Source organism: Adiantum capillus-veneris, chromosome 3 (genome assembly GCF_014529385.1).
Source record: "Adiantum capillus-veneris isolate H3 chromosome 3, ASM1452938v2, whole genome shotgun sequence".
NCBI lineage: Eukaryota > Viridiplantae > Streptophyta > Polypodiopsida > Polypodiales > Pteridaceae > Adiantum > Adiantum capillus-veneris.
The window spans coordinates 35,114,844-35,183,106 of record NC_140933.1 but is presented as its reverse complement, the minus strand read 5'-3'; the positions used below and the strand labels follow the sequence as shown (position 1 = coordinate 35,183,106).

The window sequence follows — 68,263 nt, the reverse complement described above, 5'->3', positions numbered from 1 at the left end:
TTGGATTGAACTTTTCAAATTGCTTCAACTCTCAATTTTGTCTATTCTCAATTTCGTAGACGTCGATATCGATTTCTTTCTTTTGATTCTCGAGTGTGGATTTCATCAATTGTAGCTTTGTCTATTGCTGATTGTAAAACCAATGCTTATTCTCCCTCCCTCCTTCTCTAGTTCCGGTGTGAGAGCCCTCTCAGCCTCTCTCTCTCTAGCCAAGGAGAGATTATTGTTTTCTCTCTCCCTCCCCTCTCTCTCTCTAGTGCCGGTGTGAGAGTCCTCTCACCCTCTCTCTCTAGCCAAGGAGATCTTAGTGTTCTCTCTCTCTCTCTCTCTCTCTCTCTCTCTCTCTCTCTCTCTCTCTCATAGACACACACACACTCACTCACTCACACAGGCTGTAGTGAATGTTCTCTCTCTCTCTCTCTCTCTCTCTCTCTCTCTCTCTCTCTCTCTCTCATAGACACACACACACTCACTCACTCACACAGGCTGTAGTGAATGTTCTCTCTCTCTCTCTCTCTCTCTCTCTCTCTCTCTCTCTCTCCCCGTCCCCCTCCCCCACCACACACACACAACGCATGCTTACACGGTTTTGTTCTATGGATACATCACACACACACACACACACACACACACACACACACACACACACACACACACACACACACACATATGAGGATCTACCAGGCGTAGAATAATAATTTCTAACTAAGAAGTTACCATAATATTCTCCAGTAAGATGTCTCCTAGATTAACCTATGCTCAATAGTCCATTAAACTTTTCTTAGCTCACATGGGATCATCCATTTGATTCGGAGTACATTGGATTAAAACATCCTATTGTAGAATACTTAATAATCTTGCATATTGATCGGTTGGGTCTAGGTCATACAAGCCTATTCTCAATGCTCACATGCTGTATAATTAGGGACTGGATCAATTAATACACTACATGTGTCTCCCATTGAATAAAACACAAGGTATTACATAACCTCTTTTTTTCCAGACCTTTTGATACTCTTCTCTTCTCATTCTCCCGTGAATCGTTATTCGTAGCACTCCCCTTGGGACTCCTCCCTACTCGGGCAATACATGAAAGGTATTTAAAGCCTCTTTACTAAAGTTAAGTCTTACCTATCCTGAAAATGTAAACAATCGTGCTAGCATGTGACACCTACCAAACCTTTGGCTCATTCTCTTTATCTCACTCTTTCTCTCCCTCATCTTCCACACATATATATGCCTATCATTGCCGACTTGCCAGGGTGGTTCCTCGCCCATAACCTTCGACCATCCTTCTTCGTACTGCAACTTCTCATATCCAACACACCCCTTGCTCACACGCTAAGGAGATCTTCTTGGTGTCCATACTCTCTCTCTTGCAAGCTGCATACATGCAGGCATGTTCAATCTCTGCAAACACCTTCGTATCGTGCTACTCACATTACCTGGGAATCTCTATAGCTGCGTGCAGATGTAGGTACCATACTCAACACACACACACACACACACACACATGCATCGTTGTCGTAACTTTATAGGATGTCACAAAAGAATGTTTGGATACTTTTGTTGATGAATGTTAACCATGATGGCTCGCATCTCGAGTCCGTGCCCTTGAGGTTCTATATTTGGTCTTGCATGATAATGCTCTCATTCACGAGAACGTGCTCTCGAACGAACACACACACACACACACACACACACAGAGATTATCATTTGGAATATATTATATTAATTAGTACGTGGCTCCACCTGATCTGATTTATACGGGAGAGTTCTTGCTCATTGTATGTCTCAAAAGACTTTTAAAATAGTGTATAGTTAATATGTGAGGCAACCTAAGTTTATAAACGTTGTCTCCTACTTTCTTTCTTGATATTGGATCACATCCACTACCAAGGTACACAACCCAAGTTTTGACAATAATCCCCCCCCCCCCCCCCCCCCCCCCCCACCAACACACACACACAAATATAATGACAATTAACTCATTCAGGCTCACTCTTCGTAATAGGGCTTGCATACATCCGCATATACTTTCACACAGCTCGATAGGGGAGACATGCTTCAGCCTATGATCTTCTCTTGCATACTCACTTTCCTGGAATTTCTCTTGCCACAAGTCATCTTCCTTGCTTGATAAACCCTAGAACCCCAAGGGAACACAATTTACTGCTGGGTCTCTTTTGGTTTAGCTGGAGCTTTGAACTGGGTGCATGGGTGCTTAAAAACGGCCCCTCTATTTTTGGAATCGAGATTTTCTTATTATACGGGTGGTCCTTCTCTGCATTCCCACATGCCCTTTCTTGCTCGGTTCTTTCCCGCAAGCAAACACAGGCAAGCGCACACACACACACCCCAGAGGAGATCTTCCCACATAAGATCTCTGTCGTTCTCTCTCTATCTCTCTCTCTCTCTCACACACACACACACACACACACACACTATGGTACTTAAGGTATAGGTTTTGAAGGTTTTTTTCACCGCCTCACCAAGGGACTAAGCCCACATATATTATCTACACATAGGGTTTTCACCTAAAAGGTTTTTACTATCCTATTACCATCTACTTGCTGTGTTGGCGCAATGGCTCTCTCTGCAAAATGTAGGCGGCCTCACCATTGTGTAATGCTTTCTGTTCACTCATGGCGATTGTACTCATAAACCAGTATCTGGCGGCCAGTATCTGGCGGGCTGACTCCATCCTTCGTCTATATAAAGAGGTGAGGGCACTTCTCAGGTCCTTACTTAGCTTTGCTTGGTTTTTACTGTGCCTAGTGTAAACTCTGTTGTGTCTTGACATTGAAGCATGGAACTCATCGCTACTAATACACAAGTCTGCTCTCTTGGCCTCTTTATTTTTCATTGCAGTTAAAAAAAAAAAAGAGGGGTTGGCTACTCCGCTTGACCATCATAACTCTTTCGTTGCAAACTGATTGTTTTACTGTAAGAATAGTATGGCATCATCTACCTTATGCATTGGCTCACTGTGAGTTGTTGTTTTTTACTCAGCATGGTAAATGTTGTTAGAAATTGGATAGTCGGTAAATATTGTCACCTTACATCCATTGGTAGTGGAAAATGAAACTTGGGGTCGTTGCCGCTTGGCTGGCTTGGCCTAGGTTACACTTGCTTTAACCTACTGTGCACGAATATTAATAGTTTCTTCAAATAGGATTAAAAGGGTGTTTTCCTCGTGTGCTGACCAATGCTGTACTGGTTCATTACTTGACTGGCTTAAAATGAGGTAATACAATAATTGCATGGGCAGGTTTAGTTTAGGAGTGGCTTGATATTGTCACTTAATGGATCATTGTCAATTTAAAAGCCTGGTAAGACCCATTGGGTGGGCTAAGTGAATATGAGGAGTACGGTTCCGACTTACTGCGCACTTTTTATTATGGTTTGTGGGGATGGTTGGCCTGGCTGCATACGATCGCTGTACCAAATCCCTAACTAGGTAGTTTTGATGAGATAGAGCAGTACTTCGGTTGCATTCACTTGGCGGGTGTAAATTCTTAAACAATAATCAAGTTTTGTTGCACCTGCTGCTTAATAACACCTTTTCATACTAAGGAACCTCTACCAATTGAGGTAAGTATACATTGGGGGACCTTTTTACTAGCTACAACGCGGTCATAAACAAGGAGGACTGCATTATTTTCTGCACTATAATATGTGGGTATATGGTATGTGGCCCTTGGCTTGGCATATGAATAATATGGTGCCGAGTATATTCTTATTTTAGAATCAGTTTTGGTTACAATGAACGCTCAGTTCTAGCTTATGGTAAAATTTGGGAGGCTTGGCCTGCCGGATGTATATGGATTTTGGACTTTTTTAAGTTATTTGTTTTTGGATTTTGGCCCGAATGCTTACGGATACTGGGCCTATTTCATTACACACACACACACACACACACACACACACACACACACACACACACACACACACACACATTTTGCATGGACCAATTATACGAAGTTACTCGCGCGCACACCATTTGCCGATACCTTGGTGAATGTCCCTCTTCTCCTATAGTTCTGCTGCGATTTGCTGCTTGTGATAAACATGCTATGGCTCTCTGGTTGTGAAGCCTTGGACCTTATGCAATTTACCTCACATACCCATGATGGTTTTGGCAATTTGTCACATAGCATGTGTCCGTAGCATGGCATCGTGTCTCTCGTCAGTTGATTCCTTCTCCATTTTGGCCTTCATTGCCACTTAAACACACAACAAGATTGACAGAATGTATTGTTCGAGCGGAGGCGGAGAGTGCAAGAGAGGGTAGGAGAAGGGGGAGGGGATGAAGCACAATATCCAGCAGGGAGTTTAGGTTAGTGGAGAGGAAAGTGAGAGAGTGGTCAACTCTCTCACTTTCTCTCCCTATATTCATTAGGTAAAGAAAGTAAACATGGGCGGTTTCCCTCGGCCACCTGGCCTACACCGCAACAACCTCCCACTTGATGTCATGGTGGCCAATGGTGGCATTAATATAGTTAGTCTATACAAAGTTGATGAAGCATCAGGTAGGCTTCATCCTACACCCATAAGTTCTATACAATGTGTAAATCGCTCCGATGTTAGGCTCTTCGTGAGAGAATCTACGGGGTTGTTGTCAGTGTGAACTTTGACAAGCTCAATGCGCTTGCGAGCCAATGCATCTCATATGACATGGTAACTGACCTCTATGTGTTTCGACTTTGAGTGAAACACCGGATTCTTTGCCAAAGCAATGGCACTCTGACTGTCACAATGCAGTACTGTAACCTTGTGAATGCCCAAATCTCCCACTAGCGAGCCAACCATATGGCTTCCTTGCTGGCGTTGTCGGGCGTTTTTTTGGCAGGCAATCCTTTGGTCTAGAATGCATCAATGCACAACAATGGGCATCTTCCCATTTTTGGGAGTCCTGTGAATATACTAGGTGAAAAAGTATTTTTCCTTGGATTGAGGTGCATGGAGATTGGGACAAGGTTCTGGCATATGCGATGTTGCTATTGAAGGGAACTGAAAGCCTTAGTGAAGATGTTTGCAAATGTGCTCATGCCAGGGAGTGTGCAGCTTCTCAGCCTAAAGCCAGAATTTGCATGGTGTAAATAATGCATTCAATGGATTGCATATAATCTTTTGAGTCAAAAGTAGAGCTCTGAGAGCTAGTTTTTTTTAGAAAGTGTAGGACTAGATGCTGCGTAGAGAGGGGCCGAGAGGGCCCTGGAAGCGACTCAAGTAGGGTAAAGGGGCCAATAAAAAACCGGTCCCCTTTAATGGGACTCGTGGACTGCTTAAAATAAAGCCGTTTTGCTCCAAGTTTGAGACACAATCAAGCGGGTGTTGGGTTGGTTAGGGCAAGCGACGATTGAATGCATGCTATTGGATATCGGGTTCAAGCCTTGGTGGCTTATTGGCTCAACTTACGCCCCATGGCGTCTCCCTATTCAAGTCGTTTTTTGTTACACATGAAATTTTGTTCCATCTCGTGCGTCCTGCAGCCTTCAGAGTTCGCAACATCGCAACATCGCTTCTACAGCTAATAGCCCTTGCGCTCAGCTTTTGATTGCACCCTCCCAATCTGAAAACAGTGCATCAGACTGGTGGCAATTCATCGCCTTTCTTAGGTGGCCTTAAGTGGGGTGTTTTACCCTAGGGGAAGCTCTCGAAAACGGACAAACTGGTGCAGTGGGGGGAGCCATGAGGGGGGTTGCCGACCATGCAAGATCACGAAGGGGGGATGATCATGGCTCAAGGGATGAGAGGCTGCCAGAGGTTGAGGAGGATGCCATTCAAAGGCGCCGAGAGCAGGAGGTGTGGTGCTTCATAGGGCGACTCCAAGAGAAAGTTTTGAGGGTTTCACGGGGATGCTAAGGGATCTGGCCAATTGCAAGGGCAACCCCTGCAGGAGCTTGAAGGGCTAAAAACGAGCTGCAGAGCTGGTGAAGAAGGAGAGGGTCACACAGTTCAAAGATATAGAGAAATAAATGGTAGAGGGAGCCAGCTCGTTGCAAAGGGGGGGAAGATCAAAGATAACGTGCAGAGAAGGTGGAATCTTATAGGTGACCTAGCCCTTCAACGCAAGCGAGAGGCAAAAGGAAGCTCAGGCTTGGTAGGTGAGGGCTTATCAAGGGGCATCAAATCACAATCGGAAGCCGAACAATTCACGAGGTAGCATTTTGAGAGGCCAAGGAAGCTCGTGTGAGCTGGAGGAGGAGGAAAAGTCAAGGGGATTGTGACAAAACATGCAAGGGGGAGCCATGAGGGGGGTTGCCGAGCAGGCAAGGATAATCTCATAGGGCATGCGACAAGAGGGAGTCTCCAAGCAAGAGAGGTTGCCAAGCTCAACCGGGCCATCATCTAAAGGGAAGAGAAATTTGTGAGAGCAGCCAAGTAGAGGGGGTGTGCTGTGTTGACGGGAGAAAAGGGGAGTTTCAATGGAAGAAATCCCTCTCTGTATGTGGGAGAGAGGAAGCACGGTGCTGCTCTCTATCTTGAAAATATGATGCAGTCAAATGTTTTCTTGCTATTTACTTGACGTTTTTGTGACTTTGAGAAGGTTTTACTAGCCAGGAGTGGTGGGCGTGTGCTGTAATACCACCCTGCATTTATCTTCTCGCCCTTGAGGTTGGCGTTTGCTGTAATTCCCTCATGGCCAAGGGTTTGAGTTGATGCTACTACAGATCTCTTCAATTTTGTTTGGCTGGTCATGTGAACTTGGGATTTCTGCTTCTGCACAGAGGAGCTAGCTATAGAGGTGTCCCACTAAAGTTTCTCTCTGTCAGTGTTTGGTGCCCCCACTCTGAGGAAGATTCGACTACCTCCAGTTTGGTGTCTTAGCGTGGAAGAACTATGGCACAAAGATAATTCCGTCGTGCAAAAGAGCAGGAAGTATGGACATGGATTCGGAGTGTCGAGGCTGAGGTGCAATACTTAGGGATTGAGGATCATACACAAGTTGGCTATGCACACCAGGGTTTAGAAGGTGTAGCTTATCAAATGTATCACATACTTTCAGATGAGGCACAACAAAGTTGGACTTTACTAACAGTCATGTTACTCCTTAGGTATTGGAAGCTGCAGAATATGCAAAGAATGCTCAGTTTGCATCAGCATTTGCTGTGATGTTTAAGAGAAATCAGCAGGATCTAATGGGATGGATGGAAGAATTCGTGATCAAGGATGGGATTTTGACATTTGATATACAAAGGGAAAATGGCATCCAAGATGTGGAGGCAATATAGCCTGTGCAAACTCTTGGGTGTGAGAATGAGGATGACCACTACCTTGGTGAGTCTTTCAATGGTCAGGTTTCTCTTTCTGATGAAAAGCTAGAGCTTCATTCAAATAATCATGACAAAAAATGGATGATGTTTTGAGCGTATCTGATGACGATGATGCATCCTATGAGGCTGATGGTAGCTCTTTATCTGAGAATGATGCCCAAAGTATGGATGCAGGCTCTTGTAGAAGCTTGGATTTGAAAGCTATGTCTTTATGTAGAAATGTTTTCATGTCTGCTATGGTTCGTGAACAGGAGACTATTGGTTGTGATAGACTGGATTCAGATCATGATGCTGAACATGTGTCCATGAACCAGCCCTCGCAAAATTGAAATGTGGAGGATATCTGTGCATGCTGTGATCTCTGTATGGATGAAGAGACAGTTGTGCAAGAGTTCCTTGCTCACGTTTTATGGCAAGTGTGGCTCTATTTGTAATGCAGAGACAGTTTTAGTCAAATACTAGTGCCAAACGTTGTTGCATGGACTATCCTTATTACTGGCTATGTTGAGCATGGTCATAGCAAGGAAGCATTCAGTTGTATAGATACCATGCAAGAAAAGGGCCTGCCTTACAAGGGTCTCACGTTTTATCTTGTTTGAATGCTAAGCATCATTGGAGCTCTGGGCAGAGGACAAGAGATACATGCTGCAATAGCCAGAGAGGGTTATGAATGTTGTTTTAGTCTTGGGAGTACTTTGGTAGATGTGTATGCCAAATGTGGTTAGCATATGGAGGCTAGGGAGGTGTTTGATAATATAACAGACGAGATGCTATTTCCTGGAACCCTCTCATTACTGCATATGCGGAACACGGGCTTGCAGTGGAAGCTCTTGAGTGCTTGAAGGATATGAAATTGGAAGGATATGCTCCTCAGACTCCTTCGATTTTATATGGAACAGTTCGGGAAAATATTCTGTTTGGAAAGCCATTCTTCCAAGATCCTTATGAGAGTGTTCTCTCAGCCCGCGCTCTTAATAATGACGTGGAAAGGATGTCTGGCAAGGCCCTGTGCATGTTAGGAGAACAGGGTTTCAATCTTTCTAGTGGCCAGAGAAGTTGCATTGCTCTTGCCAGAGCTATCTATCAAAATTGTGATATTATTTATTTTATTTTCTGGCTACGAACTAAGTGCTGCACAGTATTCACACGCCTTTCTCTTTTCAACATGCTCATCTCTCCAATGAATTCTTTTCCATGGGTTATCAATGGACTTATAGAGGCAGTTGTCTCACTGAAAAGGTTGACAAGATTTTTGTTGACTTATGAGACAAATTATGAAGGGACACAAAAGTTGGGATCAATAAATGATATGGAGAGTACTCAGGTACCAAAAAACCAGGAGCATTTAGAAGAAAATGCTATAAGCATACAAAATGCAAGTTTTTCATGTAGCAATGGCCTTCAAGATGTTCAACCTGAGCATCTGAAATGCATCGATATCAGAGTCTCGAAAAGAAGCATAGTGCTGGTTCTTGGTAAGGTTGGGTTTGGCAAGTCCTCACGTCTTCAAGCCATGCTTGGGGAGATGAGGCAGCTGAAGGGACACCGAGTTTCAAAAGGGAAATACGGATATGCTCCAGATGTTCTAGCATTGGTTGGTTGCATGAAATCTTGGGGTAGTGTGAAAACTATAAGGGAGGGTCATGAGATACATACTGACTACATTACATAGGGACTGAAAAGGGACGTTATTATTGTCAATGTTGTGTATGCCAAGTGTGGCATGCTTGAAAAAGCAAAGGAGGCATTTGATGAGATTCCAACAAGAGATACTTCCTCATGGAATGCACTAATTAGTGGTTATGTAGATCATGGACTCGGTTATCAAGTAGTTCACTGTTTTGGACAGATGCAAGATGAGGACATTGCACCTGATGTTGTCATCTTTGTATGTATCTTAAAAGCTTACGGCAGGATATAGGCAATTGAAACAAGTGAAGGGATACACATGGAGGTTTAGAGGCAGGGATTATTGGACAAGCATATGGTGCTCGCAACTGCATTGGTCGACATGTATGCAAAGTGTGGTATGCTAGCAAATGCCCCAAGAAGTTTTTGATGCGCTTCCAACACGGATGTGAGCAATGATAGCAGGCTCCTTCCAAGGTGAATGTTTCAAGGATATATGTCATATCTCCATGGCATGCTATTGGACAGTGTCGCACCTGATAGTACTATATATGCCAACATGCTCAAGCTTGTCCTGATAGCGGTCAGGTAGTTGAAGGAGAACAAAGTGATTGGAAATGCTCTAGTTTCCATAACCTGTTGCTAAGCATGAATGCTCTAGTAGGCTAGGGGGGTTGGCAAGCTATGTCAGGCGTTTGTCTGGCAGGCAATCCTTTGGTCTAGATTGCATCAATGCACAACAATGGGCATCTTCCCATTTTTGCGAGTCGTGTAAATATACTAGCTGAACAAGTATTTTTCCTTGGATTGAGGTGCATGGAGATTGGGACAAGGTCCGGCATATGCGATGTTGCTATTGAAGGGAACTGAAAGTCTTAGTGAAGATGTTTGTAAATGTGCTCATGCCAGGGAGTGTGCAGCTTCTCAGCCTAAAGCCAGAATTTACATGGTGTAAATAATGCATTCAATGGATTGCATATAATCTTTTGAGTCAAAAGTAGAGCTATGGGAGCTAGTGTTTTTTAGAAAGTGTAGGAGTAGATGCCGCGTAGAGAGGGGCCGAGAGGGCCTAGGAAGCGACTCAAGGAGGGTGGAAACGGACAAACTGGTGCAGCAGAGGGAGCCATGAGGGGGGTTGCCGACCATGCAAGATCAGGAAGGGGGGACAATCATGGCTCAAGAGAGGAGAGGCTGCCAGAGGTTGAGGAGGATGCCATTCAAAGGTGCGGAGTTGCAGGAGGTGTGGTGCTTCATAGGGAGACTCCAAGAGAAAGTTTGTAGGGTTGCACGGGGATTCTAAGGGATTTGGCCAATTGCAAGGGCAACCCCTGCAGGAGCTTGAAGGGCTAAAAACGAGCTGCAGAGCTGGTGAAGAAGGAGAGGGTCACACAGTTCAAAGATACAGAGAAATAGGTGGTAGAGGGAGCCAGCTCGTTGCAAAGGGGGGGAAGATCAAAGACAACGTGCAGAGAAGGTGGAATCTTATAGGTGACTTAGCCCTTCAACGCAAGCGAGAGGCAAAAGGATGCTCAGGCTTGGCAGGTGAGGGCTTATCAAGGGGCATCAAATCACAATCGAAAGCCGAACAATTCACAAGGTAGCATTTTGAGAGGGCAAGGAAGCTCGTGTGAGTTGGACGAGGAGGAAAAGCCAAGGGGATTGTGACAGGACATGCAAGGGGGAGCCATGAGGGGGGTTGCCGAGCAGGCAAGGATAATCTCATAGGGCATGCGGCAAGAGGGAGTCTCCAAGCAAGAGAGGTTGCCAAGCTCAACCGGGCCATCATCTAAAGGGAAGAGAAATTTGTGAGAGCAGCCAAGTAGAGGGGGTGTGCTGTGTTGACGGGAGAAAAGGGGAGTTTCAATGGAAGAAATCCCTCTCTGTATGTGGGAGAGAGGAAGCACGGTGCTGCTCTCTATCTTGAAAATATGATGCAGTCGAATGTTTTCTTGCTAATTACTCAATGTTTTTGTGACTTTGTACACTGAGAAGGTTTTACTAGCCAGGAGTGGTGGGCGTGTGCTGCAATACCACCCTGCGTTTATCTTCTCGCCCTTGTTGAGCTTGTGGTTGGCATTTGCTGTAATTCCCTCATGGCCAAGGGTTTGAGTTGATGCTACTAGAGATCTCTTCAATTTTGTTTGGCTAGTGATGTGAACTTGGGATTTCTGCTTCTGCACTGCAAGAGGAGCTAGCTATAGAGGTGTCCCACTAAAGTTTCTGTCTGTCAGCGTCAGCAACATATTTTGCCTTAGTGGTAGATAAAGACATGCAATCTTAGAGACACGATCTCCAAGAGATAGCTGCTCCAGCAAACATGAACACATAGCCAGATGTGGATCTTCTATGATCCATGCAACCCGCATAATCGGCAACCGTGTAACCTACAATAGATACATCACTATTTCTGAAGCGTAAACACTTGCTAACTGTACCTTTCAAATATTTGAGGATTTTCTTCACTACTTCCCAATGCTTCTTGTTAGGGTTTGTCATGTACCTACTAACCACTCCCACTGTATGTGCAATGTCTGGTCTTGTGGCTACCATAGCGGACATTAACTGCCAACTGTTGAAGAATATGATACTTTTACCATTTCCTCTTTCTCAGCCACCACTGTCCTAGGAGAATCTTCCTTGCTAATTTTGGAGTATGCTTGCATTGGGGTACTCAATGACTTCCCCCTTGCATACTAAAACATTGCAGTACTTTGTGGATGTACTTTTCTTGAGATAATTCAAGAATTCCATGTTGCTTGCCTCTCTTGATGTGCATACCAAGAAAGTGATTGGCATCTCCCAAATCCTTCATGGAAAAGCATTTAGGCTCAAGATCTTCTGTTGTATACTTCTTCTTGTATACCCACTTGCAAGGTAAAGCATTTTTGCCTTTTGGTAATTCAACCAAAACCAATGTCTCATTATCCACAATCAAATTGTATTCTGATTGCATAGCTTGCTCCCACTTAACGCTATCATTCATTTGTATAGCTTCTTTGTAGCAGGTTGGCTCTCCACTGTCAGTGACCAAAATGTGGTATACACTTGACTTTTACCGCTTGGACGCATGTGATACTCTCTCAGAGCATCTCAGTGCCTGACTGCTGGATTCTGCTCTCTCCGGAGCAATAGTAGTATCTTGCACTTGTTGAGGATTATGTGAAACACTACTGAACTGAGTTGGTTCGAGGCCACATCCTCAAAACAAATGTGTCTGTACTCAACTTGTTTGATGGGCTTCTTGTGCATTTTTGATTCATTGAAAATCACATGTGAGCTACAAATGACTCTGTTTGACTCTGGGTGCCAGAGACGATATCCCATCTCTCCATTTGCGCATTTGTGTGACCTGGGATCTAACTTATGACAAAGTTCTTTGGGCACATGTGCATATGCTGCACATACAAATACACGTAAATGCTCATAGCTTGGCCTTTTGCCAGTCCATAATTCCTCTGGAATTTTGAAATTCAAAGGAGAACTAGGTGACCTGTTGATGATGTGCACTGCTGTTAGAATAGCTTCCCCCCAAAACTCTGGAGTAAGTTTTGCCATAGACATCATAGAGATAACTCGCTCTTGAATGGTGTGATTCATTATTTCAGCTATCCCATTTTGTGCACGTGTGTATGGAGCAGTAAAATGCCACCGAATGCCTCTTCTATTGCAAAAATCCTTGAGCTCCGTGGAGACGTATTCTCCACCATTGTCCGTGCGAAAAGCTTTGAGCTTTTTTCCTGATTGGTTCCCAACCATGACGAGGAAGTTTTGGTATGTCAAAAAGACCTCTTCCTTACGCTTACGGAGATACACCCACACCTTTCTGGTAGAATCATCTATGAACGTGAGAAAGTAGTTTTGCTCCCCCCTAGAGTTTCATGTGGCATTGGACCACACAAATCACTGTGCACAAAGTCTAGGGGTTTGCCTAATTTCTTGTTCAATGGTGAAGATGCCAACCTATTCTATTTGCCGTATATACAATGCTCACACAATGGAAAGTCCTTGTAATCTAACACAGGTAAGTAGCCAAAACGCTGAAGTGTTTTCATTCCCTTTTGGCTAATATGCCCTAGCGGGCTATGCCACAACTCAGTAGATGGTAGCTCGACAACATAGATAGAGTGTTCGTCAACACTCAAAACCAACAAAGAGTACAGGGATCCATTTTTACTAACTTTAATCATGATAAGGTTGTTTTTGCGGACATCCAAGAACGATTACCAAAAACTGTAGTGTAGCCAAGATCATCCAGTTGCCCTATAGAAAGCAAGCTCTTTGTAAGCTTGGGTACATGTTTTACATTGTGCAACACAAAAGTAGTGCCATTATGAATCTGAAGTTTCACATCACCAATGCCAATAATGTCAAGCTCATAGAAATCACCAAGCTTGAGTATGCCATGCATGGATGCATAAGAGGAAAACCACTCTCTATGCGGCATGACATGAAAACTTGCACCAGAATCAAGAATCCAATTCTGTGCATAACCCTTGTCCTGTGCAACTAAAGCATCTGGAGTGAGATCATCTGAAGTGAAAATGAGAACATTTGAGGATCTTCTGTCACCTCTGTATGAATCTCTGTTGGCATAATGTTCATCATCATCGGAGGAACATCCTTTACTCAACCACATTGAGCTCCTCAATATTTACCGTACTATTGCCTTTGCCAAAATTATCGTACTATTGCCTTTGCCAGAATATCCTTTTGCATGTTTTTCTCATCTCTTAGGAAACTGCGACAATTTTTGTAATGGCACTTCTTGTGGCAATAGTAACACTCCACATTTTTGGTATTGCGGTCTCTACTTGAGTTCCTGTGTCTGCTAAGACTACGAGGATTTTGTTCTCTACTTTTGCTTCTACATTTATTCCTGTCATGGCCTCTTGCTTTTGTTGAACTGCGAGCCATATATGCATCTCCATGACTAGCACCATCGAGAGATTTACGTGAAATCTCTTCAGTGAGCAACGTATCTGTGAAAGAATCAAACTCTAACTTGCCATTCGGAGCCGAATTGCTAATGGCTATGCAAAAGATATCCCATGAACTGGGTAGAGAGCATATCAAGAATATAGACTTGAGTTCGTAGTCAAAATACTTAAAGCCCTGAGATGTCAGCTGACTGAACAAGGAGTTGAACTCATTTAAGGGACCAGAAACTGTGCTACCTTCTTTCATGTTGAGATTCATAAGCTTTTTCATGAGAAAAAATTTGTTGGATGCACTTTTGCTCTCCCATGCTGAACATAAGCTATCCCAAAGTTCCTTGTTGTTGTCTTCCCTATAATAGTGGAGAACACTAACTCGGCTAGATGTAGATGTATCGTAGCCATGGCTTTCATATCCAAAAGCTCCCACTGAGCTTGTGTATAGTCATCATCCTCTGTGCACTCTTTCAACGGTTCTGAGAGGCCTTTGTTTATCAAAACATGTTTCATGTGCTCTTTCCACATGGTGAAGTTGCTACCATCGAACTTGCAATTGAAATACTCCTCCTTTTCTGAAGAAGAAGCCATTGCTGACAAGGGGGTTTGAGAGGTGCCAAACTATGGTGAGATGCTGTAGAAATTTGGGAAGAGTAACCTTTGTATCGGGAGTAAAATCTCAACCAAAATAGACTCAAAAGTGCCAACAATGAAAGTCACGACTTGCGGGAAGGAAATCCGGCAGGGTCTCCTTTGTATCAGGAGTCAAAACTCAACTCAAAATACACATAAATGTGCCAAGTGCACTAACTGGGTATCTGCTGCACAAAACCACTTCTATGTGACCGCCAACTCCACGTCTAAAAGCGTAAATAACCGTCCAGATACATATCCTATGGCGAGGGTACCGTAAAGGGGAACTTCAACTACTTGTATCACTGAAAGTGTCTCAATATTCAAGCATACCCAAGCTCAAAGAAAACCTCATACTATCGGCCCTCCAAAGGATAATGCAGACACGAAAGGACTAGCCACAGTCTCAGAAAGGGCTCTTCCAGTCCGAGTCCACAAACGGCCGGGAAAAATTGCCAAAATAGCCAAAAAATGGCTCCACACGTAGTACAGTGCGCAGTGTCTACAACTCAATGTACATGAGTAAAACCGCGCTCAAACATGTGCCAAGAACTGCTGCATGTAGTGAAAGTGGTCCCTGCAGGGATCTTCTCTCAAAAGAGATCAGGAGCACTAGGTGTGCTCACAAGAAAATGCATCTGTCAACGCATCTGTTTGTAGAGAATCTGCTATCGAAATGACTGCCAAATTGCATGTGAAAGCGCCGTGTCTGGTAATCTAGAGAATCTATGTGTGAAAGGCTAACAAACCCCTTGTAACCTGTAACCTGCATGTCGGTGTCGCTATGTGCCGATTTTTGCCTTCGGGTAGAAATGTGCTAGTCGAATAGCCCCCAAAGGTATCGTAGCCAAAAATCGTGCCTTACAGCACACTCGGTGCACTCGATGCCGATGCCGGGTGTCACTCCTCTATGGTAGAGGCACCTCACCCGTGCGTGTGGCAAGTACAATTGTCGATCGCAAGAAAAAGTCGTCCGATTGAAACCGGTGTCGGGTTGGATGTCGAAAAATCCACCGCATTGTGTAATGCCGAGCTGGTGTGCTAGAAATGGGGTCGTAAAATGATGTGTCGATGCGGGGCAGCAAATTGTAGATGTCGATGTCATCTCCCACCACCGGATGGGAGTGGCTAGTCAAATAGCCGTAGATGCCTACGCTCGAAGAGTGAACTTGGGCCAATGCCGGATAACGCCAGGCTTACTCACCCACATCTACGCACGTCGGTGTGTGTGCAGCGTACGCCAAAAGAGATCTCTCTATACCTCTCAAGCTCGCTCTCTCTCAAATGCCAACGATGAGTTTCCAAAGCTTTATTTTCACCAAAATTGGCTCTCTTTCTCTCTCTTACTCGCTCTCTTTTTTGAGAAAAATCTCTCTCTCAAAAAGTGCAGCCGTTTTTTGACCTAGTAGACAGCAGTCCACTCTTTTGATCATAACTTCTTCATCCGAACTCCGATTCGGGTGATCTATAGCTTCAATCGAAGAGCACAAAGTCCTCTACGTATTGATGTAAAGACAGAAATTTTCAGAGTTATGGAAGGCGTTTCTGTAGCAGCATTTCCGAAGTGAATAGGTTCAACAAAATTGATTCTCATCTCCTATTTTACATACAATGTCTTCCGGCACTCGCAAGGGTTCTTCTTCTTCAACAAGGTCCACAACCATTGTGGAAAATGATCCAAAATCTCCTAAGTGTGGAGATAGCAACACAACCACCCAACCAACGACATCGAAAGCCATAATCATGGCGTACTTGGTATCATTGCAAGAGATCGTAAACAAACAAGGCGAAGACTTACGAGCACTTGCAATGGAGAATGGCACACTAAGGGTACTTGTGGTTGAGAATGAGAATCTCAAGAGGACACTTGAGATGCAAACAACACGTTTGATGCAACTTGAAGAGGAATTCAAGGAATGTAAACGCTCTCTTGTGGACTTGAATGCTTTGAAGGAGCGGATGAGCAAAGTAGAGCATGACCATGTATTGAAAGAGGAGAAATTTGACACTATGAGCCGGGATGTATGCGACATGAAAAATGTATGCACAAACAAGTCTTGGGCTGATGTATGTGGTAGCAATGTGGTTTCTAATTCCTCACTCATGCAAGCTATGGTTCAAACAAAGAATGTTGAGAATGTGGATGTGGAGGAGTTGAAGGAACGGGAGCGACGTTCCAAGAACATTGTCATTCGTGGAATTCCTGAAGAGAAGTTAGAGACACCTCCTTCTCTTGCCATTGTTATTGAAGATTTCTTCAAAACCCACTTTGGCATGTCCGGAGTTATGGTCTATGGAGCACATAGAGTGGGGAAGCAAGGAGCTCCTCGCTCGGGAGAACGGCCAATTGTATGCACCATGCCGGATGAGACCAAGCGAAAGATTATCCTTGATAATAGTTGGATCTATTTGAGGGATACAAAATGTTTTGTATGTGAAGATCGCACTATTAAGCAACAAAATATGCGTCGCAAGGCATATGAGGAAAAGAATAATAAAAACAAGGAGATCTCTCATGAAGAAAATGTGCCCAAGGAGGAGGCAAGTCTCTCAAGCAAATAGGGATGCGTGACCTATGAGACCGAGTTACAATTAAAAATATGCTTTTGGAATTGTAATGGATACCCATGGAATGCGGGGGTTGGCATTGATGAACTAACAAGCAAAGCCGATGTTGTACTTCTTGTTGAAACTTGGGAGCATGATACACAAAGGATTGACGGCTTGGAGGATTACAATGTACATTCATTGATGTGGTCAAAGAATCTCAAGCAACGAAGAGGACAAGGAGGGTTAGCATGTATGGTTAAGAAAGGATTGGAAGATTTTGTATCAATTGTGAAAGATGACAAGTACAAACGTTATGTATGGCTGAAAATTATGACACCAAAAAGAGCACCCATTTTTTTAGCCGGTTGCTACATTCCTCATCATGATTCTCCCTTTTATGCTTGCATGGATAGAGATCAACCATTTTCTGATTTGGAAGAGGACATTGCTTATTTCAAAGGTGAAGGTGATGTTATTGTATTTGGGGATATGAATGCTCGCACAAAAACATTGCAACATGATACTCAACAATTTGATATGCCATACATTTCAAGGGAGTTGGAGGAAGTTCACTTGTATGATCGTACTTCAATGGATGAGAAAGAGCCGGATCACTATGGAAAGTTACTTTTACACATGTGTAATAGCACGGGTATGCTCATTGCCAATGGTGTATCTTTGTGGAGTGGAACCAATGGATTTACATGTAGAAGACATAATGGGAATAGTTTGATTGACTATATGCTACTCTCTGAAGACATCATGTATCGCATAAAGAGTTTTATGTTTGGTCAATGGACCCCGGAATCCGACCATCGCACCTTATGTATTGACCTTTCATGTGGAGAAGCAACTAAGCATGATAATCTCAGCCAAAGGAAAGAGAAGTTATCACTATGTATGGATTTCAAACGGACACCAATGTACATTGAAATGGTTGAGCAAAAATTATGGATGACAAAGCTTCAATGTGATGCACCATTGGAAACTAAATGGGAAGCTTTCAAGAAAGCTATTTGTTCTTGTGCGGAAGAATGCTTTGCCATAAAGCATCTCCATGGTATCAACAAAGATAGATCACGCAAAAGGTGGTTTGATAAAGAATGTCAAGATGCTCGAAAGTCCTTGATAAAGCTTGATGCAACTATGGACAAAGACAACTATCAAAGTCATTTGCATACATACAAGGCATTGATTCAAAAGAAGAGAAGAAGATGGGAAGTAAAGCAACAAGAATTTCAAGTCCAAGAAAAGGCACATGCATGTGGAAGATTTTGGAGAAACTTGAGAGGCAAGCGGGTTGAGAATTTTGGTAACTTGAGTCTAGTGGATATGTACACACATTGTAGGCAATTATATGAGCAAGAAAATACTGAAAAAATGCCATTTTATGGTTCACTCCCATGTATGCCGTCTTTTTTTACTATTGAGGATGTATGCGGTGGGCTTGAAAAGTTGGCCACTCGCAAAGCGAGAGATCTTCAAGGTATCAAGCCGGAGATGATCAAATGGACGGGAGATTTTACCCATGAGTGGATGTGTGATATGTTCAACCTTGCACTTCAACATGGTATGCCTTATGATTGGAGTACTAATTGGGTTAAGCCTTTGCATAAAGGAGGGGATGTAAAGAATGTAAGCAACTACCGGACTATAATGATTGGGTCTCTTATGGAAAAGCTGTTTGGGTGCATAATGGAGATGAAATTGAGTGATTGGGCTGAAGAGAATGACAAGCGTGCAAAGGGACAAGCGGGTTTTCGTCGATGCCATAGCACCATTGATCATCTTGTCACTCTTCGTGTTGTCATAGAGGAAAGTCGGTTGAAAGGCAAACGATTTTATTGTTGTTTTGTGGACTTTAAGAAAGCCTTTGATATGATTCCACATAACAATTTGTGGAGAAGGATGGAAGAACTCCAAGTGCCAAGTGAGTTTATGCTTGCGGTTTCTCGAATCTATGAGAAGGTGATTTGTCAATTGCGCATGGGAAGAGAAATTTCAGAAATTTTTGTAAGCACTATTGGGGTTAAACAAGGATGTCCATTGTCACCAACTCTCTTTGGTCTATGCATCGATCAATTGGAACAAATGGTACTTGACTTTATGCAAGAAGAAGGCATTGAAGAGGTCACTATTTGCAATGCGGTAATCATGCTTTTGTTGTATGCAGATGATGTAGTGCTTCTAGCACACACTTTAGAAGATGCACAAAAGCTTATGGTTGTCCTCGAGAACTTTTGCTTGCATAGTGGGCTGATTGTAAATGAATCCAAAACAAAGGTTATGCTTGTGAAAACCAACCATAAGGAGAAGCCATGCATTGTGTACAACAACGAGACACTTGAAGTTGTTGAGATCTTTAAGTACCTTGGCCTTGAGGTTCCATCCAATCACAAGTGGCATGAATGTGCTATGCGTCGTTTGGAAGCGGGAAAGAGAGCATATTATGCATTTGAGAACATGTGTAATGCGGGAAACATCAAGTGTTGGGTTCTCAAGAAGTATCTTTTTGATGCATTGGTGACACCTGTTCTTCTTTATGGAGTTGAAGTGTGGGGCGGGAGCATCTCAAAGTCTACTTGGAAAGAGTTTGAGAATGTCCAAAAGAGTTTTCTTACAAACTTTCTCCAAGTTAAAACACAAACACCATATATGCTCCTACTTCTTGAGTCGGGATCTCTTCCAATTGAGGTTATGGGCATGGAAAGGGTTATGGAGTACATGATAAAGATGCGTCAAAACCCCTCACATCGACTTCCTACAATTGCATGGGAAGCAAGCAAAAAAGTTCAAAAGACGCATAAAAGCAAGATCTTGAGCACGGGATGGATGCAAGACATAAAGAAGTGGTTTGGGAGATGGGATGCATCACACTTGCTACATGATGCTTCAATTGACTCTCAAGTGAATGAAGCTTTTCTACAACGCCAATGTATTACGGCTTGGGAGAAATTCGGTGGGTCACGCTTCATATATTACACCACCTATATTGCCCCCAACTACAAAACCATGTTCTTCGCTGAGAGAGGAAACCGTACTCACACTTACATGCTTGAGCCTATTCCCTTGTCCGCGATATGCACTATCGCAGCAATTCGGCTTAGCTCCCATTTCCTTCGATGCGAGATAGGGCGTTGGGGCAATGGAGAAGAGTCAAATCGATTGTGCACATTATGCTCACTGCAAGTTCGAGAGTCTGAGCACCACACACTACTAGAGTGCTCAGCTTTTGATCAAATCCGAACTTGCTTCTCTCACATTTTCAGCCATAACTTAGACCTACACACTTTCCTCTCCCAGCCAAAGTGTGGGCTCTCCATTGCGACTCTCATCACTACAATTTTGGAGCATCGAGAGTCACTCATCAGCCATACACATACTACATCACATGTAACTTTGGTCCCATAGGTCATATTTGACCTCCGAGGACGATAATAAAATCTATCTATCTATCTCTCTCATAGCTGCAATTTCTAAAAAACTGTCTTTCTTTTCACGAGCTTGAGGTGAGGGGTCAGGGGATTTTGTCGCAGGCTCAGTGGGAATAAGCACTTGCACAGAAGAGATAGTGTGTGTGAGTTTAAACAAGAAATTGATTTTTGGTTGATTTTTGAAAGTTGCAGGCTGCCAGACTAACGAGCCAGAGAATGCTTGGCTTTGCTCGAAGCTCTCTCTCTAAGTTTTGCTGCAGCTCGATCTACTGCTCGCACTCTCTCTCCGCCCGATTTGGTTGTAGCCTTGACAAATTTCTCCCGATGCTCTTCTCCTAGCGCTACCCAAGAGCGGCTCAAGTGTGTGTGTGATTTGCCTGCTGGCCGCTGCACTGCAAGCCTTTTTTCATTGCCTGCTTATACACACACAATGTGTGTGTGTGGTTGCCTACTTTGATCCACAGCCACAGCTCGTGTCCAGCTGCCTCGATTTTCTTCTTCTCTGCCTATCCCGATTCCTGCATCTTCAATGGCTACTACCTCTCTGGCCCGAATTCATTGGCACACACGTTGGTGTATGTGTGTACATCCTGCTGTGCCTGCTTTAAGCCTCCTACAGCCCGAACAGTAGCTCGGCTTCAATTGCCCCTTTGCTTCTACTAGTTTGCTTGGACTGTTTTGATTGCGAGCTCTGCTTTGCTTTGGCTGACTCTTCTTGCTGTTGTTTCTCTCCCTAGATGAAGCACAATACACAGCAGGGAGTTTGGGTTAGTGGAGAGGAAAGTGGAGAGTGATCAACTCTCTCACTTTCTCTCCCTATATTCATTAGATGAAGAAAGTAAACATGGGCGGTTTCCCATGACCACTTGGCCTACACCCCAACATGTACATCTACAACGGCAATCGACACCCAGCTTTTTTCACCTACAAAACCTTGTCTATTTTGGAAAGGAAAACGATAGACATACTGGTAGGTGCAACTGCACCTACTCAGTATATTTCGGGTTTATGGTAAATAACAAGTTCTTAGAATGTTCTAGAAAGAGGGCATTCCTTGGAATACAATACTATTATATAGTTTTGGGAAATTAGTGTCAAGTTTTTGCAATAGAGATCGGATGGTATACCAGACTGATTCATTGAATTGAATGTATCAAGGCTGGTTAGAATAAAAAGAAAAAAAAACCTTATCTGTGGAAATGATTGTCATTATCTGTTTTGCATACAACCTCATGTGAGGCTCTCATGGGAGATGACATTGACTGGAATTTTTTGAAATGACTGAGCATATACAACAGAAATGCTACTGAAATAATTTAGCTTATAAATGGTTATTAACTTTAAAATGAAGAGGACGATTGTACGTTCATCATATGGATTTTTTATGAGTGATTTTTGTTGAGATGACCATCCTATACGCATTTCCTATTCTTGAGTCTATGAAAGAAGCAGATCCGAAATGCCGGAAGGCATTGTTATGACTCATGAAGACTTTTTGGTTGAGCTTTCTGACGGTCTTTTTTGCGGCTAAGCTCTGAAACCTATGTCAAGCTGTACATTCATTTTACTTACATAGACTGAAAGTTGGAATCTCATGGTTATACAAAAAATTCATAAAGGTTAACTATTCCAAAAATTGGATTTTCCTGAGGTTGAAAGAGGATAGCATTTTGGGCGGTTGTCTGGATCCACATACATGTCTCTTTTGATAAAAGATATGCACATCTGGTAAAGTATTAGTTTCTTGCTTTGTTATTGGTAATGATATATAATTAAAGCGAACTCATGATTATATTTATGGAAAATTGGTACAGATGAAATGTCTGCAGGGGATTCTTGTGAATTGGGATGATTGGGGTTTGGAATATTAAGCCTCACTAAACAACTTGAAAAAACATATCGACTGGTTACACTTACTATGCATAATTGTTAACTTCAGCAATTTGAATTGAGGCTTAGCTTGATGGTTTTTGACATGAAAATAACACATTTACAGATTTTTACTTTTGAATAATTTAGCTTTGGATTGGTTGCTAGAAGATTAAACCTCATGTGAGGGTCTCAGCAGAGATGACATTGAATGGATATTTGAGAAATTGTCCATTTTACAAAGGAAATGCTGTCCAAATTTTATTTTTTCTTGTCATAAAATATAATCTCTGCTAGGCTGTTAGTTTCTTTGTCATTTTGGACACCGATAACAAGGGGAAGGGGTCATTAACACCTGTTTTCCCAAGTACTGCTAGTACTCATGTGCTTGTGTTCTTGGATGGTGGCAGGTAAGAGGTTCTTTCCTTAGGATTACAAAGGGAGCTGCAGTAATAGTTGGAGATCATCTAGTGTTTGGTTTTGTACTTGTAAACACTTCTCTAATAAGTATATATATGCAATACATCTAGTCTAAAATGTTTTCATTTGTACAATCTTGTCTCTGTCATTTTTTACTATAAAGACAAATTTTTATGTATTCATGTAACCCTTGTCTGGTCATTAGTCCAATTGTATGGTTCAATAATTTGTTAAATCAAACTATTGTTAGATAATCAATCATAAACACACACACACACACACACACACACACACACACACACACACACACACACACACACACACACACACACACACACACACACACTTGGTCATGACTTCTGACCTAGATAGCATCTATGGGGCTCGATTAATGTTCTATTGTAGCTTTAGGGAATTTTCCCTATGTTTTACATGCAGCCTTGGGGCTGTGGTGGCTCTAAGCACCTCATCTGGAGGGGGTAGACTATACTCCGAATCACTATCTGAGCTCAAGCGGTTAACTTAAATTGTTGCCGGGTATGGGATTACTCGTGCTGTACAAATGCTTAATTTGTTATGTGGATCACATTGGTTAAGCACTCAAGCTAGTTACCATAAAGCTAAAGCTTTCCCATCATTTTGTTCTGGCTATCCTATGGGTACTATCCCCTGATTTACCTCCTACTAGTTTTAGTTTTTAGCTAAAACTTACTCTTTGGCCCCTCCAAAAAACCTAGGGAGCTTTCTATTTCATTATTCCTACTTAGGTTTTTCACTGTGCTGTCGCGACAACCATACTCCATGACTACCCCGCGCAGAAAAACTCGCATAAAGGAAAAGTCGCCGGCCTTGGCCTCCCTACCTCCCACTCATTGATGGAATCCTCCCCAGATTACCTCTTACACTCTTTGATTCGAGACGGCCGCAGCATCACCACTAATGAATATATGTCGGATTACATCCCTACTTCCTCCACTATAAAAGGTGAGGGTGTTTTACCCTCACTTAGGCTTGGTCTTCCTTAGCTGCTTGGAAAATTACTTGGCATAGCGACTGCTCACAGGTTTTCGTTGATCTCATGCTCTGATATCTGACTATAATACAATATTAAAAGAAACTTTTTAAAGAAATGATCTTTTGGGATTCTTTATTTTTTTCATTAGCAAAAGATCTCTCTCTCTTTTTTTTGGCTGCTTGACTGGTAAAAGGTGACAATAAAGCTGGTAAGATTGGTTCACATCAGTATATGAGGTTTTTTTATCTTCTCTTTCTGGTACTAACTGATCCTCTGCTGGGCTGAAGTATAGCAGATACAAGTAGATTCCCGATACAAGGTTGCTCGATATTTTAAAGTGTTGACAGTTACTCAAGCTTACTTTATGGTTGCTGGTTTGAGTATTGCATAATGGATCCTACTTGGATCTACTGCTCTGTTTTTTGACTAGTTTCTGACTGGATCCTACTTTGATAAACTTAGTTAATCTGATGTTTGAAAGCTTGGTAGCAATACTGGTTCTGCTACCGAAATGGGACTCTAGAAAAATATATGAATAACTCTAGCAAAAAATAAGGATGAAAAATCCTCGAGACTTTAAATGTCCAAGACAGTAGCTAGTTAAATTTTTTTAAGTTCGACATGGATAACAACTGATAGATTCTTTGAAGCCTGCCATACGTAGCCAAGTCTAGCATGTCTGTTGTCTTGACTATATGGATGCAGGTGAGAATTCTATCTTGGCTTTAAGAGGCTAGGGTTAACTTGCTGCAGTCCGACTTTGGAAGCATTTGATGCTGCAATTGGGATAGTTTTTGATACCTTTGTACAAATTCCTTTGGAATGATACTTCATTCTTACTATAATGTACAGTTTTGATTCAAAGAGTGAATTGTTTCTGTACATATCTTTGCCTTGACATCTTTAGCCAGTCGTCTTTTTGAACATCTTGTTCAATTGGTGTGTTATTTATTTAATTTAACAGCTACACACACACACACACACACACACACACACACACACACACACACACACACACACACACACACACACACACACACACACACACACACACACACAAATACACACATATGCATGAAACATCTCACCATTCCACTCTCGTCTTAGTGCCAAAAAAGATGGGTAATACAAGCATAGACAGTTCTAATTGAATGATTTGTATGGATGCAGGTACAACTCGATCCTCATAGGATTGGTGGAGGTTATCTCTAAGGACTGGATATATCTGAAGTTGATTACACTAATAATAATACCTGGAGACAAGATGGTTTACAACAAGAAATTTGTCATTCATTAGTATTTGAGGCTAATGTAAACTATTGAAACAAATAGGTTACACGATGTTATATACATGTACATATTTTTCGACAGAATATCAATGTCCTTGTCCATATGCCATTGAACTTGTCCACTTGTCAATTCTTGTCTAATCCATTGTATGGTTCAGTAGTTTGTATAATCAAACTATTGTTAGATTTTTCATTTCAAACACACACTCTCTTGTTTCTAGCTAGGCCTTTGGTCGGTGGGCTAGCACCATACAATGGTAGTAGATCATTTACATTAAATTTTAACTTGACCCACGCAATCCAAAGGGATGGGTTGGGGATCTTCAAATCCTAAATCCATCAAGCACCTTCAAGCTTACATATAATCAATGACAACTGATAGACAGGGGGGTGGTTCCCCATTTGATCTTTGTCAAGCAGGATCGGAGTATATTGCAGTGACCAACATGACGACAAATGGTTTAAAATTTTGGTTGATATATAGACTCAAACATGGGATTCCAGGTACGTATATCTCATATCATGATATTCTCCTCCTTGGAGGACCAATTTATCGAACAATGAACAACAATTTGGTACTCTTGTATCAAACCCTTTGGAACACATCACAGTTGATTGATGCATAATCTTTGAACTTTTAAAGTAGCAATTATTGCAATTGGTGGGGGATAGGTCCACTTGGTGGACTATCCTCCACCATGTGGACCTCTCCTCAGGGATGGGGAGGGCCACACACACACACACACACACACACACACACACACACACACACACACACACACACACACACACACACACACACACACACACACACACACACATGCTTACACTGTTTTCTTCTATGGATACATCACACATATATATATATGAGGATATACTGTGTGTAGAATAATAATTTCTAACTGAGAAGTTACCCTAATATTCTACAATGAGATGCCTCCTAGATTAATCTCTGCTCGGTATTCCATTAAACTTTTCTTAGCTCACATGGGATCATCCATTTGATTTGGAGTACATTGGATTAAAAAATCCTATTATAGGATACTTAATAATCTTGCGTATTGATCGGTTGGGTCTAGGTCATACAAGCCTATTCTGAATGCTCACATGCTGTATAATTAGGGACTGGATCAATTAATACACTACATGTGTTTCCCATTGAATAAAACACGAGGTATTATATAACCTCTAATTTTTTCAGACCTTTTGATACTCTTCTCTTCTCATTCTCACGTGAATCTTCATTCGTAGCACTCCCCTTGGGACTCCTCCCTACTCGGGCAATACATGAAAGGTATTTAAAGCCTCTTCACTAAAGTTAAGTCTTACCTATCCTGAATATGTAAACAACTGTGCTGGCATGTGACACCTACCAAACCTTTGGCACATTCTCTTTATCTCACTCTTTCTCTCCGTCATCTTGCCCACAGATATATGCCTGTCATTGCTGGCTTGCCAGGGTGGTTCCTCGCCCATAACCTTCGGCCATTATTTCTTGTACTGCAACTTCTCATATCCAACACACCCCTTGCTCGCACGCTAAGGAGATCTTCTTGGTGTCCATACTCTCTCTCTCTCTCTCTCTCTCTCTTGCGAGTTGCATACATGCAAGTGTGTTCAATCTCTGCAAACACCTTCGTATCGTGCTACTCACAATTCCTTGAGAATCTCGAAAGCTGCATAGATGTACACAAGGTACCATACTCAACACACACACACACAGACATACACAGTCATGCATCATTGTCGTATCTTTATAAGATGTCACAAAAGCATGCATGCATGCTTTTGTTGCTGAATGTTAACCATGATGGTTCGCATTTGGAGTCCCTGCCTTTGAGGTTCTATTTTTGGTCTTGCATGATCATTGCTCTCATTCATGAGAACGTGCTATTGAACACACACATATCTTGAACACACACACACACACACACACACACACACACACACACACACACACACACACACACACACACACACACACACACACACACACACACACACACACACACACACACACACACACACACACACACACACACATTTATTTAGTTGACAAGTCGTTGGCTAACCCTTGGCTGATAGCTCCCTTTTTGGTGTGCTAACCTAGAGCTGCTACTCTCTAGAAAAGTTTCACTGAGTCTCTAGACAAGACCACATGTAATGGCTCATGGTACCAAATCTCTACCAGATGTATACCACACCCACACACACTCTTGCTTAGTAAATATAGATACTATTCTCTATTTCGGCCCTTCTCCAAACATGACCTTTGTCTGACTCTACAAGCTGACAGTGTCGATTATTACATCTACACTATGACGACATTCTGGAAGTCCTTGTGGGATCTCTTGGCTTGGCGATATATTCTGGTGTTGCACGCCCTTCTCAATGTTGTGCAGTACACACAAAAAGTAAGTAAATTTTCGAGCACCCAAGGAAAGGTGGTAGCCTTTAAGTTATGTATCTTCTTTATCATAAATTGAAGGTCGTGATCATACTTGGCTGCCTTGAGTAGTTGATTTCCAACATAAATATAGCGTAATGGGTTTATGGCTACCCATTTTTGTCGATACTCATGGTACAGCTGGATACGTATATTATATACCTCCAGCTGGATGCGTATATTATATACCTCATTGCATATCAATCAAGGATAGTCGCCTAGATCTGCTCAACCTAGATCACACGTACTTTGGCTCGAGCATTTACTGCTACCCACCCACCCACCCACTCACTTGGTGTGTTTTGGTACATGCATTTTACGCCTTAAAAATGGTACCATTTACTCGGGTAGTTCTCGTACTGCTTATATCTCGCCAGCACAGCTCTGGACATACACTTTTGCACAACTGCATAGAGGAGACATGCTTTAACCTATGATCTTCTCTTGCATATACCCTTGCTTGTAATTTCTCTCGATACAAGTTATCTTCCTTGCTTAAACCCTCGAACCCCAAGGAAACACGCTTCATAGCTGGATATTTTTTGGTTTAGCTGGAGTTTGGAACTGGTGGTGAGATAACTCACCTAATGTGGAGGCTCATAATGGGGTCAACAAGCTGTAGGTATGGGTGTTTAAAACAACCCCTCTAATTTTGCAAAATTGGGATCTGCTTAATTATCTCGTTACACTGCCACACGCCCTTCTTGCTCGCGAGAGAACACAGGCAGGGGCGCTCACATACAACTATCTCTCTCTCTCTCTCTCTCTCTCTCTCTCTCACACACACACACACACACACACACAACACACACACACACACACACACACACACACACACACACACACACACACACACACACACACACACACACACACACACACACACACACACACAAACCCTGCGCAGTTTCGTGAGCGCACGCATTCATGTCGATACCCCGGTGAATCTCCCTCTTCTCCTACAATTTTGCTGCGGTTTTCTACTCGTGATAGACAGACAATGGCTTTCTGGTTGCAACCTTGGTCGGGATTCTGAGCGACCCGTTTACCCATCGTTTTGGCTCTCTATCTTCATCATCCCTCTACGCAGGTATGCCCTCACACACACACACACACACACACACACACACACACAACACACACACACACACACACACACACACACACACACACACACACACACACAACACACACACACACACACACACACACACCACACACACACACACACACACACTATTGTAAGTACATACGAGCTGCTTCATCTCCTTCGCGGAATGGATCTCGCAGGTCTCGCCATTTCTCATGTGCGCCTATAGCCCTGCCAAGGTCATGCTCACAAGCACTTTCAACTCCTCCTCTGGACTCTGCACGGGCAGCACTCAGCTCCTGCAGTGCGTGAGATACCTTTTCTCGAGTCTTCCTCCTTCGTGTACTCAGCCCTTGCAGGTTTTGACTTGCTTCACTACCCTCTGCATCTTCCTTCACATGCTCGTGGCTCTCACAGGATGTTGCATCCATCCACACACCCACAAACACACACACACACACACACACACACACACACACACACACACACACACACACACACACACACACACACACACACACACACACACACACACACACACACACACACAATGATTCTAGCATACAATACATGCCTTGAGTGTTATACATGCTTGTCATACGCAATCTTCGTTTTATTTTCTTTGGCAGATCCATCCGTGCGTACGTGCTCACAGACATGTACAACTCGGAAGCTAATGGCAGCTCCTTGGACAACTCATCACAAAGCATACATGAAGGTACAATCGATGGCCATACAATATAGTCTCGACCACATCAAGCTAAATGGGGAGAGAAGATCCTCGAAACACTTCACCTACTATCCAATTGACTGTTTTATCGGCAACAATGGGACAGGTAGTTGCCCTTGCACCTACTCAGTCAAAACTTTGATTATTTTGGGCTTTTCAAGTTTGGACTTATGAATAAAATCTGTCTAATAATATGTATTGGAGAACAAGGCATATAATAAGGGTTTACATTCTGACTATAACACACTAAGCTGAACTGACAAAAAATTGAGTTCTACTCTGTACAAAAAGTATTGTTTGTCTGGTTATGATGAATTCCTTCGCTTAAATCGGGCTTCTAACTGTCCTTTTTCAGCCATATGAGGATATTCTGAACTGTGACCTTGTATAATAGAGATAGCTAGAATTTAATGAGCAGTGTTGACACGATTGATTAAGTGCATGAAACATGTGTTGGTGTATGCATCAGATAGGCAGTACATCAGACGTCTTTTCAATTCCAAAAAAAAGAATTTGAGTCTTACTACATATGAAAAAAATGATATTATTGATAATCATTAGCTAAAAAACTGGTTGGGAATTGTTTGGGAGTTTACACTCAAAATGTCCTTTCAAGGTTGATGATAAAAATAGGTTTTTTGAATTCATTTTTTGTCAAGTTAGTACTTGGAAAATGAAAATACTTTTGGGAGTCTGCAAGGCCCATGTGCAGGAAGATTTGATTTTTACATTTGACCCTAGCTAAAGACATTTGATGCTTGATGTTGAGCCTTAAACCTCATGTGAGGGTCTCGGTGGAGATGGCAGTGAGTGGAATTTTGAAAAATCATCCGTTATACAAAGGAGATGCTGCCCAAATTTTCACTTTTTAGAGCGCTTTAATGCGAGAAGCGGTAGTGGTGCAACATGCCTGCTACCTTCTTTAGTTGTTAAAAATATTTGCCGATTTATAGTTGAAAATCTATTCATATGTAGATACATGCAGTGTACAATCCCTTTTGGTAGATACTTTACATTAGATAATGTAGATGAATGTCTAATACAATGGATATGGCAACTCCAATCAAGGTAAGTATACATTGGTGAGCTCATAACCATAAGCTATTTTTTGATACGTTCCTCTCTTAGAAACTAAGTGGAGGTCTCGGTTGAGAGGACATTGGATTGCCTTTTTTGGACTAAAATTTGCCGGTTTTCTTGTGGGATGAGACAACACTGACCTATGCAGCTCTGATGACCTAGGGCTACACAATATTTGGCAGCTTGGATGGTGACTTTTGGTGAACACCAATAGTTCTAGTTTTGATACATTGAATGTTTTTTTCCCTTACATGGTTTGGGACTGCAGTTATCTTAGTATTATTCTCTCTATACTGAGTAAACATATGATTGAGTAATTGGTGATGACAATACTTAGTTGATGGAATGTTGGCATTTTTAATGACTCTTAACTATGTCTCCATGGGAACGACACCATTGTTGATGATAAAGGAAACATAAAATGTTTTTGTTCGAAATTAAGGTTAGTAATTTACTTTGAAAACACCCCAATGCTTCAAAAAGGTGCCTTAATCCTCCTGTGAGGGTCTCGGATGAGATGGCATTTTGATTGGATTTTTTGAAAAATGGTTCAAATTACAAAGGAGACGCTGTTCGATTCTTTATGGAATTGAATAACATTCATAGTATTGTAAATATATGGCTCATTCTTTAAACTTAATAATTGATCTACGTTATGTTGTTAGTTTTTTGTTGTAATTTTTGACACCAATAACAAGGGGAGGGAGTCGTTGACACGTGTCTTCCCAAGTAATGCCAGTTCTGACAGGTTTGTGTTTCTTGGATGGTGACAGGTAAGAGATTCTTTCCTTGGGATTACAACGAAAATTGCAGCAGTAACGAAAGATTGTCCAATATACCAGCTGGATCCTTCTGCATGTAGATATAGTGGAAGTTCATCCCAAAGGATGAGCACATAAGATACAACACTAAGATATTATATTGTAGTGATCAAAGATTAAATTTTTGATCTAAATGATTGTATTATCGATTAGATACAGGCTGTTGTATTAGTGTATATGAATTGATAATTGAGGTTTATGACATCTTGTGTTAAAATATTATTATTTAATACAATTGTCTAAGTATGGTTCAATTCTGAGGAGATTATTAATACTTAAACACACACATGAAGCATCTCACCATTCCTCTCTCAATTCATTGCCCAAAAAGCATGGGTAATTGTCTTCTTATAGTGGAATAACTAACAATATAAATGATTCATGGTAATTGGTAGCCCATTGTGTCGCTATTCCCATTGGTATAGTCTATACCTTGTGGCCATAGAAAGGGCTCTCAACCTCGCAATATACAACCAAGTGACACGGGATCATCCCTCATACTTACATATGAAGAATTACCAGGTAGGTGCTTTGCATCTACTTAGAATGGTTGTGGTTATCGTTTACTTGGGCAATTGATCAAACAAAACTATGAATTCATAATGTTTTGAAGGTAGCTTGAATATAATACAATCATTGAAGTAAGTATTGGTTTTGGATGCCAAAAATTAATTTATATGGATTTTATTGGATTATTTAAAATATAGAAGGAATGTCTATGTGCCTTTGACCATGATTGACTATTTGTTTGGAACTATACTCTGGTTGGAGAATATGACAATGTTTTGCTAATAGATGTCAATCGTTTGCATTCACATAACAATAATGATCTTGGAATGGATTAATTTTCCTTAGATAGGAAGGGTTCCTTATTTATGATAGGTACTTGACATGAACTCAAAATCATCCTTGACATGAATTGTTGCTATATGCAGAAATCTTTAAAGGGTCTCGTGAGTCATAGCATATATGTACTGCTGGAATGATGTATTGACTACTAGTGTCTAATTGGTAATATCAAATTACATTAAGCCTGAATCAGCTGATAGATACCTTATTGACTGCATAAGTAAAATTTGTTTTTAAGATTCAGACGTACACAGAAGCCTTTGCTAGCTTGATACTAATTATGAATTGTATAATCCTCCTATTGAGGGCCACAAGGGTGGTTGATTTTTTGGATTGTAATTGCGTAAAATGATATCTAAAAATTCTTAGATCTGATTGTTTTTTTTGAAAAACAATGTCTTTCGAAACAAAAGAAACACACTTAAATTATATTGAGATAAGAAGTCTTTTTGTTGTTGAGTGCAGGACACCCATAACAAATTGTTGGACTCCTATTGTTGAATTGTCGAGATCAATGTACTTGATTAATGCAATGCAAATGGAAAAATCCTTTGTGCAATGCGCCAACACCTCAAGGAATGGCACGTCGACTTTGTCTCTTATATTCGTACACATTGAGAGATGGGTCTGTCTGTCTCTCTCTCTCTCTCTCTCTCTCTCACACACACACACACACACACACACACACACACACACACACACACACACACTCACTCTCTCTCTCTCTCTCTCTCTCTCTCTCTCTCTCAAATATAACTTTTGAACTTTGAACATCAAAGTCAAAGATCATTTACAACATAGAAGTTCTGTGTAAACCTCCGAAAAGAGGGTCATTGAGCAATACATGGAGAAAAATTCTTTATGGCCTTCAAAATTGTAAAGGAAAGCCACTCTTCAAATGATTTTTAAAAATGAAAGTAATTAGTGGTCAGCCTTGAATTGAGGGCCGGAGTGAAATGGCCTCCCAAAAACTATAAGCTTAAGTATTATGAATTTAGATAGAGTACTAAGGTCTTTTTGACTTTCCACTACCAAAACTCCCTCAAGTCTTTTCATTTTCTACGATCCTAGTACTTACCCTTCACTTTTGCATTTTCAATTAAATGTTTTTTAAAGGTGCTTTTAGAAATGAAGCAGAATGTGACACATGGAGGGTCTCTCCTTTCTTGAAAGTTTTAAGCTGCTTCATATATAGTATAGAACCGATTTTAGTTTTAAAATAGTAAATGGAACTTTTTATTTCACCTTTTCATTTCACATCATCAGATGTCTTTAATAGTAAATGGAACTTTTAATTTCACCTTTTCATTTCACATCATCACATGTCTTTACTTTTCTAAAATTCTATTATTTTAGAATGTTTTTTTTTGCAAAACTCACTCAATTTTATTTTACAATGTTAAAGTGAAGCTTCACTTTGCATAATTCTAGTAAATCCTATAGATACACACACACACACATTGGATCTATATTTATATTTATAGTCAATCTCTCTCTCTCTCTCTCTCTCTCTCTCTCTCTCTCTCTCACACACACACACACACACACACACACACACACACACACACACACACACACACACACACACACACACACACACACACACACATATTGATGAGTTCTTTGGCTTGCAGAAGGCCATAGTGGGGTGGGTGAATTATTGCTGCAAATTGTGGACCATGGATGCAAGTCGATCGCAGGACATGTGTACAATTTGCTTGTTTTTTAATATTCTTCTAGGCTTTTGTGAAAGGTGTTGACATTTGTGTATCTCTTTCTCTCTAAAGAGGACCATTGAAAATTGGGTCACAAATATTTTTTTCCGTCCTCTTCCACGTTTTTTTTAATATTTTAGTTTGCAAAAAATTCCTTCCGTTTAAGAACATGGGCTCTATTTCATAAAAAATGTAATACGTCAATCGATTGAATTTTTTTCAATATTTTAATTTGATAAAAACCCTTTAATTTAAGAGCTTCACATGTGTCCATTTCATTAAATTGTTTTAATATACCAATGTGACCCTTCACCTTCTTAGTTTCAATGGGTCCCTTCGTTTAAGAATTTGATGATTTTGTCAAGGGGAGTTGGCCTAGTGGTTAAGGCAAGGGGCTCTAAGCGTGACCACTATGGTTCAACGCCTGCAACATGTGGGTGTGGGTGTTTGGGCGGAAGCTCGTAAAACTAGATGATGAAAATCATCAAAGAGCTAAAAAAAATTTGAATATAATGATTTTCTTTGCAAATTTTTGGCCTACCCCAAAGGGTAAGGCCTTAGTTATGCCTTCCCTTTTTGGCCTACAGAAGGTCATAGGGGAAGGTTGGGAAAGGGTGCATGTTCTGAGCCGTAGATCATCCATGGTTGGATTGGCTACACATGCCCTGCTTGCTTTCAATTTCCCATTTTGTATGGTAAAAGTCATTTTCCCTGGCCAGGCGTGCTCTGCACCACGTGTGAGGCAGAAGGAGTTGAAGGCGGGCTCAACATTGTATGTTACAAGATTGGAGCCACTGAAGGCTGGTACCATAACTGCCCCTGTATGTTCATAGTGTTGTTGCTGAGCACATGCTTGGCTGTGTACTCCATCACTGCGTTTGGTGTGGTCGGTGACTTGCGACCTCTATGTTGCATGGCATGCAAGGCTCTATTTGGTCAAGGTTGACAACAATGTAATCATTAGGAGCATCACATTCAACATGTTGCCATTTTTTTGGGGTGTGTTTTCCCTTCTGTGTTATAAGGCGCTACTTCCCTTATGGGTTTGTAGAGGTAGCTCAAAACAAATCTGTGGATCCAAGAGTCTTTTACCTTCTTTGTCAATGGCTTCCAAACAACCTACTACAAGTTCCTTTGCAAGTTTGGCAGATGAGTGGTATGTGAGCTGTGGGGAATCCGTAGGCACCAAGAGAATGGATTTTGAAGCGATTGAGCCCTCATGAACCTTTATGACTCTCCAAGTTGCAAAATTATTTTGTGCTCTTTTATCAAGTCACTAAAATGCTCGATCACTTGCAAATCTATTACTACATATTGGCAATTTTGGGTTTTCCACGGATCTCTTTAATGGCTTTTTTGTACTTGCATTAATGTGTGAAGTGTACACATTGTTACCCTATGTAGCTTGCCTTGTCTCGTATTGTTTGTATGATTCTTATTGACTTTGAAGTTCCTTTGGATGATTTTGTGGAAGAGTCTTGAGGCTGTGAATTCCCAATGCCAAATCCATACACGTTAACATGCATCATGGCATGTATACTTTATCAATGCTTTTTATAGAATGTTCATATTCCAACGTTGAATCAGTAGTACTGGAAGTGATCACTTGCTTGTTTATTATCAAGAGAATGGCAAGTTTTTGAGGATCAAGTCATGTTTGAGTGGTTTGTTTTCCACAAACATCTATCCATTCTTTGATTGTGTACCTTACCTGACATCTTCATGGAATTGGTAGTTCTATCTAATTTATCCTCTTAGCTCAATCGTATCTTCAAGAATTTGACTAGAAGAAAGGTGCTAATTATCAAATTTACCCACATGTAACCTTTAACAATCATCATTAACACAAGAGGAAAAAGTACCAAAGAGCATGTTGAAACCACTTGCCATTTGAACCATCAAAACAAACTTTAAGCTTAGAGAGGAGGTATTTCAAAATGGGCTAAAAGGTTAATGATGGCCCTAACTATAGTCAGTCAGGACACTAGGGTCCTAACAAGACCACGACGATATTCCTCTACAAATTCCCAAAATATTTGCCTTAATAGTTTGAAATACTAAAGATGTGAGCAGGCTTTTTGAGCCTGCTTGATGGGCATTTTTAGAGATGCATTCCATGCACATTATGTTGGAGAACTTATAAAGCCCACATTTAAGATGAAAGCATGTAGTCTACACAAGTCTAGTGTCATAGACATCACCAAAAAAATCTCGTACCTTTGTCTTGAACAACTCCCCCATCAAAAGCTTATGCAGATAGGCAATATCATAGTCCCCCTGGTAGCATATGTAGGGAATCGTCTTGTTGTGAAGCAGATTTTACTTGAATAAAAGGCTACCAAATCTACGTGAGTCAATGCCCTCTCTCCAATTTTTCTCAAAGTTGATGCCATTGGCTTTCACCAACTGGATGGATGTGTCCACATACAAGTCGATGGTGATGTCAAAATCATAGATGTTTGATTGCCAGGTGTAGTATGCACCATCAATGATGGGGAGCTCCCCGTTGCATTGGGTGAGGGTGAGACCCACTTGAATGAGATTCATCTTGTTGATATTGGCTCGGAGGGTTTAGTAGATGCTTTCCTCTTTGGTGCTGGTAATGAGCTACATAGGGAAGGAGCCAGGGAACACTGTGTAAACCTCAATAGGTCAACATGCATCATGTCTGCTTTGTCAATGATTTTGATAGAATTTCATATCAATACAATGGTAAATTAGAAGGATTGATAACCCCTTACTTTACTAAGACTGTGCTAGGTTTGAGTATAAGAACAATTTTCAAGGGGTTTGGTACTAATAAATAAGCTTGGGCTTGTCTCTCCATTCTCTGTCTGTGCAACTCGCCTGATATCTTCAAGAGCTTGGGTAGAGGATTCTTTGTCTGATTTATCCTTGTAGCTCAGCTGAAGTTCTACTAGATGCACACTCTCCTCAGGATGTACATCATCTAGATTTTGGTTGTTAGATATGGAAGTGATGTGGGTGCATGCGGGGAAGGAAAAGAGCACACGAGCGGTGTGGGTGGAGCAACCTCTAGGAACTTAGTGAGTGAGGTGCTCCTTGTTCATATATGTATAATGAATAAGGGCATACACATGGTGAATTAGCGGTACATCGAATGTCCGGCTCGGGCAAAAGGCATAGCGCCTTTACCCCAACAAACTCCTACTTAAAGGTGATGCATCGATAAGTGAGACCTACTAGCTAAACTACTAGTATGTACAAGGAACTAGGTGAGAGACTCTCTCAACCTATGCCCACTGGCTCACTCTGTCGATCTACTCGTAGTCGTATCGGCTCTGGTGGAAAGCGAGCGTGCATACCCACTCTAGAGCCTGCATGTAAATCCCATAGACTACTTTTTATGGTATGCAAAACTCCACTATGCATCATGCTACTGTCAGTCATCGCACGACTGACAACCCCTGCTGCAAATGCTCCCACTGCAGCTGCTAGATTTGGCCTCGACACTAACAAGTCGAACATGAGACGCCCGATTGCTGACAAAATTTGTGTAAACCTGGTTGTACTCGCCTCCCCTACGCTATTTTCAATCATTGCATTATCAGGATTACCCATCGCGTGTGGATATGTCAACACTTACACTAGGAAACCTATGTCCCTATCACCCATAGGCAAAACTGTGCGTCCTAGCACCAACTCATCAGCCTCTAACATGAGCATGTCAACGAAATTCATGCATGCTAGCTTTGTATGTGTCTCTAGGGAGAAAAGATGCTCTACCTCTACCTGCACAAAGTCTGACAACACCTGCTGTGTCTCACTAGAGAACTGCCGCTCTATCTTTGTCTCTACAGAGTCTACTGGCATGTCTTGCACAACTAAATGCTCTGTCTCATGAGCATGGTGGAGATTACGTGCAAAAGAGACACATATCGTCTCTTTCTCAAAGCATGCCAGTAATAAAATTGAGAGTATGCCATCTCGAACCTCAGACACATGCATATGATATACAAAGCCACTACATGCTCCTCTGGCAATCACTAATGAACCGCAATGCATCTAGAAAGACATCTCTCTAAGTAGTACTTGACAACCAAAATCTAATAACCATCTCATTGAGATCAGACTCTAACTCAACTAAGGAACATAGCACACACGTGGTGGCGTGTATGATGCATTACTGGGAAATGAAAAACAAACATCTCCTATACCCTCTATGTCAAATGCCAAACCATCGGCCAAGTGTAGACAACCAAAATTCCGACTAGAGAATGTTGACCGCTGGGTCAACAACACAACATAACTCAAGTTTCGTACCAAAGTCTTATCTTTTGCGAGCTATGAAATGCTGCGGATTATGGCTATAAACGTCATTTGTAATGAGTAGTTATTCTAGTTTCAGAAGCCGGGGTGCAATGGCACTTCCAGATTGTAAATAGAAAGCCATTTGACCCTTTCAACCCCATTTTTGGTTAAACCTAAGGTAGCCTTAGTATATAAGGTACCTAGGTCATTTTGTAAAAGGACTTTTATCATAATCAAAACTTAGCGCTGCCATCTACTGTGTGTGAGAGAGAAAGAGAGTGAGCGTGAGCTTCATCCTCTCGCTACGCTAGGCTCGCTCAACACATTGGAGATGCGACTGCACCATTGCTCTAGAAGAACCATCCACGGATGAGAAACCGAGAAGTAATAGTTCAGGAGGATCTATGTTGGCAGAGAAGGTTAATGAGACATTAGATGCCCTCTTGAAAGCCTATGATGTGAGGCTCAAAAACAACCAAACCTCTAGAAGAACCATCCACGGATGAGAAACCGAGAAGTGCTAGTTCAGGAGGATCTATGTTGGCAGAGAAGGTTAATGAGACATTAGATGCCCTCTTGAAAGCCTATGATGTGAGGCTCAAAAACAACCAAACCCAAGAACACAGGTGGATGACATATCCCTATGCAGAACTAGAAAAGCAACGGTTTGAAATGTGCCAGAAAATGATTCAAACAGCCCAAGCTTTACTAGAACCACCAGTTGCAAAACTTGAGGATGTGATCCGTGTCCTGCCTACACAAGTAATCCCGCCAAACCAGGAACTAAAAGAGCCAGATCCTAGTCAAGAGCACATACCAAACCTCAAAGACCCAGCATTAGAACCAAGGATAGTACTGAACACCACGGATAACTCTTCCGAGGTATTTCACCAAGCTATACCTGAGGATTGTAAAGAGATAGATGGTCTTGACGAATTGTGGAAACAAGTTAGAGAGGCCAATGAAGCCGATGACCTAAGAAGACGAGTAGACAAGACTTGTGATGAACGAGGAGTTTTTCTACCACCAATAGAGGAATTTGAGACTGATCTCAAATGAATCTAGACGTGCGATCGTATTGGGGAGACAAAGGATCTGTACAATCTATGGATAGTCAACCCCATTCAATAGGAACACTACTCCTACATGGGAGAGTACGAGACCAAGTCAGATGTGCTTGCAGTCCCATCACAGAGACTGTCTCCCAACAAGGCCATCCATTCAAAGGGGCTAGTAGATATTCTATCTACCCCAGTCACCTTTACAATAATGTTAGCCGAGTTTCTCAAAGTAAGACCAAACATGTGGGCTAATGTGGGTAAATGTCTAGAGAAATTTGGTGTAAAAACCCCAATGACTCAAATCGAGGAAGGCATCAAAGAGCTTGAAATACCTCAACTAAATATTAGGCCAGTGCCATTAAACAAGGTAGGCGAGTATTACGAGGGAGAAGATGGAAACACCACCCTTCCTGTGGAATTCAATGGTGTAAAAACCATGGCAATCCTTGACAGTGGAGCTGGTGTGGCCATTGCAACCAAAGAGGTTTGGAAAAAATGGGGAAAATCTGCCTTGATATCCACACGAATGACCCTGCAGCTTGCAGACGGACACAAGGAAAAGCCCCTAGGACTGCTAGAAAAAGTACTTGTTACTTCTTGTGGCATTGAATATGAACACACTTTTGTTGTTGTTGACTTTGGCAAGAAGAACAACTATGACATCATTCTGGGAAGACCATTCATGCGACAATTGAAAATGGTCCAAGATTGGGGTTATCACCATGTATACTTGAGACATATGGAAACCATAACAAAGATAAACTTGAGGGACCATAGCTATAGGGATGTGACGAGAACACTGGTTGAGGAGTTTGATTCCGCCACAGTAGTAGGATCAGAACTTCCAGCTTCGTTAGGTAAGCCTAAAGAACTGTGGATGTGTGGAGCTTCACAATGTGGCATCTTGAAACTTGAGGAATGTATCCTTGAGCGGGTTATAGAGGATATGGACTATATCCCAGAACCATTTCCTGAAGAAGAGTTAGAGCCTTTTGGATGGGAACACATCTTGGCTACTCTGGACGTGTGCGCCGTGGAGGATGCTCCCACAACAAAGTTTTGTGATGAAAATGGCTATGATGATGTTCCTTATTTTGCAGTGAGTGTAATCTAGGAAAACGAAGAGAACCAGACATCAACAAGCTCTCGAAATAAGGATCAAACAAAGAAATGTGGAGAATCAAAAGATGAAGAAGACGACGAGTTCTATGACTCTGTAGAACACTTCGAGCTTCGAGAAGATCAACGACCCGGGAATCAATGTCATCGCTACACGAATAAAGTGCATCAAAAATGGATTCCAAAGTCCTGGATGAAGACACAGCCACCACAAGCATCCTCATACAGGGCTCCTAATAAGGATGCAAAGACTCAGATAGGAGGAATACGACCAGAGCAACGAGCTAACGATGCTCGTATCAATGGGCTAGAAAAGTCCTCCAAGAAACTACCACCCACGAGCAAACAGACAGTAACTTTCGACTACCAGCCAAAAAATCAAGGGAAAGTACAAGAAGTCAACCTTGCTGAGGATAGTAGCAATAGTGATGAATCTTACGACATCCCCTATCATCAACTCAGGCCATCACTATCACCAACCCCTTCAGCAACAACCATGACAGGTCAAAAGAACAAGACAACAAGTCAAAGCCAAAAATCTCGACAAATCTGGATACCAAAAAGCCAGATCGGCCAAAAACAGATATGGAATATCACAAAGTCTCAAGCTTTCACAACTCAGGTTTGGGCTCCAAAGAAGTTGATTCAAGTACAAAAAATTCAAGAATTCATTTGGATTCCAAAACAACCACAGTATCAACTTTCAAAGCCTAAATCCTGTCCCCAACCAAGCGTACAAGGGCTGAAGCAAAAACCACTGTCGACTCACACAACAAAAAGGTGGATCCCAAAGAAGTCTCTTCAAACACAAACGAAGCACCGGCAAGTATGGGTTCCCAAACGAGCGTCAACAACAAAACAGCCAATAATCGCAAAGAAATGGGTCCCAAAGAAGAACAACAAAACTGCTGTCAGTGCATCGCCGCTTGAATTCTTACAATTCTTCCTACGATTACACTACAGTTAGAAGAGAGCAAGTCGCTTCAATCAAGCAACGATACAGGAGCTTCCAAGACCATTACATTGCTTAAAATAGGAAGCCTCGCCAACAAATGCCAATAAGCAAATTGCTTATACCCACATCTTGCACAACATAAATCTTTTCCATGCATTGACTGTGTATGCATAATAGGGCTACATTACAAGGCCTGCATAGGCACAACTTTTAATTGCCCAAGCACAACACATACCGTTTGCGATACCCTGTCATAAAGGATGACTCCAAATAGGAAGGGGGGAGGCATTTTGAATGCGGACTGAACATTATGACTATTAGAGGGCAATGTTTTGTGACAGGCATTGAATTTTTGCATTTTATTGTGATAATTTTTTAACAAAATTTAGATTATATGCCCTCATAGTAGTGTTACAGAGGAGTATGGGGACAAAATACATATATGAGCCCCTAGGTACATGTGTATAGTGTACATAGCATTTAGATTTCTATTTGAATGATTTTTCTTTTGTTAAGTTTTTTTAAGCTTTTCTTTGTTTATTATTAAGAAAAATTAAAAAAATCCATAATCCACGTGAAGAAAAGACTGACAAAAGGCCTGAGCACTACAAAGAGAAGAAGGTACAGGGAAACAATGAAACTTCACGAAGTATGTCTCAGCAGCCACTACAACAGCCGAAGAACTTGTCACAAAGCAGTGTCGACATGCAACCGACAAGTCATAAAAGTCAAAGTCGAGTAGCTAAGCCATAAAATGAGTGAGGTGTTAGTCCCAAAGCTTCAAGTAATATTCTCTGTGGTCTAAGCGTCTTAGCTATTCTAGGTACTGCTCAAGCTCGAAGAGTTGAGCATATTTACGTTGTGTCGCTCATGCTGGTATAGGTGAGCAAAAGAGTCGAAATCTAAGTACTTAAGTTTGGTGAAGTGAAGGAGAAGGTCCAAAAGACACTCACGTACTGAGCACAGTGAGATACGAGTGGAGAAACTTCTACATCGACAACCCTTCTTGGAAAGGTGGAAGCTATTGAGACATCTTTGATGTCACATGTGCTACATTTATTCCTCGAAACACCCATCATCTCCTTCTTTCACATTGCATGCTTTTGTTGACAAATTTCTCATATGCATATAGAGTGTCCCATAATTGGCACTTGCATTACGCACTCTTTCCGTGTTTCACCCAAGCACTCACCTTTCATGAACATGTACTTCACGTTCAATTGCTCAACTCCAATAAGAGCATATACCAAAGGCATTTTTTTTTCCACCGGGTTTTTTTCCCTTTGGTCAACCAGGTTTTAGACCCTAATCTAAAGACACCTTAACCATCCTCTTGTACATATTCCTTCTACATCAACAATAAGGAAATGCTACTCAAATCAATTGACAAATGAATTGGAGCACCATATTCAGATCATAGCATACTTCTCCTCAATGGCGAGTCGAAGAATGGCCTACAATGACAAAGCTGCAGACAACACTAACAACATGATTGCACAGGAACAAAGAATTCCCCAATGAAGAAGAGTAGACATAAAAGTAATCAGAGGATCTCAAAATATGAATGGTTATGATGATAGATGTCCGCTCTAATGGATCATAGTTCTTGTTGTGGTTTGACAAAGTTACAAGCAGTGCAACAGATGAAGCCAAAACGAAAGCAACGACCACATCGCCATCGACAATCAGGTCATGTCGGGGACGACATGAACGCGAAAGGGGGGAGTGTTGACCACTGGGGTCAACAACACAACATAACTCAAGTTTCGTAACAAAGTCTTATCTTTTGCGAGTTATGAAATGCTGCGGATTATGGCTATAAACGTCATTTGTAATGAGTAGTTATTCTAGTTTCAGAAGCCGGGGTGCAATGGCACTTCCAGATTGTAAATACAAAGCCATTTGACTTCAACCCCATTTTTTGTTAAACCTAAGGTAGCCTTAGTATATAAGGTACCTAGGTCATTTTGTAAGAAAGAGACTTCAATCATAATCAAAACTTTAGCGCTGCCATCTGCTGTGTGTGAGAGAGAAAGAGAGTGAGCGTGAGCTTTATCCTCTAGCTACGCCCGGCTTGCTCAACACATTGGAGATCCGACTGCACCATTGCTGTAGGCTCGAGGAGAGCTACGCGACAACGCCAAGGATTCCACGTGAGACGAAGCACACACGCCGACGCATCTACGAGCTATTTGTGGCTGTAAGTGTATCAAACAATGATTGTTTTCTGCGTGCTAGTAGTCTATAGAATCGTGGCGACATAAGCTACGCATAGGTACTCATAAATTTCAGTTTCGGGCACTTTCAAAATTCTGCTCTGTCATCCTACGCGTTTTTTGCAGATGGGTTTAGAGTGAGGGTTTTGAGTGTAGAAGCTTAGGGACAGGTGTATCCTAGTGAGGGGATGGTGTTCCTTAAATTTCGTACGAATCTGGCATGATTAGGTGAGTTACCTTCCGTATGTGTGTATGTGGCTAGGTGGTGTAGTTGAGAGCAGTGAGGTTCTTGATTGTGGTATAGTTGGCCTTCCAGAATGTTGTATGTGTAGGATGGTCTCAGCCTGTGGTCTCAGTCTGACAAGCTAAAGAGATTTCCTCCGTGTGCCTATCGTGTCATCTATATCCTCGATTGACATTATGTTGATCTAGGTAGTGTTTGCATGCACTTCATGGCTGTGTGAGTAGCTTTCGCAACAAAGAGCAATGCTAGCTAATGGATCTTGAAATACCTTAGGGTTAGCTTCATTAAAGACCTCCAAAGGTTAGTGTTAATAGGCCTTAGACCTAGGACCTTAGGCAAGCTAGGGCTGTGCTTGAGGTGGGAACCCGGCCCAAGCTTGAGGTGCTTGTCGTGCTTGTTACTAAGGTGCTTGTCGTGCTTGATGACTAAGGTGCTTGAGGTGCTTCATGACTAAAGTGCTTGAGGGGCTTAAGGTATCCAAAATTCAACAAGGATCCCTACTATGGGGGGGCAAGCCCTACAAGTAGGGGCATGAGAGAGAACACACACGCCCTCACTCAAGGCAAGACTAATCTAAAGAGGCAACAAGGACACATGTCAAGCTCCTCTCCATGTTGCCCTCATAAGGTACCTAAAGCCTATTGGTTGACCTCTAAAGGGGTCCAATAATCTTTTAGCTAATTAAATTAATTGTTTAAGCTTTTATCTCTTTCTCTCTCTCAAAGGGAAAAGGGGGACACTTGTCCAAAGGCTAGCTCTATTGCTTGAATTGACCTAGGCTTTTGTTTGGCTAGGCTTGAGAGACCCAATGAGCACAAGCCATGAGCTAGAATGCGGGGTCAACCCAAGCAACTAGGGGGCTTGCTTGCAACAGGAACCATAATCAACCAAGAAAATGTTAGACCCTCTCCACTATTCTTTGCAATCAACAGTCTCTAAACCACGCGTGTTGTTGCTTGAGAGCTAATTTTCGAAGGTAAAGAAGAGTAGCAACTAAGGTTTTTGAGGGTACCAAAGCACAAAGTAGCATACACATAAGTTTCATTAGGAATGGAATGGGGTCTAAGGGGGCCAATTTATTTGCCATGGGATTAAAAAGGAGATTGTGGAAGGGGCAAATGGGTGGATTCCATGTGGACTGAATGGTGGGTATAGCACGGCCTAAAAGTAAGTGATCAAACTTGTACTCTTTTATAAAATATAAAGAGAAAATCTCTTATAAATTCAAAGAACTAAAATATTCTCTAAATGATTGAGTAAAAACCAATCCTTTCTCTCTCTACTGGCTACCAGTTTCTCCCCCCTCTCTCCTAAAAGGGGGTCCCTCCAAAAACATGTTGATCATTCCTTCCCTTTCTCTCTACTGTACCATCTCTCACTTCACCTTGCTTCCTTTCCTTCCTTTCAGTTTTCCCTCCCAAAAGCTTTGCAACAGAAGTTTGAACCTCCTTTCCTTCCTCAAGATTACTGCATTCTTGAGGGATGCATTCTCCTCAAGCTTAAGCTCTCCATTTCTCTGTGGGATTCACTAAACACCTCTAGCTAAAGCTGAAGATTTGCAGCATATCCTTCTGCTAGATCATCCCTCTTTATTTCCTCAACAGGTTTCCTGCTCCTTCTCCATTAAGCTCTCTAGAGAGGATTTACTTCCCTCTCAAGCTTTGCAACATTATCTTCCCCATTAAGCCAACAAGCAGGTGGAGAATTATACCAGTAAGTGGCATCCTTCACCTTTGTGTACCATCAAGAATCTTGCTCTTTATACAACTGAGAACATGGATGTGCAATCTCTAATCATAAGTGTTTGTGTGCAGTTGTGCCACTATTCCCCATCCATCATCACGTACATGACGACCTAGGAGTGTCATTGACTCCATTTTATGTAGCAATGTACAAGACAACAATGGATATTGAGTGACAAATGATTTGGGTGACAATGCAGCCCAGCTCAAGAGGTGCACACAAGGTCTTAAGGAGACACATGGATTCTTGAGCACACCATTTGAGGGAAGAATCGTGGAGTTCAAGCAAACACAAGACGGAAAGAGGCTTGCGAAGGTACAACATGTGTATGTTCCTTCACAATTGAAGCTAGATACAACCGTGGCTCCATCGAGGTTTCTTGCAAATTGTAATTTTTACTACTATTTTACGTTTTTCGGTCATCTATTTAGTATTTTTGCCTTGTGTGTTTCTTTTGATGACTGTAAGATTTCCATCACTTTTTAATGTTTTCAGATATTTTTCCATCCGATTTTGTAGAGTGGGAGCTAGAGTCCTTCACAAGAACTTTTGAAGCCATCCACACTGAGCTTGGCAAGTTTCTCTATGCTCGTTGTCAGTCCTCCGAGCTTGCCTCACGTGACTTTTTTTTTAATAATCATACTTATGTCACACCTAGGTGAAATGGATATGGTAATCTGTCTCTGGTTCACTCGCCAACCTTGGAGAGTTTGGAATGGTCTAAGCCAGACAGTGCCTTGATCGCAGCAACCAAAAGGAAAATTGAGGTGGATGTGAAAGCAGCAATGAAGTGCACCTATGGTTCCCACAAAGCCACGGTAACATGGTTTATGTCTCTTCATGTGTTTGTGTTTATATTTCGACTTCTTTCTTTCTTCTCTCTTTCCTAAAATATTCCTTCTTTCTTGAGGGTCAACTCTTATTTTCATAAACTCCAATATCTAACCAACCCAAATGATTTTTTCATACTAAATTGATCATTTAATGTGGGATAATAAACGGGAACAAGGCTTAGAATATAGGCATGTACTTACGGATCTATCTCAACACAAGGCCAATGGTAAAGGGTCCAAATGAGAGATGGTCTGTCAAAGACCAAGGTTAACTAATGGAGCTTAAACGACCTTAGGGTTAGCTTCATTAAAGACCTCCAATGGTTAGTGTTAAAAATCCTTTGACCTTAGGCAAGCTAGGGATGAGCTTGAGGTGGGAACCCGACCTAATTTTGAAGAACTTGTCGTGCTTGATGACTAAGGTGCTTGAGGTGCTTGTCGTGCTTGATGACAAAGGGTCTTGAGGTGCTTGTCGTGCTTGATGATTAAGGTACTTGAGGTGCTTGTCATACTTAATGAGGAAGGTGCTTGAGAAGCTTCCTATGTATGGGGGGTAAGGTGCTTGAGTCAAAAAGAGACCCTACAAACTTAATGAGGAATGTGCTTGAGAAGCTTCCCATGCATGGGGGGTAAGGTGCTTGAGTCAAAAAGAGACCCTACAAAGGAGGGGGAAAGTCCCAAAGTTAGGGGAATCTTTGACTTAACCTTCCACTCACCCAAAGGGCACCCCTTTTCTCAAGGGACACATGGGACACATGTCATACTCTCCCTATGCTTAGCCACATGGTGTGCTTGAATGCTATTGGTTGGGCTAAAGAGGGGTCCAATGAGCTTCTAGTTCCATCCAACAAATATCTAGATATTTTCAATCTCTCTCTCTCTCTCTCTCTATATCTCTCTCTCTCTCTCTCTCTCTCTCTAAGGGATAAGGAGGCCACGTGTCCAAAGACTACCCATGTACTTGAATGCATGCTGCATGTGATTAGCTAGGGGGAGAGGGGTCCAATGAGCTTGAAGCATGTGGAAAGGCTAGAGCTCCAAGCAAGCAAGGGGGGTGTTGGGGGGCTATACACCATACACACACACACTCATTTTGTGGATCAATTCTCACTTGGTGAAAGTTGAGGAACTCCACCTCCTTCTCCAAGCTTGTGAGAAGTGAAAGCCTACACCAACACTCTTGGCTATAGAATACAAATCCAACCAAGAGCCATGCTTCAATGCTTAAGATTTCCATCTTCATTACTATGCTATTGTGTATGCTAGCAATAAGAGTGATGATAAGTGAGGAACTATTTCTTTCTCCTATGGAATGTTTCTTCTTCCTCTTCCCTATCTTCATTCCCCACTAGCTCTCTCCACCTTCGAAGGTGTTTGAGGCCTTGGGACTGAGGCTTGGGATAGTTAATGATTTCTAAAAAGTTTATGTTATGCTTCCATTGCATGAAGCTTTCCATCTTCATTGCATCACCTAGGTCACAAGGAACACAAAGATTGTATTGTACCAAGTCTCTCTTGATGGGAGAAACTATAATACAAGTGCCTATTGGAGGGGGGCCTGCTCCGTATGAATCCGGTCCTCAACTTTTTTCATGTTCTCTAAACTCTCTCTCTTGAAAAAGTATTGTTCATGCCAAGTTAACTAAGTACCATGTTTATGTTGCTACCATCAATTAAGTTCACCCGCTATGCTCAGAAAGTAATTTCAAAAAAGTGCTTCACCTAATTTCCTAATTCCGCTACTCTCAAAGTTCATAGGCCATTTCCATTACATTGGTATCAGAAAATTTGGTTTCTCTTTTCTTGCTTAGGAAGAGAGGTCCTTAAGTAGCCGTGGGTGTAGATACTTATGTGCCTATTTTCAAAGACTAAGAGGAGTAGCAACTAAGGTTTTGAAGTGCCAAAGCATACACTAAGTAAATACATAAGTTTAATTAAGATGGCTGACAATAACTAGCAGAGTAGAATGAACATTAATAACTTTGATTTTTCACATGAAGGTGCTAATGATGATGCCCCCATGTTTGTTAATTATCTTTTCACTAGGTTGCAACAAGTTGTGGGCAACCCCGCTTTGCAAGCCGAAGTTACTCAACAACTTCGTGCTAATGGGATTTCCTTTCCTCTCCAAGAGAAGAGAGAGCTTAGGAGGCCTCTTGATGAGACCCCCAAAAGAAGACTCTCTCCCATACGAGAGGAGGAATCTAAAGATCAAGAAAGTAATGAATCCCTAAATTCCTAAGAAGATGTGGCTCCACGAAGAAGTGGACTAAACGATCGCCAACTCCTCCCAAGAGGAAACGGTAAACCCATAGTCCTTCTCCTCATCGCTCCAAAAGGGAAGAGAGGAAACAAAGGAAGAAAAGGGAAAGAAAGAGGTCACCCTCTTCTCTTTCTTCTTCACCTTCCTCCTCTACCGATAAAAGCTATGGCTATTCTCCTAGAGAATACAAGAGGGGAGGACATCACAAATCTTACCGTGCATGGCGAAGGTCATAAAAACTAAAGAAGTTCAAAGAGGGAGCAAAGGGTATCTCTTTTCTCACCTATGATGACACCTTTGGTGCTACCAACAAAGTATTGACCTTCATCCAGCAATTTGGTGCAGCCTTTGGAGACGAGGTCTTCATGGAGTCCTCCAAGCTACGCCATGTAGCTATGCACTTCCAAAAATTGGCTCGTCAATGGTGGGCTAGCCTTTGTGGCAACGATGAAGCCCCAAAGACATGGAAAACTCTACGAGTTTCCATCATGAAGCAATTCCTTGCAAGCGATGCAAAGGACAAAGCGCTCACGGAATGGCAGAGTTTGAGGCTTCTCTCTCATGAGTCTATCCACAAATATGCGGAAACATTTTGGGATTTACATCTCAAGGCTACTTTCTTTCAAAAGATAGACTTTGCTAAGCAAAAGCAACAATTCTATGCGGGATTACCTGAAGAGATGGCCGAGTATGTCAACTCTCAATGGCTTGGTTCTGTCAGCGAAGTAATCCACCATACCATGGTTGCTTCACGCATCAATTTCCAACAAGGGGCTAGACGGAATGTCAAACCCATGGAAAATAAAGATAAAAGTGATGCAAAGGAAAAAATTAATGCCCAAAATTCTTCCCAAGGTCATTCCAACAACAACAACAACAATTGGTCCAAGGAGAAAGGAGTTTACAAAGGTAAAAATAAACTCTCTCCTAAAGAGCATGAAACTTTTCGGATCACAAATGTTTTAAGTGTGGGGAGCAAGGATATGGTTATCATTCTTGCCCCAAAAGAAATGCTCGCAATGAGACTCCTAGAGCTTCCACTATTGAAGCTCCAAAAGAGGATGCTCATTGCAAAGGATCACCACTCTTCTATGCTTGGGGAAAGGTAAGGGAGCATGATGCCTTCATCTTGTTTAACCCTGGTTCTACTCACAACTTCATATCAACTGAATTGGCCACCAAGTTGGGCATTCAAGCTTTTGAGAAGGGAGATGTTGTAACGGTCGATGCTGCTTTCAAGGGATAGCAAGCCTCCGTTACTCCCTTGATTGGGAAGTTGAGGCTTCATGTCCAAAGCTATTTCGACAAAGAATACTTCTTTATCTCTCTTATCCAACATGAGGATCCTAGGAGTACCATGGTTCAATCGCATGGCTACCAACATCAAGTTCCCTGAAAGGAGAATCTACTTCACCTGCAGGGGAAAGAATATGTATATAGATACTAATGAGTCTGGTTGTACTATACCACTCGTAAATCCTCTTGCCCTTGATAAATCAATGAAGAGCTCAATTTTTGCGTACATGATTTTTGTCAAAGAGTCCCTAAAAGGTCCTAATGTTTAATCAAAGGTGAATGGTAGGAATCAAGGTGAGTTAGACTTTTCTAACTTTCTAAAAGGATTCCAAGATGTGTTCATTGATGATATCCCTATGGACTTACCTCTTCTAAAAGGATTCCAAGATGTGTTCATTCATGATATCCCTATGGACTTACCTCCAAAACGAGGAGATGATGACCATCAAATTGAGCTCTTATCAAGAATCTCACCACCTAACAAACCTCCTTATTGAGTTTCCCAAGCTCAACAAGAGGAGATCATGAGGCAAGTACAAGAATAGGTAGTCAAAGGGATGGTGAGGCCTAGCTCCTCTCTCTTTTGTTCTCTAGTCCTTTTAGTGCAAAAGAAAGATGGTACATACCAGCCTTATGCTAAGGCTAGTGCAAAAGAAAGATGGTAAGTGCCTTATGCTTCCGTATCTCTCAAAGCCATTTGAGGTCCAATGTGATGCTTTTGGTGATTGCCTTAGAGCAGTCTTGTTTCAAGAAGGGCATGCCATAGCATATGAGAGCCGAAGGCTCAATACGGATATGCGAGTATTAGGCATTTATGAGAAAGAGCTGTTAGCTATTCTACATGCCCTAGACACATGGAAGCACTATCTATTGGGGACTCCATTGATTTTACGAACAGACCATCAAAGTCTCAAGTAGTTCATGATGCAAACAAAGCTTTCCGACAAACAAATAAGGTGGGTAAATTTTCTTTCTCAATTTAATTTCCACATTGCTCACATTGCTAGTAAGCACACTCAAGTGCACATTGCTCACATTTCTAGTAAGCACACTCAAGTGGTTGATGCACTTTCACGATGACCAAAAGTTAATGCCGTGTCAATAGCAACTCACAATGATCTATCTTCTATGATAGATGAGTATGCTACTGACCCTAACTTTAAAGACATAATGTCAGCCCTTGCTTTGGGGAAGAAAGAGGAACCATTCACCTTGCAGGATGGTTATCTTCTCCATGGCAATAGGCTATGTGTTACCCACTTCCTTCGTGAGAAAGTCATGTATGAATCCCATGCTCCTCCCTATGCGGGGCATAGAGGCATTCAACCTACTCTTTGAGGAGTAGAGACGTACTTTTATTGGCCTACCATGAAAGTGCACATACAAGAGTATGTTTCAAAATGTGTGGTATGCCAAAAGACCAAGTATGATAAAGGGAAGAAACCTGGATTACTCCAGCCATTGCCAATCCCTAATTCACCATGGGAGAGTATATCCATGGATTTTATCTTTGGATTACCCAAGTCTATCCATGGGAATACGGGAATATGGACAATAGTCGATAGATTTAGCAAGCAAGCACACTTTATCCCTATCAAGAAGACTATTAAGTCACACCAAATGGCAACTCTCTTAATATCCCAGATTTTCAAACACCATGGATTGCCAACATCCATCTTGTCAGATAGAGATCCTAGAATGACCAGTAATTTCTAGAAAGGTCTCTTCAAAAATCTAGATACAAGATTGAATTTCTCTTCGGCCTATCACCCACAAATGGATGGCCAAAGTGAGATACCCAATCTTATGATTCTTGATCTACTAAAGACCTATGTTACAGAAATAGATCAACGCTCACAATGGGAAAAGTATTTACCTCTTGTAGAGTAGTTCCTTGCTACTTAAATTACATTGGAAGATCTTCGCTTGCCGATGAGTATAGTCGTGGCCTACAAGCATCTTTCCAAAATATTAAGGAGGCTATACCTATCTCCCAACTAAGGCAAAAAGCTGTTGCTGACAAGCACAGAAGGGCCTTAACATTAAAAGAAAATTATTGGGTCTTACTTAAGTTTCCTAAGGCTTGATTGAGGCAAACGACGGGCAAAATCCTACGAGAAATGGCCTATGAACTTTGAGAGTAGCAGAATTAGGAAATAAGGTGAAGCACTTTTGTGAGATTACTTTGTGAGCATAGCGGGTGAACTTATTTGATGGTAGCAACATAAACATGGTACTTAGTTAACTTGGCATGAATAATACTATTGCAAGAGAGAGAGTTTAGAGAACACGACAACAGTTGAGGACCGGATTCATACGGAGCCGGGCCCCCCTCCAATAGACATTTGTATTATAGTTTCTCCCATCAAGAGAGACTTGGTACAATACAATCTTTGTGTTCCTTGTGACCTAGGTGATTCAATGAAGATGGAAAGCTTCATTCATCACAAGCATAACATAAAATTTTTAGAAAGAATTAACTATCCCGATTCCCAAGCCTCACTCCGAAGGCCTCAAACACCTTCGAAGGTGTAGAGAGCTAGCGGGGAATGAGGATAGGGAAGAGGAGGAAGAAACATTCCATAGGAGCAAGAAATAGTTCCTCACTTATCAGAACTCTTCTTGCTAGCATTCATAATAGCATAGTAATGAAGATGGAGAAGATGGCAAGCTTAAGCATTAAAGCATGACTCTTGGTTGGATTTGCATTCCATAGCCGAGACTGTTGGTGTAGGCTCTCACTTGTCACAATCTTGGAGAAGGAGGTGGAGTTCCTCAGCTTTCACCAAGTGAGAATTGATCCACAAAATGAGTGTGTGTGTGTGTGGTGTATACCCCCCCTAGCACCCCCCTTGCTTGCTTGGGGTGAGTTCTAGCCTTTCCACATGCTTCAAGATCATTGGATCCCTCTTCCCGTAGCCAATCACATGCAACATGCATTCAAGTACATGGGTAGTCTTTGGACAAATGTCCTCCTTACCCCTTAGAGAGAGAGAGAGCTTGAAAATATCTAGATATTTGTTGGATGGAACTAGAAGCTCATTGGACCCCTCTTTAGCCCAACCAATAGCATTCAAGCACACCATTTGGCTAAGCATAGGGAGAGTCTGACATGTGTCCCATGTGCCCCTTGGAAAAAGGGATTCCCTTTGGGTGAGTGGGAGGTTAAGTCAAAGATTCCCCTAACTTTGGGACTTTCTCCTCCTTTGTATGGTCTCTTTTTGACTCAAACACCTTACCCCCATGCATGGGAAGCTTCTCAAGCACCTTCCTCATTAAGTTTTTAGGGTCTCTTTTCGACTCAAGCACCTTTACCCCCCATGCATGGGAAGCTTCTCAAACACCTTCCTCATTAACTTTGTAGGGTCTCTTTTTGACTCAAGCACCTTACCCCCAATGCATGGGAAGCTTCTCAAGCACCTTCCTCATTAAGTATGACAAGCACCTCAAGTACCTTAGTCATTAAGCACGACAAGCACCTCAAGCACCTTAGTCATCAAGCATGACAAGCACCTCAAGCACCTTAGTCATCAAGCACGACAACCACCTCAAGCTTAGGTCGGGCTCTCACCTCCGGGTTCCCATCGGCCCTAGTTTGTGTAAGGTCAAAGGACTTTTAACACTAACCATTGGAGGTCTTTAATGAAGCTAACTCTAAGGCCTTTTAAGCTCCACTAGTTAACCTTGCTCTTTGACAGACCATCTCTCGTTTGGATCCCTTTACCATTGGCCCTATGTTGAGATAGATCCGTAAGTACATGTCTATATTCTAAACCTTGTTCCCGTTTATTATCCCACAATGTAATGGAAATTGACTATGAACTTTGAGAGTAGCGGAATTAGGAAATTAGGTGAAGTACTTTTGTGAGATTAATTTGTGAGCATAGCGGGTGAACTTAATTGATGGTAGCAACATAAACATGGTACTTAGTTAACTTGGCATGAAGACAAGGTACTATGACATGGTAATATTATCCGACGGTAGATATTAACTTCAAGATTTATCCTTTTGAAGATGCTAGATGGATAGAAGGAATTTAGTTTAAGAATAGTATGAACCTTGTCAACACTTACAATGCTACATTAGAGTAAGCAAATGTACATGTTTCTTTTAAATGATCAATTTTTTTGTCTTATAAGGCTAATTCTCTCTTTATTGTGCACAAATTTAAGTAGTATGCATACTAAGAATCATGTTTGTGATGATGACGTCTCTCAAACACCATGTAGAATTTGTCACTCTACTTGGGAGAATGAAATGGACTAAAGAGCAGACATGCTTGCGTCAGCTATGTCTCCCAAGCACCAAATGGATTAGTCATCCATCTTGGTATGATGTCATAGGGTAAAAAGGGATCCTCTATCCGCTAAGATAAATTGACTAATGACTATGGCTTTATCTCTTTTACCTCATAGTCGAGGATGACTATGATTTCAAGAGAGAGGTAATGTCATAAACTCTAATATCTAACCAACCAAAATAATTTTCTCATATTAACTTGATCATTTCATGTGGGATAATAAACGGGAACAAGGGTTAGAATATAGACATGTACTTATGGATCTATCTCAACATCGGGCCAATGGTAAAGGGGTCCAAATGAGAGATGGTATGTCAATGAGCAAGGTTAACTAATGGAGCTTAAAAGACCTTAGGGTTAGCTTCATTAAAGACCTCCAATGGTTAGTGTTAAAAGTCCTTTGACCTTAGCCAAGCTAGGGTTGAGCTTCACGTGGGAACCCGACCTGAGCTTGAGGGGCTTGTCGTGCTTGATGACTAAGGTGCTTGAGTTGCTTGTCGTGCTTGTTGACTAAGTTCCTTGAGGTGCTTGTCATGCTTGATGACTAAGTTACTTGAGGAGCTTGACATACTTAATGAGGAAGGTGCTTGAGAAGCTTCCCAAGCATGGGAGGTAAGGTGCTTGAGTCAAAAAGAGACCCTACAAACTTAATAAGGAAGGTGCTTGAGAAGCTTCCCATGCATGGGGGGTAAGGTGCTTGAGTCAAAAAGAGACCCTACAAAGGAGGGGGAAAGTCCCAAAGTTAGGGGAATCTTTGACTTAACCTTCCACTCACCCAAAGGGCACCCCTTTTCTCAAGGGACACATGGGACACATGTCAGACTCTCCCTATGCTTAGCCACATGGTGTGCTTGAATGCTATTGGTTGGGCTAAAGAGGGGTCCAATGAGCTTCTGGTTCCATCCAACAAATTCTAGATATTTTCAAGCTTTCTCTCTCTCTAAGGGATAAGGAGGACGCGTGTCCAAAGACTACCCATGTACTTGAATGCATGCTGCATGTGATTGGCTAGGGGGAGAGGGATCCAATGAGCTTGAAGCATGTGGAAAGGCTAGAACTCACCCCAAGCAAGCAAGGGGGTGCTGGGGGGGTATACACCACACACACACACTCATTTTGTGAATCAATTCTTAGTTGGTGAAAGTTGAGGAACTCCACCTCCTTCTCCAAGCTTGTGAGAAGTGAAAGCCTACACCAACACTCTTGGCTATGGAATGCAAATCCAACTAAGAGTCATGCTTCAATGCTTAAGCTTGCCATCTTGTCCATCTTCATTACTATGCTATTATGTATGCTATCAAGAAGAGTGATAATAAGTGAGGAACTATTTTTTTCTCCTATGGAATGTTTCTTCTTCCTCTTTCCTATCCTCTTTCCTCGCTAGCTCTCTCCACCTTCCAAAATGTTTGAGGCCTTGGGACTGAGGCTTGGGATAGCTAATGTTTTCTAAAAAGTTTATGTTATGCTTGTGATGCATGAAGCTTTCCATCTTCATTGCATCACCTAGGTCACAAGGAACACAAAGATTGTATTGTACCAAGTCTCTCTTGATGGGAGAAACTATAATACAAATGCCTATTGGAGGGGGGCCTGCTCCGTATGAATCCGGTCTTCAACTGTTGTCATGTTCTCTAAACTCTCTCTCTTGCAAAAGTATTGTTCATGCCAAGTTAACTAAGTACCATGTTTATGTTGCTACCATCAATTAAGTTTACCCGCTATGCTCAAAAAGTAATCTCACAAAAGTGCTTTACCTAATTTCCTAATTCCGCTACTCTCAAAGTTCATAGACCATTTCCATTACACTTATCTTTAGAAATAGACTTGAGGCTTAAGTTTTCTATATCAACCTATTGTTTCCAAGCAAATAAAGACCATAAATAATAGTTCCAGAGTCCGATTTTCAATCTGATCGTTCCTTTGGACTCTTTATGCCTTAACAAAATACGAATCTTAGATATTTGCAAAGTGAATAAAATACTTTTATTGAAAAATGTTGGGTACATTACAAACCCCCACCTTTGATTACCGCATTTTTCCCATTTGCTGCTTCTTGCCCACAGAATAAGGCCCACGCAGTCCCCCACTTCCATGCTTATCTCTGTGTGTGTGTGTGTGTGTGTGTGTGTGTGTGTGTGTGTGTGTGTGTGTGTGTGTGTGTGTGTGTGTGTGGCTAAAGGCGAGCAAGTGGTGTGGTGGGGAGGGAGGCAATGCATTGGAAGAAAGAGGGTGGGGGGGGGAGCGTTGCTGACAAGAGAGAACAGGGAGGGGAAGGGGGGAGGGCGAGCATGGCAAGAGGGGGAATGGATAGGTGGTGCAGGGGGAAATTAATCTTCTAAGGCTTCTGTGAATAAATGGTTTATTTTTAATGAAGAGCATATGGTAGGTGGGGTAGGTGGGTCAGATTTTGAAAGTGCATAGGATTAATAAAAATCTAGGGTAGATGCCTTAAGGGGAAAAGGACAAAAAGGTAGGGCAAACTTGCGTGGTTGCATCGTGCAAGATAGAAATGCAATCTAGAGGAGATAGCTATCGGGCAAGGACGCAGAGTAGCAGTGCGCAAACATGGGTGGTTACATCGTGCAAGATAGAAATGCAATCTAGAGGCGATAGCTATCGGGCAAGGATGCAGAGTAGCAGTGTTCGAGAAAAATGTGTCTCATCTTAATATAGTGTTGTTTGCAGTTTCAAAAATGCCGGTTGAGAGCAAGGGGAAAAGGAGAAATTTTTCCTCAAAATAGAGAAAAATAGTGTAAAAACCTAGAAATTAAATCTAACTTTTGAAAATTTCCTCTTGCGCTAAATTCAAGAGAAGGAATTTTATGCGTTTGGAAAAATGATTTTTCTCAAACACTGCAGGGTAGTGAGCCTAATATAGGGAGCTCACAAGAAAAATAGCAACAAGGACAATGAATTTTACTATGATGATGGCATCACAAGATCAATGCTCCGGGATTCTCGAGGAGTTTTCTTTCCATGGCTATGAGGTTGCAATGATATCTTCCGAGATTTCAAAAAATGAGAGTGTGGAAACACCCATTAGGATAGATTGTCTTTAAGATATGCAGCCCCACCAAGTTTTGTGACTTTGGCCAAATTACTTCAGTTTTGAAGCTGAAGAAATCATATAACTTAAACTTCTTAAATCCAACGTGTTCAACAAGGAAAGCTCTTGAATGCTAGGTATTCTCAACTACTAATTGATTATGTTTTTATCATTAATTCTTAGGCGGTGCAGAGCTAGAAAAACACATTTTCCTTCATAGGGCAAACTTGAGATTCTCTCGGTTTTTCTCTCAAAATTTGAATCTTTTGCCGATAATTACACTAAATGTGTTTAAACTTCCCGATTTATTTCCCGTTTTGAAAAATCAAGTATAGTCTTGCAATAAGGAGAGCCTCAAAGAAAAGGAAGAGGGTCTGGGGCTCATGATCCTCTATGTAGTGATCAAGTGAGCTCTAAGTCAATCATAGAGGACTTTGATGACAATGATCTTCATGGTGATAAGAGCAAGAGCACATACATTGGCTTAGGGTCATTGAATGAGGTAGATTCTCACATAGCTAGGCAAGAGACAACCTTGAAATTGGCTCCAAGTTTGATTCCATGGGATTAGTCATCATGGGATTTGAGTTTGGTTGTGGGATTATTTTTCAATAACAGAAAACCCTCATGTAATTCTGCAATTTTCTCTTAGTAACAAAGAATTCATGAAGGGACTTTCTCGATTATTTTGTTGCTCAAAAATGCTTGCCCACCAATTTGTATAACTTCAAGACACACATTGCTTTGCAACATGAGCTTGGGGGCAGGGGATTTCGGAAGCAATCAAGAGTTATGCTCGACATTGGACAAGTAAGCACAATCAATGGGAGTGGTGAGCAACAATTAGGAAATTGGCATTGCGTGTGTGTGTCCACATATACACACACACTGTGTTCATATGTCAGTGATGTTGATGCCACATTTGCCTTAGCGTTCCTCTTGATTACATTTCTTTGAGTAGTGAAACTTCTCCATGTTGGTTGCTAGATGAGGATGCAATTTTCTGTGTCACGCATCGTGACTGGTTTAGCACCTTCTCTGTTGTACGGGAAGCTACTCACACACCCATGAAGTGCATGTAAATACTACCTAGATCAACATAATGTTAATCGAGGACACAGATGACACGATAGGCACACGGAGGAAATATCTTAAGCTTGTCACGCTGAGACCATCCTACACATACAACACTCAGGAAGGCCAACTAAACCACAATCAAGAACCTCACTGCTCTCAACTGCACCACCTAGCCACATACACACATACTAAAGGTAACTCGCCTAATCATGCCAGATTCGTACGAAACTTAAGGAACACCATCCCCTCACTAGGATACACCTGTCCCTAAGCTTCTACACTCAAAACCCTCACTCTAAACCCGTCTGCGAAAAACGCGTAGGATGACAGAGCAGAATTTTGAAAGTGCCCGAAACTGAAATTTATGAGTACCATGCGTAGCTTATGTCGCCACGATTCTATAGACTACTAGCACGCAGAAAACAGACATCGTTTGATACACTTACGGCCACAAATAGCTCGTAGATGTGTCGGCATGTGCGCTTCGTCTCGCGTGGAATGCTTGGCGTCATCGCGTAGCTCTCCTCGAGCCTACAGCAATGGTGCAGTCGGATCTCCAATGTGTTGAGCGAGCCGGGCGTAGCGAGAGGATGAATCTCACGCTCACTCTCTTTCTCTCTCACACACAGTAGACAGCAGCGCTAAGTTTTGATTATGATAAAAGTCCTTTTACAAAATGACCTAGGTACCTTATATACTAAGGCTACCTTAGGTTTAACCAAAAATGGGGTTGAAAGGGTCAAATGGCTTTGTATTTACAATCTGGAAGTGCCATTGTACCCCGACTTCTGAAACTAGAATAACTACTCATTACAAATGACGTTTATAGCCATAATCCGCAGCATTTCAGAACTCGCAAAAGATAAGACTTTGGTACGAAACTTGAGTTATGTTGTGTTGTTGACCTAGCGGTCAACATTCCCCCCTTCCGCGTTCATGTCGTCCCCAACATGACCTGATTTTTGATGGCGATGTGGTCTTTGCTGTCGTTTTGTTGTTGGAAATAAAGTATAGACTATAGCCTTTGCAGTAGCTTGTCTTGTTCGTCCAATCGGATGTACATTGTCTTCACATGATTCAGGAAAATCATAATTGATGATGAACTTTATGTCTTTCACATCCACGCTCTGAGCTGCAACATCTATTTCTTTCATTATAGGTCTACTGCGAGATCTAAATTCAAAAAGAACCCAATGTCGTTTAACTTGACTCTTATCATCATGGATAGAGAAAGCTCCATCCATCACTTGCTCCAGCAAATCTGTCAATTCGGAGTATTTGTGATTCTCAGAAACAACTTCTACAATCTGTAGAATTGAGTGATTGGCTTTCTGATCTTGTGAACCATTGACAACTTTGTAAGGATTTTGTAAAAATTGTATGGCTAAACCCTTAACTTCTTTAGGCCAATGTGCACTCCAATGTAAAGTCTGTCTGTCAGGCCGAATCCAGGACTTAATTATTCTAATTTGAGGTTCAAAACCCTATCGAGCATTCGATGCGCATTATCAAGGACAAGCTTTTGAGATCCTCTTATTACTTTTATGTCTGCTCTTCTTCATTGGGGACTTCTTTGTTCCTTTGCAATCATGTTGTTAGTGTTGTCTGCACCGTTGTCATTGTAGGCCATTCTTCGACTCGCCATTGAGGAGAAGTATGCTATGATCTGAAATTGGTGCTCCAGTTCATTTGTCAATTGATTTGAGTAGCATTTCCTTATTGTTGATGTAGAAGGAATTTGTACAAGAGGATGGTGATAGGTGTCTTTAGATTAGGGTATAAAACCTGGATGACCAAAGGGAAAAAACACGGTGGGAAAAAAATGCTTTTGGTATACGCTCTTATTGGAGTTGAGCAGTTGAACGTGAATTACATGTTCATGAAAGGTGAGTGCTTGGGTGAAACACGGAAAGAGTGCCTGATGCAAGTGCCAAATATGGGACAATCTATATGCATATGAGAAATTTGTCAACAAAAGCATGCAATGTGAAAGAAGGAGATGATGGGTGTTTCGAGGAATAAATGTAGCACATGTGACATCAAAAGATGTCTCAATAGCTTCCACCTTTCCAAGAAGGGTTTTCGATGTAGAAGTTTCTCCACTCGTATCTCACTGTGCCCAGTACGTGAGTGTCTTTTGGACCTTCTCCTTCACTTCACCGGACTTAAGTACTTAGACTTCGACTCTTTTGCTCACCTATACCAGCATGAGCGACACAACGTAAATATGCTCAACTCTTCCAGCTTGAGCGATACCTAGAATAACTAAGATGCTTAGACCACAGAGAATATTACTTGAAGCTTTGGGACTAACACCTCAATCATTTTGTGGCTTAGCTGCTCGACTCTGACTTGTATGACTTGTCGGTTGCATGTTGACACTGCTTTGTGACAAGTTCTTCGGCTGTTGTAGTGGCTGCTGAGACATACTTCGTGAAGTTTCATCGTTTCCCTGTACCTTCTTCTCTTTGTAGTGCTCAGGCCTCTCGTCAGTCTTTTCTTCATGTGGATTATGGATTTTTTAAAATTTTTTTTTCTTAATAATAAACAAAGAAAATCTTAAAACAACTCAACAAAAGAAAAATCATTCAAATAGAAATCCAAATGCTATGTACACTATACACATGTCCCTAGGGGCTCATATATGGATTTTGTCCCCATACTCCTCTGTAACACTACTATGAGGGCATATACTCTAATTTTCGTCAAAAGATTATCACAATAAAATGCAAAAATTCAATGCATCTCACAAAACATTGCCCTCTAATAGTCATAATGTTAGGTCCGCATTCAGAATACCTCCCCACTTCCTATTTGGAGTCATCCTTTACGACAGGGTATCGCAAAGGGTATGTGTTGTGCTTGGGCAATTAAAAGTTGTGCCTATGCAGGCCTTGTAATGTAGCCCTATTATGCATACACAGTCAATGCATGGAAAAGATTTATGTTGTGCAAGATGTGGGTATAAGGAATTTCCTTATTGGCATTTGTTGGCAAGGCTTCCTAGTCTAAGCAATGTATGGTCTTTGAAGCTCCTATATCGTTGCTTGATTGAAACGACTTGACCTCTTCTAACTGTACTGTAATCGTAGGAAGAATTGTAAGAATTCAAGCGGCGATACACTGACAACATTTTTGTTGTTCTTCATTGGGACCCATTTCTTTGCGATTATTGGATGTTTTGTTGTTGGCTCTCGTTTGGGAACCCATACTTGCCCGTGCTTTGTTTGTGTTTGAAGACACTTCTTTGGGATCCACCTTTTTGTTGTGTGATACGATAGTGGTCTTTGCTTCAGCCCTTGTACGCTTGGTTGAGGACGGGATTTAGGATTTGAAAGTTGATACTGTGGTTGTTTTGGAATCCAAATGAATTCCTGACTTTTTTGTGCTTGAATCAACTTCTTTGGAGCCCAAACCTGAGTTGTGAAAGCTTGCGACTTTGTGATATTCTTACCCGTTCGTGCACGCTTTCCTTGTTTCTGTTTTGGTGTTGGATCTTGTGATTTGTCATTAGAGATCTTTGTCTTCTTGATCCATATCTGTTTTTGGCCGATCTGCCTTTTTGGTATCCAGATTTGTCGAGCTTTTTGGCTTTGACTTGTTGTCTTGTTCTTTTGACCTGTCATGGTTGTTGCTGAAGGGGTTGGTGATAGTGATGGCCTGAGTTGATGATAGGGGATGTCATAAGATTCATCACTATCTCTATTATCCTCAGCAAGGTTGACTTCTTGTACTTTCCCTTGATTTTTTGGCTGGTAGTGGAAAGTTACTGTTTGTTTGCTCGTGGGTGGTAGTTTCTTGGAGGACTTTTCTAGCCCATTGATTAGAGCATCGATAGCTCGTTGCTCTGGTCGTATTCCTCCTAACTGAGTCTTTGCATCCTTATTACGAGCCCTGTATAAGGATGCTTGTGGTGACTGTGTCTTCACCGAGGACTTTGGAATCCACGTTTGATGCACTTTATTCGTGTAGCGATGACATTGATTCACGGGTCGTTGATCTTCTTGAAGCTCGAAGTGTTCTACAGACTCATAGAACTCTTCGTCTTCTTCATCTTTTGATTCTCCACATTTCTTTGTTTGCTCCTTATTTTGAGAGCTTGTTGATGTCTGGTTCTCTTTGTTTTCCTGGATTACACTCATTGCAAAATAAGGAACGCCATCATAGCCATTTTCATCACAAAACTTTGTTGTGGGAGCATCCTCCACAACGGACACGTCTAGAGTAGCCAAGATGTGTTCCCATCCAAAAGGCTCTAACTCTTCTTCAGGAAATGGTTCTGGGATATAGTCCATATCCTCTATAACCCGCTCTAGGATACATTCCTCACGTTTCAAGCTGCCACATTGTGAAGCTCCACACATCCACAGTTCTTTACGCTTACCCAACCAATGTGGAGGTTCTGATCCTGCAACTGTGGCGGAATCAAACTCCTCAACCGGTTTTCTCGTCACATCCCTATAGCTATGGTCCCTCAAGTTTATCTTTGTTCTGGTTTCCATATGTCTCAGTTATATATGGTCAGAACCCCAATCTTGGACCATTTTCAATTGTCGCATGAATGGTCTTCCCAGAATGATGTCATAGTTGCTCTTCTTGCCAAAGTCAACAACAGCAAAAGTGTGTTCATATTCAATGCCACAAGAAGTAATAAGTACTTTTTCTAGCAGTCCTAGGGGATTTTCCTTGTGTCCGTCTGCAAGCTGCAGGGTCATTCGTGTTGATATCAAGGCAGGTTGTCCCCATTTTTTCCAAACCTCTTTGGTTGCAATGGCCACACCAGCTCCACTGTCAAGGATTGCCATGGTTTTTACACCACTGAATTCCACAGGAAGGGTGGTGTTTCCATCTTCTCCCTCGTAATACTCGCCTACCTTGTTTAATGGCACTGGCCTAGTATTTAGTTGAGGCATTTCAAGCTCTTTGATGCCTTCCTCGATTTGCGTTATTGGGGTTTCTACACCAAATTTCTCTAGACATTTACCCACATTAGCCCACATGTTTGGTCTTATTCTGAGCAACTCGGCTAACATTATTGTATAGGTGACTGGGGTAGATAGAATATCTACTAGCCCCTTTGAATCCATGGCCTTGTTGGGAGACAATCTCTTTGATGGGACTGCAACCACATCTGACTTGGTCTCTTACTCTCCCATGTAGGACGATAGTGTTCTTAGCAAATGGGGTTGACTACCCATAGATTGTACAGATCCTTTGTCGCCCCAATACGATCGCACGTCTAGATTCATTTGAGATCCAGTCTCAAATTCCTCTATTGGTGGTAGAAACAGTCCTCGTTCATCACCAGTCTTGTCTACTGGTCTTCTTAGGTCATCGGCTTCATTGGCTTCTCTAACTTGTTTCCACAATTCGTCAAGACCATCTATCTCTTTACAATCCTCTGGTATAGCTTGGTGAAATCCCTCGGAAGGCTTATCCGTGGTATTCAGTACTATCCTTGGTTCTAATGCTGGGTCTTTGAGGTTTGGTCTGTGCTCATGACTAGAATCTGGCTCTTTTAGTTCCTGGTTTGGTGGGATTATTTGTGTAGGCATGACACGGATCACATCCTCAGGTTTTGCAACTGGTGGTTCTAGTAAAGCTTGGGCTTTTTGAATCATTTTCTGGCACATTTCAAACCTTTGCTTTTTTAATTCAGCATAGGGATATGTCATCCACTTGTGTTCTTGGGTTTTGTTGTTTTTGAGCCTCGCATCATAGGCTTTCAAGAGGGCATCTAATGTCTCATTAACCTTCTCTGCCAACACAGATCCTCCTGAACTAGCACTTCTCTGTTTCTCATCCGTGGATGGTTCTTCTAGAGGTTTAACCATATGTGTAAGAGAAGGTGCCTCCTTTTCCCCGGAAACGGCGCCAATGTTGGATGGGAAGCTACTCACACACCCATGAAGTGCATGTAAACACTACCTAGATCAACATAATGTCAATCGAGGACACAGATGACATGATAGGCACACGGAGGAAATCTCTTAAGCTTGTCACGCTAAGACCATCCTACACATACAATACTCAGGAAGGCCAACTAAACCACAATCAAGAACCTCACTGCTCTCAACTACACCACCTAGCCACATACACACATACTAAAGGTAACTCGCCTAATCATGCCAGATTCGTACGAAACTTAAGGAACACCATCCCCTCACTAGGATACACCTGTCCCTAAGCTACTACACTCAAAACCCTCACTCTAAACCCGTCTGTGGAAAATGCGTAGGATGACAGAGCAGAATTTTGAAAGTGCCCGAAATTGAAATTTATGAGTACCTATGCGTAGCTTATGTCGCCACGATTCTATAGACTACTAGCACGCAAAAAACAGACATGGTTTGATACACTTACGGCCACAAGTAGCTCGTAGATGCGTCAGCGTTGTGAGCGGGATGAATACACACACAACGCCTCTATAAATACCCGACACACACTCTTGGAATGATACACACACACACACACACTATGGGGCACCACTCGGCTTACACAACCACCTGGCCGAGACAGGAAACACACCTATGGAGTGAGAGGAGAGAGACTATCCACTTGCCCACTCCACACAGAGACACACATACACACACACACACCCAAAAATTCATCTCAAAAGAGGAGAATTTATGATGTTAAGATACAAATGATCTTGGGCCAACACCAATGGGGCAAACAGCTCACACAATATGGGTAAAAGATACTAGATACAATCACAAATTGGAGCGGAAGCTTCGCTCATAGGAGAAACTTACACAGCAAAAAAAGCAGAAAAAGAGTGAGAAATTTGGCAAAATGGACAGCTCCATCGCGTCCGAAACGGCCCAAAACCCAAGTCTACAATGTCAAAGTGCTCAAATCCGAGCTCGGATGAGCAGTTTACGGCCAAAACAGGCTCCAAAATGAGCAAAAACACACCTGCGGCTGTTCCTCCTCTTTTCTCCACGTTTTTTCTGGTCTTCTCTCTGTTTTTTCAGTTCCCACACTTAGCTTTATTAGTTGGGCACCCTTGGCCTTTTAGATGACCTCAAACGGACCCCGAACAGGCCAAAAACTGACCTCGCAGTGCATAGTTGTCACCTTTTTGCATCATTCGCACACCTGGCACTCAGCTTTTTTCCAATAATTCTTCTCGCCACCACATGAAGTGGCCCCAAAAAAAAGGTCCTCATGATGATCTTTCTGCATAATTCTCACAAGCAAACACCCACGTTGTGTCTGTACTCATCCACGTGCAAATATTGACCCCATTCGGCCTCCTGACGCCACTAGATGCCATTTGACGCACTCGCTTACCTCATGTCGTCGGCCCGCGGATAGCTTCCTCGAGAATTTTTACGCGCTACCAACTCCTACTTATTGTAGAAAAAACACACTGGTACTGGTAATAGTGAAAATCGCTGCACTATGTACACCCTGTCCTACTTGTACACACGTGGGCCCCACATAACCACCTGGCTATGGAAATTGGGCAATCCTTTATTCGATGCACCATGCATGGATATGTACATATGTGCAATTCCTTGCTCCAAAAAACTCCTGACATAATTTGCCCGCCCCCTAGCCTGCTAGAGTATTCATGCTCAGCAGCAGCACTAGTAGATGCTCATTCCACCTGGATTAAAAGGCCAAAGGCATATTGCCTGATTCACAAGAAGCATCATAACACCACACCTACATTTTTCAACAATCAACCGAAATGCACCATAGGCATATTCAACTAACACATCCGCCCTGCCTGGAGTTCCAAAAGCATAAATATTGCATGCCACATTCAACCCAACCGATATAGACAACTCAAGTGACTCATCACCTGGCATCTTGGCTTCACCAGCCATAGCAACAACCTGCAAATCATGCACCCAAGTAGCTAAAAGCATTGTGTGAAGGTAGAGTTGTTGATATCCAAAGCACAAAAGTATCCCCATAGCACACATATCCCTAGCATAGGCATCCACATAGCTGAGATCGGACTCATATATGCCAAACCCCTTCTCATCATCATAAGCATACTCATCATCATAAGCATACTCATCATCACACATAACTTTATCCACATCATAATCATGGCTATCACCACTATCCATAGCTTCTAGCATGGGTTCATCAGTCTCCAAGAATACAGATCCCTAATCTAAACCACAATCATGCTCACAAATTGGTTCAATCACTGCACATACATCAAAATATGGCTTCAAAACAGGCTCCACATCCAACAAATCCACAAAATGGCTCTCAACCTTGCCCTCTTCCCTAATTTCCAAGGAACTAGTATCCAAAGATACATGCTCATCATCAATAACCTCAACCTCACACTCACACCCAGAATCACAAGGTACACAAGTATCCAATGCATCCTCTTCAAGACTTTTCAATCCTATATCCAAAGCATTACTCACCTCTTTAGGCTCTTCCAGAAACCTGTCAACCTGCAAGACCTCTTTACGCTTCACAATAGACCTTGGGAAGAAACGAGAAACATCATAGGATAGGCTACTTTTCACCTGCTTAGGCTTAACTTCATCTTCCATGTCAAATCTATCTTGCACATGCATACCTGTACTGATACCATGTTCCTCAAGACGCTTAAACTTCCATTCCTTGTGCTTTGCAATGCATACCGCATCTTCAAAAGACTCGGGCCTCTTCAACTCAACCTCGAACCGCAACCAAGGTGACAAACCATCGACACAAAAACTTTTCTTCAATGAATAAGGGGGGGTCTCATCCTTAAGAGAAACACACCAACGAGTCCATAAATCTGTAAAAACTTGTACATAGGCATCAACACCTTGACAAGAACCTTGCTTAAGAGCATTGAGCTCATTCCATACTGCATTTGCATCTTCAAAAACCTGGAAACGCTCTAAAAAAGCTTCTATAAACTTGTCAAGACTCAAACCATAAGAAGAAGCCACTGCTTCTTTAGCTTCCAAATCCATGAGCCAAACACGAGCCTCATCTTTCAAAAGCAATCCAAATAGCCTCAAAATCTTCTCCTCATCACACATATTGTTGCTTATGCATGCCACCTCCACTTGCTCCAGAAAGTCTTCCGCATCTTCACCACTTCTTCCATGAAATTCCGGATAAGAGAAAGTCATGGCTACCCAAGTTTAATGCTTTGAGAACCCCTTTGAACACACGTGCAAGAACCCAAGACTTTTGACTACCCAATCCCCAGAAACTTCAATGGAGCTCAGCTTTAGATAAGGACAAACACATGCACATCAAATGAGTTCTCATAGTTGATCATCGGAATTACAACAGGCAAAGGACATTCGAGTATCTCCCTTAATCTTCTTGGCCCGAACATAAAGACTATGCGCTGCTGGAAAAAGATCTTCCTGGACACATGAACATTAATCTGAATTCTTTGAGTTAAATGAAAAGGAGTGAATTGAGGGCCATTTTGATCATCCATTAAAGCCAACCATGAAGCTCCCAAAAAGGCACACCTGTCTTATCCTCTGATTTTGCCAAAATTTCAGTAGCATAACAACATAAATGCCTTAAAAGACCAAAAGACCAGCCATCATAACTTGGAAAAATTTTGACAGAGTTTCCCCAGAAGTAGAGCAGTAGGAACCCAACATATAGAATGTATATGTATGCATAAACTGTCAACAATAGAACCCGAGCATCAAATAGGACTCACTAGTACATAGCCTATGGCGAGGTCACGAAAAGGGTGCTCCAGCTACCTGTATCACCGAAAGGATCTCCACATTTGAGAATCCCCCAGCTCAATAAAACCTCACACTATCGATCCTCACACGAAGGCTAATGCAAATCGCGTATAGTCAAGTCTCAGAAATGACTATCCTCCAGACCAAGTCTCAGAAATGGCTGGGACTGCCAAATAAAACCTACGTATGGCTCCACAAATGCGTACAATGACAGTTTCCACAAGTAACGTACAATCCAACAGACAATGCGCTGAAACAGGCGCCAAATGATGCATACCCACAACAACTGCAAGTGACACCACTGCTAGTATTTAACTGTACTCCAGCTACCTGTACCTATGTGAATCACCTATACCTGTACCTATCC

At 41.9% G+C, this 68,263-nt stretch overlaps 1 protein-coding gene and 1 pseudogene across 1 annotated transcript; one reads left to right on the top strand and one right to left on the bottom strand.

The window, feature by feature from the left end:
- Positions 1–7,605: 7,605 nt before the first annotated feature.
- On the top strand, positions 7,606–9,938 carry LOC147460738 (uncharacterized). The gene has a single exon (XM_086508439.1). The coding sequence runs from the start codon at positions 8,128–8,130 to the stop codon at positions 8,950–8,952; it is 825 nt and encodes a 274-aa protein (XP_086364565.1). The 5' UTR covers positions 7,606–8,127; the 3' UTR covers positions 8,953–9,938.
- Positions 9,939–35,773: 25,835 nt separating this feature from the next.
- Positions 35,774–37,394, bottom strand: LOC147460737 (putative CCR4-associated factor 1 homolog 11; annotated as a pseudogene).
- Positions 37,395–68,263: the final 30,869 nt, after the last annotated feature.

Bases quoted from the DNA above. Each gene is read 5' to 3' on its own strand.
- LOC147460738 (XM_086508439.1), top strand. From the start codon at position 8,128: ATGAAATTGGAAGGATATGCTCCTCAGACTCCTTCGATTTTATATGGA.